The 60,948-nt window shown below is 46.8% G+C and overlaps 2 long non-coding RNA genes and 1 pseudogene across 2 annotated transcripts; 2 read left to right on the top strand and 1 right to left on the bottom strand.

Annotated features, from left to right (window-relative positions):
- The first annotated feature begins 4,835 nt into the window (after window positions 1-4,835).
- On the top strand, window positions 4,836-24,129 carry LOC116663767. The gene is made up of 3 exons (XR_004320091.1): window positions 4,836-4,947; window positions 17,808-17,899; window positions 23,583-24,129. It is a non-coding gene; the product is annotated as an uncharacterized LOC116663767 (long non-coding RNA).
- A 2,150-nt stretch (window positions 24,130-26,279) lies between these two features.
- Window positions 26,280-32,010, top strand: LOC116663766. Its single transcript, XR_004320090.1, has 3 exons — window positions 26,280-26,783; window positions 27,939-28,016; window positions 31,901-32,010. It is a non-coding gene; the product is annotated as an uncharacterized LOC116663766 (long non-coding RNA).
- Window positions 32,011-56,664: 24,654 nt separating this feature from the next.
- LOC102510625 lies at window positions 56,665-60,403 on the bottom strand (annotated as a pseudogene).
- Window positions 60,404-60,948: the final 545 nt, after the last annotated feature.

The following is a 60,948-nucleotide window of genomic DNA, read 5'->3' as shown; positions in this document are numbered from 1 at the left end:
CAAGTTTATTCCTAAGTATTTTTTTTGGATGCAATTTTAAAATAATTTTTTTTACTTTCTTTTTCTGGTATTTCATTGTTAGTGTACAGAAATGCAACAGATTTCTGTATGTTAATCTTGTATCCTGCTACCTTGCTGAATTTGTTTATCAGTTCCAGTAGTTTTTGTCTGGAGTCTTCAGAGTTTTCTTACATATATCATGCCATCTGCATATAGTGGCAGTTTTTACCTCTTCCCTTCTAATTTGGATACCTTTTATTTCTTTTTCTTGTCTGATTGCTAGGGCTAGGACTTCTGATACTATGTTGAATAGAAGTGATGAGAGTTAGCATCCTTTCTTGCTCCAGATTTTAGTAGGAAGGCTTTCAACTTTTCACTGTTGAGTATTATGTTGGCTGTGGGTTTGTCATAAATAGCTTTTATTATGTCGAGCTATGTTCCCTCTATACCCACTTTGGTAAGAATTTTTATCATGAATGGATGTTGAATCTTACCAAATGCTTTTTCTGCATCTATTGAGATAATAATGTATTTTTTTCCTTTCTTTTGTTGATATGGTGTATCTCATTGTTTGACTTACATATGTTGAACCATGCCTGTCACCCTGGGATGAATCCAACTTGATTGTAGTATATGATCTTTTTAATGTGTTGTTGGATTTGGTTTGCTAATATTTTGTTGAGAATTTTTGCAACAATATTAATGAAGAATATTGACTTGTACTTTTCTTTGTTGGTAGTGTCTTTGTCTGGTTTTGGTATTGGGCTGATGGTGGCTTCATAGAATGAGTTTGGAGGTATTCCCTCCTCTTCAAACTTTTGGAAGATTTTGAGAAGAACCAGTATAAATTCTTCTTTGTAAGTTTGGTAGAATTCCCCAGTGAAGCCATCCAGTCCTTGACTTTTGTTTGCAGGGAGATTTTTGGTTTTTTTGTTTGTTTGTTTGTTTTAAATTACAGGTTCTATTTCACTTGTAGTGATTGGTCTGTTCAAATTATTTATTTCTTCTTGATTCAGTTTTGGTGGTCTGTTTGTTTCTAGAAATATGTCCATTTCTGGTAGGTTGTCCAATTTGTTAACATAAAGTTTTTCATATTATTCTCTTATGGTTTTTCGTATTTCTGCAGTATTGGTTGTTATTTCTCCTCTTTTGTTTCTTATTTTGTTTATTTGGATCCTCACTCTTTTCTTCATGGTGGGCCTGGTCAGAGGTTTGTTGATTTTGTTCACTCTTTCAAAAAACCAGCTCTTGGCTTTATTGATTTTTTTCTATTGTTTTTAAATCTCTATTTTATTTATTTCCTGTCTGATCTTTTGTTTCCTTCCTTCTGCTGACTTTAGGTTTTGTTTGTTCTTCTTTTTCTGTACAAGTCTTATTGTGGACATAAGATGTTATTTCTCTCAGGTAAATACCAAGTGGGCTGGCTGGGTCATATGGGCAGTATCTTTGTGACTTTCTAAGAAACTGCCAAACAGGTTTTGGAAGTGGTTGTATTATTTTACATTTCTTTCATTAATATATGGGGATTCCATTTGCTTCACATCCTCACCAACATTTGGTACTGTTAGTCGTTTTAATTTTAACCATTGCAATGAATATGTTAAGAACCTTGTCATGTGCCTTTTGGTTTTTTTCTCTGTCTTACTATTTTTAATTTCAAATTTAATTTAGTTGTGTTAGAGAAATATTCTGTATGATTTCAATTCTTTTAAATTTATTGAGGCTTATTTTATGGTCAATCTTGGTGGACATACAATGTGCACTTGTAGTGAACGTGTATTCTGTTGTTGGATATAGTGCCTCTATCAGTTAGGTTAACATTGTTTAGACTATCATTCAGATCTTTGAATGATATATTTACATTTACAGATCTTCACTGATGTTTCTGTCTAGTTATTCTATCAATTGCTGAGAGAGTCTCCCATGATATTTGTGCAGTCGTCTCCCATAGTATTTGTGCAATCGTTTCCTTCTTCTTTTTCTGTCAACTTTTGCTCTGTGTATTTTGAGGCTCTGTTTATAGTTGTATAGTCATATATAGTTATCAGTTTTCCTGGTGCATTGGTCCTTCTGTCCTTATAAAATATCCCTCTTTATTTTTGGTAATATCCAATCTTGAAGTCTATTTTATCAATGACTATTCATATAACTACTCCAGCCAAGCCCTCATATGGTTCTATATGGTATATGTTTTTTCCATTAATTTAATTTTAATGTATCTGTGTCTTCATATTTAAAATGTGTTAAGTTATGCTTAAAAAAAATCCAATCTCCTAACCTCTGCCTTTCCATTTGATTGTTTAAGCCATGTCTTAGTCCAGTTGGGCTGCTATAACAAACACCATGGACTGAGTGGTTGATAAACAACAGAAACTTGTTTCTCACAGTTCTGGAGGTTGGGAAATTCAAGATCAAGGTGCCAGCATGGTCATGTTCCAGTGAGGGTACTCTTCCTGGTTCATAGGCGGCACCTTCTCGATGTCTCCTCACATGGCCAAAGGGGTGAGGGAGCTCTGTGGGGTCTCTTATAGGAACTTCAGTTTCATCCATGAGTGCTCCACCCTCATGACCTAATCACCTCCCATTATCCCTAGTACAGTTCAGGACCCCTGCAGATACTAAAATCTGCAGATGCTCAAGTCTCTATAACGGCGTAGTATTGCATATAACATCCTGTATACTTTCAATCATCTCTATATTAATTATAATATCTATTACAATATAAATCCGATGTAAAATGTTGCTTGCATGCATCAAATTCAAGTTTTGCCTTTTGGAACTTTCTGGAGTTTTTCCCCCAAATATTTCCGATTTCCAGTTGGTTGAACTCACAGATGTTGAACCACAGGTATGGAGGGCTGACTGTGTAGTCCCATTTATTGCACTCTGTGTGACTCTCTTTGCTCCTGCCCCCAGCCCCACCCTTTTTTTTCCAGACATCTTCACCTTGCATGGGATATCCTTATGCTAAAAAAGTTACTCATTGTTTATCTGAAATTCCATTTTAACTAGGGGTCCTGTGTTTTTCTTTGCTAAATCTGGTAGCCCTCCTGAAGGGCCATCCCAACTTTAGTGCTCTCGTGGGGTCAGCTGAGCCTTCCAGTGACTGTGCTAAAGCCTCACCCTGCTTGAGTTCCCTCCCCAGCATAGGTATTGATCCCTAGGAAGCTCCCCGATAAACCTTGTGTTTGCTTTTCTCTGCAGAGTCAGCCTCCCAGACAACTTGACCTACAACATCAAGTCTCTGCTGTCTTCTTTCCATGGTCCTAAGACCCTGAGCCACGCTGACGGATGGCCAGTCCCCAGAGCAGCCTCAATCCGGGCCCCCAGGCCTGGAATTTATGTTAGGAAGACCTAATCACAGCTCAGGTCTTGAGATGGCTCTGATGCCCACCAGGGGGCAGCCATTACCCGCATGTGAGCTCATTGGTGGCCCAGGGAGGGTGAGGGGTGGGCTCCAGGAGAGGTTGCTGTGGTGTGTACCGGTGTGTGCATGCTTGAGGGCATGTGCTGGCTGTGTAGACCACAGCCTGAGCGTGTGTGACCTGCGTGTGTGCACCTGGACCAGTTGCTCCGGTCTCTGGACCTGTTTTCTCATCTGTCCAAGAAAGGGGTCCTTCATTCTGAGAATCTGTGTTCCTTTATTGCTCAGCATCATTGGGTCATCTCTTTAGATATCTCTGTCATCATTTAAAAGAATTAAGAATTCCAGGCTGTTGATTTGAGGGGGGCGTCTGGGTGTGGAGGAGAGAAAGAGGAATGGAGTTTTGTTTTCTTCTCCCCAAAAGCAATGCTTTAATTGATTAAACAAAATCTGTATTTTCATTCTCATAAAAATTTTATTTCAAAATAATATGAGTCTTTAAGTCCTATGCAAAGGCACTAGTGCCCTTTAGAGCTCTACTCATTTTCAGGAATCTTGTCTGACCACTAATTCTCAGAACTGTTGGAACTTTGCAACCAAGTGCCCCTCACCTAGAGGAGAAAAATGTAGTGATAAAGACCTCGGGCAGCAGAATCAGCCTTCCTGATCCTTGCTGGTCAGTTAATGACTGCACCTGAGTCCCATCTGTAAAATGGGAGCAGTAATAGCGACATAAGTCATGGCACTGTTACTGTATGGGCAGGACCCCCAGTTGGACTGTGATGTGTCTGGGACTGTGTCTCTGGCACTAATTGGCTCAGAAGCAGCAGAACCTCCGGGCTCCTGAGGACTGTGTGGCCTTGGATCCAGTGTCTCAGCAGTAACCAGTGGGGACAAGGGGCCAGTGACCGCACGTACTCCCCTTCCCATAAACGCTGGTGAGAGAGAGGTTGGGTGGGTGTCTCATTAATGACAGAGACTGAAATTTCCTGCCTCCAGGTGGGACGCAGGCTCAGAGACAGATTTAACCTGATTCAAAGACATTTTTAAAAATGATATTTGTTGCACACCTGAAATTGTGGTGACAATTTATAGTTGCTATTTCTGAATTTCCTGTCGCTCCCACATGGAGCCTTGCCCACAGCACATGCTCATGGAGCCCTCCTCATGTGCCAGTCTGCCTGTCAAAGTCTCCCCACTGCCCGAGGCCCAAAGCAAGGGCTTTCCTGGAAGAGTCCAGGGCCGGGGCTCTAGATGGCAGGCACCTAAGATCAGCATCCCCAACCGTCAGCATTGGACAGGTCGGTCCTCTTGGGGAAGGTTGGCTGGAACACACGACAACAGTAGTCGCCACTGTTTATTGAGTGCTTACAATCTGCTGGGCATGCTTCTAAGCCCTTTGCTTATATCAACTCATGAGTCCTCACAATAGCCTATGAGCCTGTCTCCATTTTACAGATGAGAAGACTGAGGCTTGGAGAGGTGAAATCTATTATCAAAGTGAAGAAGCTAGCAGGTGGCAGAGCCAGGATACTAATTCCGGTGGTCGACCCCAGAGCCCTCGCTTTAAGCATCTAGAGCAGGTAAGTAGTTGACAGATTGGCTGAGCAAATAACAAAGCCCAGAAATAATAAGTTAGTCAAATCAGAGAAAGGCGAGGCTGATGAGTTTACTTCCTGCTTTCGAAACTTCTTTTCAGTGACCTTTTCCCTCCCTGTGCCCCTCAGAGCCCACCCAGCCTGTGGGGAGAGTGAGATCGCTTGTCCATCTCTGCCAGACCTGCCGGGGGCTGCTGGTTCTAACTCTGGGCTGGGAGGTGGGAGCCCCGGTGTCTTTTCTCCCTGGATGGACAGAGTCGTTCTTCTCCTTTTTCTTTCCCAAATGCCATTTTGTTCAAGCAGAAAATCTTTGAGGAGTGAAGTCACATTTTCCATGCCCCCAAAAGCTCCAGCATGCCGATGAATATTATTGTAACCAGAGGAGTCTGGGGACAAAGGAAGCTTATAATTTTGTAAACAGAGGCTTGGGAGAGGCCTGCCTGGGATGGCTTTTCAAGGGGAGGGAGAAGGGGAGAGGCAGAATTTGGAAAAACTCGAAGCCAGAGGAACTTCAGGACTGGTCAGCATTGAGGCCTGGTGTTCAGGTGGAGACCTCCTGCGGGGACCGGTCGGTGGAGAGGGTGTTTCAGAATCCCCCTGCCTCCTTCTCCATTCACTGCTGCCCAGCACCCCCTGGTCATTTCTGCTAAACTCCAAGTTGGCTTGCTGAAGAGGCGAAATTCCTGTACTTGGAGTTAAGAGGTTAGCTAGCTAAGGGCCTTGTCTCTTTGGCCTCAGTTTCCTCATTTGCAAGATGGGTTGTTAAAGATTTGCCCCAGAGAGTCTTCCCTCAGCCTGGTGAGGGGGCCACACTTTTCCCTCACTCTCTCGAAGCTTCAAACATCCCTCCCTGTCTTTGGGCCAGATCACAAAGGCTGGGGAGTCTGCAAACAGAACCGTCATTTTCTGGGGGCTTCCCCTGGCCTTGAATCAGAAGGATGATAAGAGCTCATGTGGGGTGTTATGTGCTGAGTGGCTTCCACATACCTTATTTAATGTGCACGGCAGACTTTCAATGTAGGTACTATGAGTGTTATTTTCGTTTTATGAGATTAAGAACATAAAGGTGCAGAGGAGGGAAGAGGGGAGCCCAGGGCAGTGCAGCCATATCTGCCTGCAGGGCCCACCCACCTGCAGGGCCCACCCGCGGACCCACTGTGCGGCTCTGGCCTCTCCTCTCAGCCCAGAACCTCCAGAGCTTGGCTTTGGGCCTGGGATGCTTGTCATGGGACGCTGCTTAATGTCCTGGAACACAGCCTGAGAAACTGTGGACAGGAGGGCCTCTGAGATGAATTGGATCCTCGCCTCATTATGAGACAGGCCCATTAATTTAGAGAGAGGTAGAGAGAGAGTGGGAAACAGAGAGACTAAGAGAGAGAAATAGAGACTGAGGGAGAGAAAGATGGGTAGATAAAGATATTGCAAGAGAGACTGAGAAAGACAGGCAGAGAGAGATTCACATACACACAGCACTGAGAGAGAAAGACACACACAGATACACCAAGAGACAGAGACACTGAGAGGGAGAGCGGGCATCTGCATTACCAGGGAGACCCAGCTGGGATAAGTTTCATCACTGAAGCAGTGCTTTGAAGGGGAAGAGGAACGTGCCCTGAGCGAGAGCTCGCCAACCTGGCTATGGGAGGCCAGAAACCCTTGGAAGGTATGTTTTGATCCACAAGCTAGGGATGGCAGTGCCCTTGCAGCAGGAGTGAGAAATCCGTGTGGAGGACTCAGAGCTAACTCTTCTTCTCCCTCTTGATTCATAGAAGCATCTCAGCCTGGGTGAGGAGGAGGCTCACCCAGTCTCCGCCCCCTTTCTATGGGACGGCTTCTGGACTTGGAGGTTCAGGAGAGGGAGAACCAGGCCAGGACGGGAGGAGGGGAGGCAACCCATGCTGACCATGGAGACCCAGGCTGACTATGAACGTGCTCATTCCCCTCCCGTGGTGGGTTTCCCTGCTCACCCACATGACCCTCACCCCTGGCTCCAGCCCGGATGCCTGCTGTAGAGACCTCCAGGCAGGAGCAGATGGACGGTATCCCCTGAAGCTGGACCCTTTCTCTCCATCTTTGAATTTGCAGCTCACCCTGGTCCAGAGCATTTGTCTTCAGAGGGGCTTTTTTTGGGTCTTTGTATCTGTGCCACCTTAGTGACAGCCATGTGGCAACCAAGAGGAAGCAGCAGTCACCCACTTGAACCTAATTTGAGAGGTGCTGAAATGGGCCACCTGTCCCCAAACTTCCCTCCCACACAGCCTGTCACAGAGCCTGACCTCTGCCTAGGGTAAGATCAGAGAATATTCGAGTTTGGAAGTCGCAAGAGCCCAGCCTCCAACCTGAAGTTCTGATCCCTGCAGTTTGGGGAAAGAGAGCTGAGCCCAGAGGGCAGTGCATCAGCCACATTCATCCCACTTTGAAATTTGGGCCCCGGCGAGCCCAAAGTGTGGTGAGGGGTTCCCACTCTGGAGCCAGACTTCCCAGATCTAAATCCTAGCCCTGCCACTTAATATCTGAAAAACCTGTGACTCAGTCTCCTCCTCTGTAAAATGTGGTTAAAGATGGTGCTTTTCCCAAAGGGTTTGAGATAAAGCATTTAGAACAGAACCTGGGCATGGAAGCCGACATAGAAACATCCCCCAAAGCTAAACTGCTTTTCTATTCCTCCCCTTCTCACTGTAGCATCCCTGATGCCTTTAGTATTCTAAGGGGAACCTGGAAGCTCCAAGAGGGTTGGTATAGTGCAGCATTTCCCAGGATAATTTGTCCAAAGAAACCTCTTTCTGTGGAGCACCTAATGGGATTGGAGCCCCTCAGATCATATTCTGGGAAACACTGAGAATCCAAACCCCTCATTTTTATAGTCCAAAGAGAAGTGGGGGCCCCCTCCCTCAGACACTGGGGACTGGCTGGGGCTCCTGATTGGGAAGTGTCTGCTCCAGCTGGGGGAGCAGGCCAAACAGTCCCCTAGGATCATGCCAGGAGCATCAGGCCCTGCTCCCAGGGGCCTCAGCAGCCACTGTCCCTCTGGGGGCCCTTGAGAGGCCTTCAAGGCATGTTGGTGTGCTCCCCTTGTGCCCTGACCCTGGAGGAATTTAGCCGGTCGACTCTTACTCCCAGGACCTGGGCATGCTAGGGAGGGGAGACGGCACACATCAGAGATGGAAGGGTCCTTGGCATCATCAGGTCCAGAGACTCACATTAGCCATGTAGCTTTTTCTTTAAATGAAAGCTAAAAGAGGACCCCACTAGATGAAAAAAGGAGATGAAAGGAAAGTGTTCTGGTTGAAATATGCATGGGGAAGCCGGAAGAATGCTGATCTTGTGCATCCTTCCCTGCTAGGGACAAGGGAGGGCATTCGGAGCCGTGTCCCCAGATCCCTTCCACTTGCCTGTGCAATCTGTGACGACGTCTGTTCTGCGAGGTACCCCTGGGGCCTGTCTTCTAGGGCTTGGGGGCCGCTGAGGCTGCAGACAGAAGCTAGTTGGGCAAAAGCAAAGGGCTAGTTGGCCCCTCTCTCCTCCTGGGCTGGTGTTCACTCCTTCCTAGCCTCTCCATGATGGAACTGCCTTGGCTGAGGGGAGAACTGGTCCATCCCTGGTTCCTGATCTGGAGTCTGGCAGACGGAATCTTGGTCTGGATGGTGACCTCTTTGGCACTGATCTCTAGGAAAGGTTATGCCTACTCGCTGGCCTCTCTGAAAGCCTTCTCTGCCTCCTTGGGAAGCATGTCCAGTGCCCTGGCCTCCATCATTTCATTTGGGACTTCTGATAACGCTCTCCACTGCCTTGGCAGCTTCAACACAGAGTCTTGCTGTGTTCCCAAGACATCGCCCCTTTCTCCTCTCATTACAGCTAGTCTCCTAAAGCCATGTTCTCTCCTGAGTCTCTGTTTCTGGGTCATCTTACGACTGGTTTGCACCAGAACTAAGCCATGTCCTTTTGTCCAAAACTCTTCTAACTAAGGAAGGAGACACCTGATGAGGGAAGATGCAAGAGTCCTACGGGGATCGGGTTTGCCCCCAGCATCAGAGGCCCACTTGGAGTTCTGTAGCTCTTTCCTTCTCTGTCTTGATCTACCTTGTTCACTTGCGGGGTGCTCTTTTGACTGAATGGGAGAGGCACCCTTCTCTGCCCAGTCTGTCCTCTCCACCCATGTGGGGTCTCAGCCCCCTGCAGAGGGTGGCTGGATGCTAGTGATGGTCCAGAACTAGGTCTGGAGGCCCCTCATGTAGTGCATAGGTCCAGGAAAGTCCAGACTTCAGTGAGGCTGGCTCCTGTCATCCACTCACCGGGCGCTGGCAGCTGGCTGTTGCTTGGTCTATGAGGGTGGTGACTTTCTTTTGGAGTGTGTGTGAGGGGGGAGAGATGGGGGACAAGTGCAATTCTCATTGGCCATGCCAGGACCAGATGACCCTGAGGGGTCAGGCCATGCAGGAACAGTTCCCTGCAGGGGAAGGAAGAGCTGATGGAATGTGGCATTGTGGTATGTGGCATTGCAGGTCCCCAGCCCTTGTCAGAACCTCACAGTACCGTCAGGGGTCCTTTAGTTGCCCTGGGAGTCTGGAGTCCCAAAGGCCAGACCTTGGCCCAGGATGGGTGTGCACCAAGTTCGTATGGGAACCAGGGGCAGAGTGCATGTGCAGGTCATCTTTGGAGGGCCAGGCCTCCGCCCTGTGGAGCCTGCAGGCTGTGGGACATACACAGTCCTGTGTACCGTCCCATATGTCCTTTCCAGAGGATATGCCAGCAGCTTGCGGAGGCTGTGGGCTCTCGCTGGAAAGCCAGGGGCTGGGTCCAGGAAAGTTGATTTTCGTCTCCTGAGATGCTTGCACGGGCCCCAGGCCAAGCTCTGCTGAGGGCTGGCAGCGGACTGGGAAATGCTCTGCTTCCCTGTCATTGTGGACTCCAGCAGCAGCCTCTGGGGAGGAGAAAATCCTCGTGGAGGGCAGGGCAGGCTTGCTATGCTGATGAGACAAAACAAAAGGGAGGCGGGTTACTGGAGAGGAGACAGATGTTCCTCTGGGCTAAAAGTGCTGACTAGGGAGTCTGACCCAGGAAGAGAAAGAAGAGGCAGGAAATCTCAGTGGGCCTCTGATGCTGGGGGGCAAGGAAAAACTATAGAGATATTGGAAAAGCCCCAGGGGGCATAGTTGTCTCTCCCTGGAAAGGAAGCCCTGTAGGGCAACAGCTAGAACAGGAGTGGAGTTTGAAAGGAGACAATAATGGGCTCCATGCTTTGGGACTCAAGATGGCAGCACTGGAAAGTCTGACTCCACTTGGTAGGGGGCGTGGCCTCGGGATCAGGTAGAGGGAATTCCCTGTTTGGACTTTGGCTCCTTCTCTGCTGGGCTTTCACTGGGATGCGAACCCCTGAGGGCAGAGGTTCCTGTCTATTTTGCCCATTACTTCAGTGCCAGTGTGTAAAATAGAGGCAAGCACACATAAGATTCTCAAAAACAAATGTTTGTTGAATGAATAAGTGATTCGAGCACAGGAATCTAAGGAAAGGAATATTATATCTTAGGGAAAGAGCTAGAAGTCTCTTCCAAATCTCCTTTGGGGGTCCTTGAAATGCTTGCAAGGGTATTTTGGGAATATTCTGTGTCATCCCACTGTAAGGAACAAACAGAAGGAGGCTTAAAGCTGGAGGAGAAAGCAGAGAGAAAACTGAAGATTGACTGCTGGGGGGAAATCCAGGCTAGAGGACAAGTGATAGGCAGTCATGGTCCAGGTGAGGGAATAGACCAGGGTAGGGAGTCAGGTGTCACACTGATGGTCAGCACACCTCCTGGGGCTCCAGAGCAGGTGACCTTCGGAAGTTCAGGTGGTCTAGTGATGTCTGCCAGCTGACAGCGGGGCTGTGGAGCAAGAACAGGAGTGAGAGTGAGACAAGGATCCAGGCCACTGGGGCTGCTTTCAAAGCAGGATGCTAAGACAGGGCTCGGGATGGACCCGAGGCAGGAGGAAGGCCAGCGAGCAGCCCTGAGCCCATGACTGAGGGCTGATGGCTGCAAGGAAGCCATGTCCCCAGGAGAGAGGCCGAAACTCCTTCTCCTTCTTGGCTTCCTATTAGAATTCATTCTAGAACTCGGGACAGGGCGAGCATCAGATTGGGAGTGTGTGACTCCAGTAGTGGGAACAGGAGAGCCTCAGACCTTAGGAAGCAGACAGGATCCTAACATGGGGTCCACCAGCAACAGGTGGAGGGTGGGTAAGGAGACCCCAAATAAGTAGGAAAGCTGTGTGGACAAGAAAGGCCAACAGGGGCACTGCAGAAGTCGCGGGCAAAACGGAGGGTCTTTGTGGGGTGTGACAAGAGGGCTGTCTTCTCTCTGTGGGTTAGTCTTGGATTCTTGTGCTCAGCTTGGAATGAGGGCACAGTCTTTCCAGGGAGGAGCAGTCCTCTCTGTGTGACCAAGAGTGTCCCCAGCATCAGAGAATGGCTGGGGAAAGACATGAGAGAAGTGACCTGGGGATAATTGCAGATGCTGTGTACTGAGCGTTTGCAGGAGGAGTAAGTGAATATGGGGAAGAAGCAGGCAAGAGTTTATTTTCAGACTTAAAAAGTGACTTTCCCGAGGCCATAAGCAAGTTGGTGGCAGAAACCTAGGTGACAGTCTCTTTCTGTCACCCTATTATGCTGGCTCACCAAGAACATGGGTGGAAAAGTTGGGAAGAGAGAGTCCCCATCTTGGGGCTAAAGTCAAGCAAAGAAGGCCGTTACGTGGAGAGTGAATGTGTTTCCCGATCTCTGTTTCAGGGAGGGCAGTCAGGGAGGTCAGGGGTTTGGGCTGCCAGGAGCTCTAGCCTCAGGGAAGCAAAGCACACAGACGAGCCTTTCTCAGGCATCTGAGTAAGCCACGGATGAAAGCCATCCATCACTTTCTCGGAATTGTGGAGAACCCCCACCAGACTGCGGGTGAGGCAGGAAGCCCTGGTCCTGGCGCTCCCAGGAGGGGTCCAGAATGTGTTTACTTGTATACAGGCTGTGGGGGTGAGGAGTGGTCCAGTGAAAGGGCGACTTGGTGAGTCAGCATCTTCGGGGGGGTGGGGTGAGGAAGGATGAGGCGAGCAGTGGAGGGCGGACCGTTTCCCTGTCGGCCAACCCCTGGGTCTTGGAACACTTGCTGCATGTACCTGAGAGAACATTCCAGCTTTTCATTTCACAAACACTGAAAACCAACCCTGTGCCAGGTACTGGCTTAGGAGCTGTGTAAACAGTGGTGAGTAAAGGCAGGTGTGGTCTCTGCTCCTGTGGAGCTTAGTGTCAAGCGGGAGAGAGGGGGATGGATCCGGGAATCACAGACTGGGATGTGTGTTCTAAGGAAATTCAGAGGTCGGGGGGGTTTCCTTGGAAAACGGCACTTGAGTGGAGACTTGAAAAATGCTAGACTCTGTCTAGTGAGGGCTGATGGTATGAGGGGGGATGTGTTTTCCTGCTGAAAATGCAGCATGGGCAAAGGTCCTGTGGTGGGCAGGAGAATGGTATGTTCAAGGAATAGCTAAAAAGCAGAGAGGGGGGACGTTGCCTGAGAGGAGGCTGGGGCTGCAAGCAAGGGCCCAGGCTGTGCAGGACCGTATAGGCCAGAGTCAGGCTTTGTCTTCATTCTGAGAACAATGGGAAACTTGAAGATTTTTATGCAGGGGTGGTGAAGGGTGGTTGTTGAACATGATCAGCAGTGAATTTTGCAAAGCTCCTTTTGGCTGCTCCGTGGAGATCAGATTTGAGAACAGAGTGTATTTAAGGAGACCATAGAAGGCTATGGAAATCCTCCAGGCGAAAGGTGATACTAGCTTAGACCAGTGCAGAAGGAGAGAGATATAAATTTGAGAAATATAATAGCAAATGTTTATTTAGTCTTTACTATATGCCAGGCACTTTTCTGGGGGCTTTAAATGGAATGTTCAATCCTTACAATATGGCAGGTACTGTTATCTGCACTTAAAGATGGGGAAACAGGCATATGGAGGTTTAGTCATAGGTGGAGCCAGGGTTTGGACCAGGAGCCCACACTGTTAACCATCACGCTCTGCCACCTAGTGGCTAGGCTGTTAGGAGGTGTGCATGGGAGGACTTGGTGTTCCATTAGATGTAGGGGGGCGTTAGCATGGGAGAGGCTCCTGGCTTGCTGAATTGGTATTATTTACTCTAATAGGCACCAGTTGAATGGGACTGAGTTTGGGAGAGGAGTTCACACGTCTGGTCTTAGACAGTGTAGTGGTTTTCAAATAGGCCTGTGAGTTCTCTGATATTCTCTCTTTAAGTGATGGAGCTTGAATCTTCTCCCCTTAGTTGTGGGCTGGATTTAGTCACTTGCTTCTGATAAATAGAATATGGCGATAATGCCAGTGTGTGACTTTCAAGAGTAGGTCATAACAAGCATTGTGGCTTCCATCTTGTTACTCTCCTTTGGGCCACTCACTTTGGGGGACGTCACTGTCATGTCCAGAGAGGTCTATACGGCGAGGAACCGGGGCCTCCAGCCCATGGCTGTGAGCATGGACCATTCTGGAAGTGGATCCGCCAGCCCTGGTCAAGCCTTCAAGGTGACTGCAGCCCCTGCGGACATCTTGACTGCCTCTTCACGAGAGATCTTCAGCCAGAACCACCCAGCTTTGCTCTTCCTAGACTCCTGACTTTTAGAAACTGTGTGAGATAATGGTGGTTGTTTTTAAGCCATTAAGTTTTGAGGTAATGTGTTAGGCAGAAATAAACAACTGGTCCAGACAGCAAAGGGTGGGTGTTTGGTAAGCATCTATAGTGATCTGAAATTAAAATGTGGGTGTTGACAGCATTTTGATGGTGGTTGACACTTAGGAAGATGTAAGAAAAGAAGGGGGCCCAGGCTGGGCTTTGAGGAGTCCTGTCCCTCAGTGCCCTTGTGCAGAACCATGAAGTGGTTTCCATTTGTATTCCGCGTTGTCTTTGGTCTACGGGGTGGCCTTGGGGGATGAGGGAGGTTTGGTGAGCAGCTGGCCCTGCCAGTCCTCAGGTCTGATTCATTTTGGAATGGCCCTGGTTTTCTGTTTTTAGGTTGGGGTTTAAAGTAAGACTCACTTGGGAAAAACAAGGATTTGACTCTAAAATACCGCAAACTGCTAACCTGTGCAATCTCTGTTTTTAAAGATGGGGAAACTGAGGTTCAAGCAGGCAAAGTGACTTGCCCAAGGGCAGGTAGCCTTGAACATAAGTCTCTGGCTCCTGTCTAATGTTCCTGCCACTGAATCTTCCTGCCTCCAGCTCCTTCCAGTGGGCCCTGGGGAAGAGAGGTGGGAGATGTGCAGAGGACAAGATGGGTTCCTGTCCTCAGCATTCTTTCTCCCCCTCATCAGGGGGACAATGACACCCCCTCATGGGCCCACATGGTGTCTCCTCTCGGAAAGTGGCAGGAGTCCTGGGAGTCATTGTTGGCTCTGTTTGGCATGCGGCTGGTCTGAGCCTCAGTTTCTGCATATGTAAAGTGGGAATGAGGATTCATCCCTCCTAACCAGGCTACTGTGAGGGTCACGTGAGGTAGGAGAGACCAGAGGACTTGTCGCCAGTGAAGTGCTGTGTAGATGGAGCAAGTAGATCACTGCTGGCGAGGGCAACGCAAACTCTCAGGCTACCCCTGGGCAAAATGGGGCCTTTGGGGCCCTGGAGACCTGGAGACCCTCATGTGGTATGAATCCTCTGCTAGGAAAAATCCAGGCCAGAGTCTCAGAATGCTGAGCTGCCAAACTTTCAATAACCCGGGACTCCTGCCAGTCAGGGTGCTCCCCCTGGGTCGGATTTACAGTCAGATCGACTCTTAGCTGTTCCAAGTCCTCTTGGCTCTCAAGAACCCATTCTCCAGGACCCCACCCCAAGACCCCAATTCCATAACCTCCCCCCCCCCCCAATTATCTCCCTGTCTAATTTCAAATTCTATGGAGGGGATGTTAGAAATCAGAGTGCACCCATTGTTTTATAGGGGAGACTGAGTGAGGCCCAGGAAAAGGAAGTGGTGTGTCCACGGTGACACTGTCCTCTCCCACCCACTTCCTCTTTCCGGGTTTCTTTGGAATGATGCTTGTGATCTGCAGCCCCCCTTGTAACTGTCCTTTCTTGGTCCCAGGGCCTTCCCCAGCCTGTTCTTCCCTAACCATCCAGTCTATGGCAAAGCGGCCCCTGCTTTCACTGTAACCCTGTCTGCACCACTGTTGGTTGGCTAATTCGCTCAATGCACCTGGCCCTTGAACCCAGTGTGAAGCTATGGCACGTGGTCCCACCATCTCCCTCTCTAGCCCGCAAACCCTCTTCCATGTGTGAGATGCGACTCACCAGTCCTCGGAAGGCAGGCAAGGGGTTCTTGGAGAGAAACCAGCAGGCCCCTGGGTCTGGGCACCTCACCCCAAGCCTGGCTCTCCTGTACTCCCATCCCCCCCATCCCTCCGGGCCCCTCCAGCCTCCAGGCTGTTTCTGAGGTTTGGAACCAGCGGAGAGTTTCCCCCGACCCTATATTTTCTTCTCCCACTTTTCTTTGCTTGAAACCATTTGTAAGCAAAAAACCATTTGGGGTGTTGTGTTTATTCTTTCCTAGTTCCACGGGAAATTACTCAGAATGTATAAGTATGTGTTTTGCTTAGAAAATAGATTCCTTTACATTTTGGCTTTGTGGTTCCCAAGGCAAGTGGGGCCTGCAGAAACCTAGGCTGCCAAGAGGGCTCCCTGTGCAGGAGTCCTCTTGGCCTCAAAATTACACCCTTCCTCCTCTGGGGACCATCCACTGCCCCCAGCTCCCTGTTGTGCCCCTCAGCTTCTCAAGTCCCACAGACTTCAGCCCAGGTGGGACAGACGTGTCACCACCAGATTCTCCCTCCTCTCCTGTGGTTTCAATTCCTACTTCTCTCTGTTTGGGGAAGATGTTGAGGCAGAATCAGGGCCTGAGAGCATTTCCCCTGCCTTCCCCGGAGCATGGGGAGGTCTCTGTGAGGGTCTCCATGTGGACCTGAAGCAGGATTTCTAAGCTCTGATCCTGACTCTGCCTCTTGCGGGCTGCTGTGATGTGAGTAGGTCTCGTGCCCTCTCCCTGCGTTGTTTGCTTTTCCTCTAAATGGGCATGTTAGCGGTATTTGCCTGGAAGGCTGCAGTGAGAATTGGGGAGTTAACATATGTGGCGTGGTTAGAACGTTATCTGGTGTGGAATAAGCGTCACAGCGTGTTTCCTTGTGTTCCTGTGCATGTATATGACAAGTGCTTCTAGCCCTTCCAGTTGTCAGCCCAGCCCGACCCTCTTAGCGGGCAGTGGGGGTTTGAGACAGGATGAGGGAGTCGTGGCTGCTTCTCACCCCGTCCCTGCAAGTTCAGGGCTCCTTTCCTCAGCTTTCTTCCTTTCCTCCTGACCCAGAGCTCTTTCTCATCCGCCCCAGAAAGTGCCTTTCTGTTTGCACACCCATGTTCACAGCAGCGCTCTTCATAATCGCCAAGAGTGGGGGCAACCCACATGTCATCAGCAAATGAACAGACCCATAAAATGTGGTATGTTATTTATCCTATTTATACATATTATATGGTACCTCATTTGCTTACTATTCCACACAAATGGAATATTATTCAGCCTTAAAAAAACGACATTCTGACAATGCTGCTATGTAGATGAATCTTGAAGACGTGATTGATGCTAAATGAAATAAGCCATACACTCAAGGACAAATTAATGTGTGATTCCACTTATACGAGGTACTGAGAGTTGTCACCTTCAGAGACAGAAATGAGAGTGGTGGTTACCAGGGGCTCCCTGGGAGGGAGGGAGGAATGAGGGGTTTATTGTTTAACAGGCAGAGTTTCAGCTGGGGATGATGAGACACTTTTGGAGAAGAATGATGGTGATGGTTGCACAACAATGTGAAGTACTTAATACACGTACAAATGGTTAAAAGGGGGAAATTTATGTTATGTATATTTTACCACAATAAAAAAGGCAGAAATAAAAAAATATGTCAATAATAATTTTAAAAATTTCCCTTTCAATACCCTTTGACAGGGACATTCAAAGTAAGGGGCTCATCCCTGTGGGGCCCTGAAGGTGAGATAGTGTTCCTGGAGGGAATTTAGGGCAAGAGGTAGATTCGTAGACAATAACCATCGTGCAACACATGAAAGACACATTCTAGTCCTGAGGACTAATTTCTGGGGAGCCCTGGGGAAGTTAGAAAGTGTGCCTGGAGCAGGATGGTGACATTTGAGCTGGGCTTTGAAAGATGAATAGGAGTTTTCAGCTCAGGCTGATGGGAAAGATGAGTAAAGCCCTGGGGAGTGTGAAGTTAAAGGGTTGAGGGACATCAGTTCGTTCATGTGGCTGGGCAGTAGGAAGCTGGGGGAGGTGGAGGAGGTGATACTGGAAAGGGAGTTTGGGGTCAGGTTGTGAGACCTCTGGGGGCCACGCCAGGGGAGCTGACATCTCTGAAGGTCTGTGGACCAGACTGATGGCTGATGTGCAGACTCCTCTTCTCTCCTCAGATCCAAGAGCACTGCTGCTCTGGAGCCAAAAAAATGCAAGGTTGGTTTTTGTTTGTTTTACTATTATTTTTTTTTAATAGGCCAGTTCCAGGTCCCGGGACCAGCTTGTGGGTGATGCTTGGAGGACGTTCAAGACTGTTACTTCTCACCTCGAAGGTGGTCATGGGCTGTCTACTCCCTGCTGGGCCACTGCCTCTGACAGTCCTGCTCCACAAAGCTTGTTCTTCTCTGGCACCTGAGAGACCCACCTCTGCTTTCTCAGAATGCAGCAGGGCCTGCCTCCTCTAGGATGCCCTCCTGGGCTAAGCCAATGGCACTGAATCCATCTAACGCCTATCAAGTTAAGCTCTCATTCTCTTAGGGAGAAGAGCGTGGTCATGAGAGGCCTAACTTCTGGGCCGACGGGCTGGATAGGCTTGAATCCAAACTCTGCTACTCAGAAGCTACGAGAAGGTGGGTAAGTGGAGGAACTTCTGTGCCTCAGTTTCCTCATGTGCAAAGTGCAGATCACACTCCATTTGCCAGTGGTACTGATGGCAACAACCCCTGCCCACTGTGTTATGATGCTTTGTGCTTACACAGCTGTTTCCAGGCCACAGAATGGGTCGTGTCCGGAATGGCCCTGGTGAATGAAAACTCCCCCAGCTGGGTATTTCCAAGCTTCCCCAGGAGGAGGCTGAGATGGGGATGTTTGAGGCAAATCAGTGTGGCTGGAAGAGCAGCTCCTAACCTCAGTTTGACTTCTGGAACTGGGCCTGGCAGTGAACCCGTAAATGGCCAACCTTATTGCTTTTAACCCTCTTCCCTGGCCAGCCTCTCTAGGGGAGTTCACTGGAGTCCACAGCCATTCTAGGAAGCAGCCTCAAGTCACAGAGATGCCCTGTCTCCTCCACCTTCCTTGCCTGGGGGCCTGGCTGCAGGTGAAGTGTGTGTATGGCCCTCCGGGTCCCCGAGGCACTCCACTTGCTCCCAGTGAGGGTCTGGGCATTGTCTGGGATTAACAAGGCACTGCTGTGTGCCAGGTAGAGGCCAGGCACTCGGGATACAGAGGCAGGTGGTGCCTTGCCTCCAAGGGGCTTTTGTTCTAATAGCCAATGGTCAGTTTTGAGTGCCAGCCTCCAAGCTCAAAGCTTCCTGTGCATTAGTTTCATTAATTCTGCCAGCAGCTGTCGTGAGTGCTGTTGGGCTCTCACCCTTCTTCGGAGAGACATTTTTATGATGGGGAGATGCCTATGTCTATTTGGGGACATGAGAGGGAGATTTGGAGGCCCCAGTAATGAGAGACTCCCCCTCTAGTCTCCATCCTTCCACTTAGACGGGGGTTTCCTGCCCCTGAAAGAATTTGGTCACTTGAGTGACTCCTCTTGGTGCCAGCGAGAAACCCTGCAGGCCCAGTTAGCCTCCCCAGAGGAAGCCCAGCTCAGAGCCCTCAGTGATATCTCCGAAGGAAAAGGTCCAGGGTGATAGTGAGCTGGTTAGGTCCAGAGGACAAAGGCAAGGCCTGGTATAGACGCCCGGCAACCAGCAGCTGGATGCCCTACTTGGGGGCAAATCACAGGCTGGGCCAGGCTGGGCAGTGGGCCACATGGGCCGGGTAAGCGGAAGCTGTGATGTCTCTCTTGTCACCTCCAATTCCGCCTTATGTTTTCACTTGCTTTGCTTCCTGCTAAATTCCCTTCCCAGGCTAAAAGTTTCCATCTCTGGGCTTGGCCCCAAAGTGAAATTCTTTGGAAACTTTCAGCTGAGCTCCTTTTGCTATTGTTGAGTGGGAGAAGGTGGGTGGGGGAGACATTCTGGGCCCTGCTGGTTTTGGATACATCAAATGAAAGCTCTGTGAGACCCAGAACTTTCCTCTTGGCTGCTCAGGGTCTCAGCTGGGATGATGGGGGAAAATGGGGTAGTGAAAACAGTTTATAGTGGGGGTGGGGTCAAGACCCCTCGGCTTCCAGCCCTAGCTAGGACGAGTCCTGCCTTGCTGCCCTGCTGGTTAAGGTGCTTGATCTCTCTGAACCTGTTTGTTAATTTCTAAAGCTGGCTCTTTCGAATAAATCATTTCTAAGGTTCCTGGTGCACAGCCCTGATGCTGGCTGATTGATGCTTTAGTCTCTTGGTACGATTTTTGTTTGCAACGAGTCCTGCTTCCTTCCATGTGTGGGCTGTTATCAGAAGGTTCTAGCTTCTGCAGATGCCCTTGCAGCCCTGGAAGCCTCCAGATCACAATCGACCACGTGGCTAGGCCACAGAGGTCTCGGGCTTGGCCTGATGGAAACCAGGCAGCTGGCCCGGAAGGAATGAGTCTTGTTCTGCTCACCCCTCCTCTCTCGTTTGTTTGGTTTGACTTGTGTTCTGCGTCAGGAATGAGCTGGTTGGGAGAAGGGTATGAAACTTAGAGCCTGGATCCACACGTGTTGTTTGGTTTGGGAAATTAAAAACAAAATATTTGGTTGACTTTTGTCCAACAAAGTAATTTTTTGGAAAGACAGGTTGTTGGGCTGCATTTAGCTGATTTCTGTTTTTTACTCTAACACAAAAAGGTTAAAAATATCAGCCATTATATGAAAAAGAAGTTTCGTAAAATGACCTCTATGAATTAAGTTCTTGCCAAGAGGGTCTTTTGTAGGTGGGAGCTCAAAGCTGTAAGTCAGATGAGAGGAGGGTGATGGGAAAGGGGGAGGGGGCAGAGCCCAGTGTGGGATTTTCAGATCATCAGAAAGTTCTGTGGCTTTGACCTCGTTTCTGAGACCTATTTGTAACCTGTCTAAAATGTTCAGGGAGAGAGGAAGGGGCTGCAAAGTCCCCCTTCCCTAGATCCCTTAAAAGCAAGAAGGTTCCCTGGTGTCCTTGGGGTTTCTTAGTGGCCCTGCCTGGAGGCTGAGGGGTGGATGAAATGGCCTCGGGAGAGCATGTTGATGCCAACAGGGAGGCTGACCAGCCCCTCTGGTGACTCTGCGAGATGACAGCCCCCACTTGCTGGAGTGGATGTCTTCCCACCTGTCTCTCCCTCGGGCGGGGGCTCCACTATTTCCTTCCCTTCTCTTTTCTCTCCAGTCCTAGGTTGGGACTCCGTTCAGATTATCCCAGAGACCCTCACTCAGTGCTTTGTATGCCTTTTGGATGCTGAGTTGATAGACACTGGGAGGCTCTGCCATGACTGTTCTTACACCTCTTCCCTCTGAGCTTACCTGGCCCCTGAGATGCTTGTCTACCTTTTAGCAAACTGGAGTTTAAATGGCAGATTGGAAGCTCTAAGGGGAGATATGTTGGAATGGAAGGTGCCTCTCTTTTACCCTGTGTGTCCCTGCCTGTCCCCTGGGCCCGAAACAGTCAGAGTTCATCCTTACTGTGAGCTGAGCAGCTATTACGTGTGGGGCTCAGTCCTGCCCCCTCAGGGTATTATGCACATCTGACAGCTTGGGAAACTGAGGTTCTTGCCCAAAACCACACCTTTGGTGAGATGCCAAGTGGGGACTGGGATCTAGATTTCTCTGACCCCAAGCCTATGATCTTAACCCATGTGGTCAGCCATTTCTTGGGCGTCAGTGGTCAGAAGAGTCACCAGTAGTCCCTAGCGGCTTGTGATGATGCCAAGTGCTTTACCTGGGACCCCACATTCAATCTGCCTCTGCTCTGTGCCCAGCTTTGGTTGATCGACACAGAGAACTTTGGTCCTCAGATCCTAGCCACGTCATCCTGTGGAGCTGCAGCCCCACTCAGGGCCCCTTGCTGTCAGAGCCCCAGTATGATTTCTGTGGACCCGAGGCACTTCGCCCTCGAAGGCCCCTTCCTCCAGAGAAAAACGTTAAAAATTATACTGTATGACTACATCAGTATAAAGACAAATATACTTGAGACTGGATTCGTGCTTACATATTCATTTTCATGATATTCATTTTCTTCTTGTGATTTTAAAAAGAAGCTAAAACAAAAACACTTTTGAGGGGCCCCCAGAATAGTTCGGGCCCCAGGCACGGAGCCTCATGGAGACGTTGGCCCTGAGTGCTGTGCTGTGAGTGACGGGGCGGCCCAGACAGGCTTGTGTTCCTAGAATTCCCCGGGGCCCTGCTGCTCCTGCATGCCCAGTGCAGCCCCCCATCTGCAGGCTTTGTACCCAGGGCCCTGATGGGGAGAGACGCCTTCCCAGCCAAGCCTAGCCCTAATATCAGTGGGAAACAGGGTAGGCCCACCAAGTGTATGGCTAATATTCAAAAGTTGCAAATAGAGCTGCAAACTTGTATGCTCTTTCCCTCTTCCTTGACAAAAATCCCTTTATAACGATCTAGAATATCAGCTTCTAATTTAGAGCTTCAGACTCAGGAGTACTTGGGAAGTTCAGAGCAGGGAGTACTGGTCCTGCCCGCCCGACCCAGCCTTGGGGAATCCCAGAGGGCCTTTAAAGAATGGCCCAGAGCGGGGTCCCCTCCTGCCTGGCCCTGAGGGTGGTGCTGTCCTCAGCTTCCACTGGATTGCTCGCTGTCTGGCTATCTATTCAGATTCGACGACTCAGTTTGTAAGAGTTTGTTCCTGTTTAAAAACAAAGTGAGCTGATCCTTGGGCACGTGGCTGTGATGGCCCAGCGATTGACTCCCATGTGCTGGAAATCAACAAAACTCTTCATTCAAGCCATTTATGAGTAAACTGAACTCTTGAAAATCAAGTTGAAAAAGAGGTAGATCCCTAAGAACAGTAAGGTAGCTTTCTCCCTGATATTGATGGCAACTGGAAAATGTTGATAATTTTATAATTAAAGCTTTAGTGGGACATTTCTTGTGACACGCCCAGTGCAGTCAAAGTCTACAAGGGTATGAATGACTTGCAAGTTTCACACCAACTCTTCTTACTCCCTACGTTGAGAAGAGAACACCATGAGGTCTGGTGAAAGTTGCTGCTTTTTAATCCATAACTGAATATTTTTTTGAATCAGGGAAATCTCTTGGTTTGTCTTTCTAACACTCTCAGCACCTGCCTGAAATTTCAGCTTCTCGGCACCTTCCCCCTATATGGATGCAAAATGAAGAGAATTCCAAACTTCGTGCCTGGCTTTTTTCCTCCAGAGGAATGACTTTCCAGTCTCCTTAGCCAATTACATCAACCATAATTATTGAGTATGACCATGTGCCGGGCACCTGGTTGGCACTTGGAGTGCAAGGGGGAAATCAGACAGGTGTGGTCCTGACCCTCATGATATTTACAAAATCTTTTTTTTTTTTAAAGAGTAAGAGAGTGCTCAATCTCAGTGCAAAGCATTCTATTGCTTTAAATTTAAATACAGTGAGGCTTCTTTTAATAGCCAAGTATCCCCTTAGTAATAACTGGAGTGATAATTTCTTAGTCTTCTGTCTGATAGGAGGAGATGCGTCCCCAGGACCAATGCCTTTAAACAACTAAGAGACCGAGAGTGTCTAAAAATCCATCACAATGGGCTTGGCCATCAGCTCACTAAACTACCTGGATGGAGAGCTGTGGATGGAGAACGACCAGAGCAATGGCCCAAACGTGGGAGCATGCTGGCTGGGCTCTAGGAACAGCCAAACGGCAGGTGCACTGAAACCAGGGTGGAAGAAGGGGTGATGGCAGGTGGGCAGCCCGAGGCCTAGTGGGCGGGTCCTGTACGGGCCTGATGAGTATAGCTTTTGTTTGAAATGGATGGAAAATTTTGGGGGGTTGAAGAACGGCGTAAAACAAACATGCTCTGATTTGGGTTTTAAAAGGACCATTGGGCTGCTGTGGTAGGAGAGAGTGAAGTGATGCAAAGACAAAGAAGCAGGTGGACCAGTTAGGAGGTTAGTATGGGAAACCCAAGGGAGATGATGCTGGCTCGGTCAGAGTGGAAGAGGGGAGACATGCCTACATTTAGGGTGTCTGTGTGTGGCACAGACCGTGTTTTAGACACTGAAATGGTATCTGGCACAGGGCAGGTGTTCAGATAGGGAAGGAATGAGAGGGGAGCACCGTTGTGGGAGGTCAGGAGCCAGGAGAGAAGCTCAGAGTGCGCACAGCTCCAGAAAGCTCGCCTCTGAGCCTCTCTCTGCATCTCCCACACCTCTTTTGTTTACCCTGATGAGTGTGGAATAGAAATACCTTGTATGGGTCCAACCTAGCATCTCCTATTCCTAAACCTGTTGTTTTGTCCCTCCAGGACCCCTTCCTTGTTGGGACAGTGCTTCCTTCTCCTGGGATCTGTGCCCTGAATCCCTGCTGCCTGCATCCCCTGAAGTTTGCTTCAGGGCCTTTCGTCTCTCCTAGGCCCTCACCGCTTGCCCATGGGGATCCTCACCCATTGCAGCCACACTACAAGTACTGCCAGTGGTCCCCTCCCCTGGGATGAGTCTGGGCTCCAGCATGGCCTCCCTCGTCCTGCCATGGTGGACCTGATCCACAGAGGCCCTCATCTCCCCAGCTCTGGTTCCTGATGAAGTGTCACACAGCAGAGCATGGCATCTGGCTTCGCCACGGGCTCCCCCAAGAGGCCAAGTGATGCAGCATCCCAGTGATGTGGGGGAGGTGATGCCCTGTGTGGACAACATTGACCTACAAGGGACAGGAGGTGAGAGGGCTCCAGCAGACACATTTCTCTCCCACCCTCCACCTGATCACTGTTCTCAGGTACAGTGATTATGCCTCGCGTGTGTCAAGCCATCCTGTGTGAATGAGAAGCTGGCGTGGCCTTTCATGAAGCTGTGGACTATCTGGTAACACACTCCTTGAACTTGCTTCTTTTACTTCTCTTTTCCTGACCTCTCATTTCCTTGAGATTACACCTCCCAATCAGCCTGATCTTGTAAGGGGTGCCTCAGGCTTCAGTTCTTAGGTGCCCTCCAGTTGTGTGGTTCTAGTGGGTTCTGCCAACCAGCTTCTTGTCCCTGGCCGCAGAGGTGGACACCTGTCCCCAGCTAGGCCAACAGAAGCCCTTCCCTGGTGTCTTTTTAATTCAGACTGAAGGATCAACAGCTGTTGTGGCCATGAACCTGAAGATGTGAGTCTGGGAGCTGCTGGGGGCCATTCCCATGGAACATGGAGGAAATGCTTCTAGGGGAAGGGAGCCAGCTTGCAGGGAGGAGCAGAGGGGCCACAAGAGGATTCTGGATCCCATCGCTCCTGAGATGCAGACGCATCCCTGCCCTGCCCGCGGTTTCCTTCTGTGAGGCAGGACATTCCTCCTCTTTCCTGGCTGGTTTGCATTGGATATCTGCCATCTGCTGTATTAGTCAGGGGCCAGACAGAAAACAGAAACCACTCTGCTTACTGTACAGAGAGAGATTTGAGCACAGGGAATCAGTTACACAGAGATGGGAGGGTTGAGAAACCAAATGGGAATTAGCGACACCAGGAAGCTTTTAACACCTCTGGGGCTGGAGGGGGAGAAGGGTGGCATTACTGGCAGCCAGGATGGGGGCCACCAGCAGAAGCTGAAACCATGGGCAGCCCATGCGGTGGGAGCTGGAGATGTGGGGTGGAGGCTGCTTGAGATCTACCCAAAGCAGAAAGGGAGGTGCAGAAATAGTGAGGTCCCCCACTTCCTCTTACCCCTCAGACTGCCTTGCCTCCCATGTCAAAGCTGTCCCCAAGTCAGAGGGCAAGAGAGCCTGGGAACATGGTTTCCTGCAACCTAGAGCAAGGAGACAGAGAATGCGGAGTGAACAGGTAAAGGACAGACACACTGGTGGTTAGAGAGTAAGTTTATTCCACTGTGTGTGCTTTTGACTGTGAACCCCAGGTAGCTGAGAGTCCCCAGCTGCAGGTAGAGAACTGGACCATACCCCAAAATTTCCCTGCAGAGCACTGGTGATGATAGCGATTCCGGTGGCCATCCCCGAGGAGTTCTTCTTTCTTGGAAGAATGAATTGAGTCTCCCCATACATGTTTCAATGCCTTTATGCCCACATGGGGAACCCACAGGAAGCTGAGGTCATTATTTAGGGACTCGGTTGAGCTCCCAAGAGAACTAGGTACACCTTCAGAATTTCTACCGCCAATAATTTCCTTCCAGCACAGCTATGCTAGGAGTCTGCTGAATTCCAGTTCAGAGGCTGATCAGAGCTGTCTCGGCAATGCTGGGTGCATCTGGAAATTCTCTCTACTGTCCAGTCTGAATCCTTTCCCCTGTTTTGTTAGATGACTCATGGGAGACCTCGGAGATGATTACCCCCTGTGATCTAGAAGATAATTCAGGATATGGAAAAAAAGGAAAAAAAAAGATTTTTGAATTTGAACTGAGTATGGACTTAGTGAACTCATGATGTGGCAAAGGAGGGGCAGGGACGGGGGTCATGTGAGGGATTTTCAGGCTCCAGAGTGACCGGAATGACTAACTGGATATTGTCCAGGTGGTGGGGTTTGAGGTCCCGTTGTGCTCAGCAAAGAGGTTCCTGGGAACCTAACGGGGACAATTTGGGGTTTTGCAGATCATCTGAACTGAGGTGGTTGCACATATGTTGGAGGGCATGCAGCTCCCTATACGTCTGTATTTTAAAGTAAATAAAAGGCTCTCCGAGCAAACCACACAGTATTGGATGCACTCAGCTTCCAGTTCGGAAGCCTCTGCTTTCTGGCTTCACAGGAGCCTGTGGTGACCACTTGGGCTGGGAGTCCGGGTTGCTGGGTCAGCTTCTGGCTCCCGCCGATGATTCACTGTAGCTCCGATGGATGGGCAGCCTGCTGCTGTGAAACAGGCGGAGGGGCTGGGGTCATCGGGCGCTGTGAGAACAGATGTAATTTTAACTTGATGTTATGGGTTGAATTGTGTCCCCACCCCCAATTCACATGTTGAAGTCCTAACCCCCCAGGACCTCAGAATATGAGTTATTATTTGGAATTAGGGCCTTTATAGAGGCAATGAGGTTAAAGTGAGGCCGTTAGAGGGGGCTCTGATTCAGTGTGACTGGGGTCCTGATAAAAAGGGGCAGTTTGGGCAAGAGACACAAGTAGAAGGAAGCTGATGTGAAGATGGGCACTTGCAAGCCAAGGGGAGAGGCCTGGACAGATCCTTCCCTCGAAGCCCTCTGAGGGAACTGACCCTGCTGACACCTGGACCTAGACTTTTAGCCTCCAGACCAAGGAAGGTGATTCACTGTCTCCTGTCTCTTCTCACCCGGGAGGTGTCAGTGAATCCTTGTTCCCTTCTGTCTTCCCCTTCTTGTCTCCCCACACCCATTCTTCTATCATCCTAACAAGCTCAATTCAAAGATCTGTATTATTTTCATCTAGAAAACGTATCATCACTTGTATGCCTTCAACTTTGCAAGCCTCCATCCCCTTTGAGTGTAAAAGGGAAATGGCTCTTCGTTGGCGTCAGGATTCAGTTAACCACTGGGATACAAGTGCAGTCGGCGGGATGGAGGTGAGCCATTGGGAGGGGCTGTCCGTCAGGGAGGGAGGTGAGGCAGTGGGGACAGTTGGGAAAGAGGGATGTCATCACTTCTTTCCCAGAAATCTGGGTAAGAAATGGGCTACAGTCTCTAAGGCTTGACAAGAAGGCAGTTCTACTTGAAGACAGAGCTGATGAAATGACTCCCAGGGGCCTTGAAGGCTAGTCCCCATATCTGCTTACATCAGATTACCTGGAGAGCTTTAAAATTTTTCCTCCCCATTTTATGCTAATGAAATTGCAAAACGCCATAGTGAGCATCTTTGTACTTACAGATATTACTAACAGTCCTGGTAGAATTAAAAGCACCCATGCATTCCTCTCATTTTCAGCAAGGCAACTCAGCCGTCACTCAGGCACCTAAACCAGAATCACCAGAGGTGGGGCCCAGGACTCTGTTTTGCCAGTTCTCCAGATGGTTCTGTGCAGCCGGAGGGATGGGGCACACCTATGGACAGAGCCAATGCTGGGGTTACATCTGATAGCCCCCAAGCCCTGCATCCCCCAGCTCCACATTTCCACATGCTGGCACTGGCCTGTGGGGATGAGGTGGGGCTGGAGGCACAATCGGGACTGAAGGAGCCCAGGAGTCAGGGGCTGCTGGTGGCCAAAAATTTTGTAGGGAAGAGAGAGGCCAGAGGGGCAGAGAGGTCAGCGGCAATAACACCCCACGGGAAGGAAATGGAGGTCGACTTTGTATCAGGATCCGGGGAAAAGAGAGTCAGCCCCCTCCCACATCGAATTCGAAGACTAGCTTCTCCTCTTGTTAGATGTGGGAACTAATGTCTAATCTCCTTCGCAGTCATTTGATCATGGGCAAGTCGCCTTGAACCCCAATTTCCACGTGTCCAAAGTGGATACTATCTTTCTTATTCTAATTGATAGCATGGTTAAGAAGATCAAATTAACTGAAGTTCAAGTGAGTACTTTGAAACCATGAAGGGTTCAATCCTATCTGTCCTTCAATGTCAAGATCAGATACCATCTCCTCGGTCCAGCCACCCTGGACCCCACCCTCCTCCTCCAGGCTGGAAGTAATCATGTTATGTTTTTTCCTTCTCCCAAGGACCACATCACAGTCTCCTTTAAAATGTAATTATTTGCTTTCACTTCTGTTTCACTGACCAGAATCTGAGCCCCGTAAGCACAGGATAAATATTTCCTTCAGGATTTCCTCTCCAACGCCTGGGACACGATGGGCAATTGGTGAGTGTATTTTGCATTAAGGAATGAAGACTTAATTTAGGCAGAGTGTGGCATCAGTCTGTTCCCAGAAGCCTGTGCTGCAGAGCCGTGCTTCAGGCGGGTCCGGGCCTGGGTGGAGACGGCCAAGGATCTCAGTCTTTGAGTTGCAGCTGAACCTGCAGGAGGCCCTGCTCCTAGTTTGGCCTCAGTGGTCTCATGGCTGCTCGGGCTCCAGCCAGTTCCCTCCAGCATCTCCTGCAGCCCGGTCCGCTGTGACTCTGGGACAGTGGGCTTGACTTGTGTGTCCATTTCAGAAGGCAAACATGTAATTTCAGGTCATGCCCGGTGCCATTTGGAAGGAAGCTCAGGTTTCCCTAAGTGGAAACAGCATGCTCTGAAAGTAATTATGTGCTGGGGGGCATGTTCTGGAGTAAGACTCAGCATTTACAAGCAAAGGTTACCTTTTCTGCTTGGTGACAGGACAGCCCAGGGAGGCCACCATCAATCCTAGTTAGCTCCTATAGTATCTCAGGAGAGCCTGCACGATCCCTGGCACTGGGATATCTGTCAGGATTTTGGCCCTTGGTTTCCAATGGACTCTCTGGTATCACTCTTTTCCATGTTAAGACCTCAGACACAGAATATGATAGGCTCCTCAGCTGGAACAGTGGTACCTTGGATGATCATATTCCCTATGATTTCAGTAGCATAAGGAGGTTGACCAGTTGTGTACTGGTGAAAGTTTAGCACTAGCTTTTTGGGGGGAAAAAGCCCGGATCTACAGCATCTGCTCATTTCTGTGATGAAAATACTCCCACTCTGGCAGATTTCAATGTTACGTCATTGAATGTAGACTTGGGAAGAGATGCTGCATGGACTGTTGATAACTGGTATGAGCTGTGAGAGCCAGCCCTGCACATCGCTGCTTTTGACTCTGGCACCTACAGAGTTCTGCCACTGTTATCCAGTGGCATGTTACCCTACGTTCATCTGCTGTGCACGTGTGCAGTATACCCAGGGATGCCTACATAATTTGTGGATCCCAGTGCAAAATGTGGGCCCCTTGTTCAAACAGCAGGAAAAAAACATGCCAGGGGAGCTACTAAAACATAAAGCTCTCAAGGTGTTTTTTAATTTTAATTTTTTAATTTTTAAAAATTTATTTTTTATTGACATGTAGCCAGTTTACAATGTTGTATTAAAAATTTCTGGTGTACAACATAGTGATTCATTTATATATATAGATTCCTTTTCACGTTCTTTTTCATTATAGGTTATTACAAGGTACTGAATATAGTTCCCTGTGCTATATAATAGGACCTTGTTGTTAATCTATTTTATATAGTAGTTAGTATCTGCAAATCCTGATCCCTCCACCCCTGCTCCAAACCCCATAACCAAAGGCCAAACCATAAGTTTGTTTTCTGTCTGTGAGTCTGTTTTGTGAATAAGTTCATTTGTGTCATTTTTTTAGATTCTACATATAAGTGATAACATATAGTATTTTTCTTTCTCTTTCTGGCTAACTTCGTTTGTATGACAAATCTCCAGGTCCATCCATGGTGCTGCAAATGGCATTATTTTATTCTTTTTTATAGCTGTGTAGTATTTCATTGCATATATATCAAGGTGTTTTTAATTTGCTATATAGTTCTAACTAAATGCCAATTTAAAAATTAAAAGATTAGCATGAATTTTATATTAATATTGTATAATGCCAGTTTGGGATGAAGGTGTGAGTGTTTAACTAGTGGAGCCAACACAGTTACACAATTGTGTTTCTTAGCTCATATGTGGGTAGTGGAAACTCTCACAAAATGAAACCTACTGTTTTTCTTGCTTCTCTACCAGCTCTCTCTACCTTCTTACTGGTGAAGAAGGAAAGGCAGAAAGGAAAGAGGTCTATGAATTCCTCTGTCTTCCCTGCTTCTGGGTTGTTCATGTTTCCTAGAAGCCATTTCCTTCTTTCTGTATTCAAAGCAAGTTCTGGTTTGAATGGAAAAGGTAGCTTGTCAAGGCTGTCAGCTCCCATGTTACTTAGCTGTCAGCGTAATTCGATTACTTGTATTTGCTTTGAGTCTTGCTGAGCTGCCATGCAGGGTGAGTCCACTGGAGTTCTGTGCTCATAGGAATTGCAAATGCTATACGCAAACGGGGAGGCAAAGAATAGTAGACACGCATTATACCCATATCTGATCCACTCACGAGCACACCCCTGTGTCCCACTGGGCTTCAACTACAAAACCCAAACATAAAACTACTAAGAATTTCAAATTAAGAATTTTTCCAAAGAGGAAATGCAGATGGCCAACAGGCACATAAAAAGATGCTCAACATGGCTAATCATCAGGAAAATGCAAATCAAAAGCACATCACCTCACATCTGTCAGAATGGCTATCATCAAAAAGAACACAAATAATAAATGTTGGTGGGGATGTGAAGAAAAGGGAGCCCTTCTACATTGTTGGTGGGAATGTAAATTGGTGCAGCCACTGTGGAAAACAGTATGGAGGTTTCTTAAAAAACTAAAAATAGAACTACCATATGACCCAGCAGTCCCACTCCTGGGTAGATATCCAAAAGAAACAGAAACACTAATTCGAAAAGATACGTGCAGCTCAATGTTCATAGCAGCATTATTTACAATTGTCAAGATATGGAAGCAACTGAAGTGTCTATCAACAGATGAATGGATAAAGAAGATGTGGTATATATACACAATGGAATACTACTCAGTCATAAAAAAGAATAAAACTTTGCCATTGTCAGCAACATGGAGGGACTTAGAAGGCATTATGCTAAGTGAAGTAAATCAGACAAAGACAAATACTGTATGACATCACTTACTGTATGGAGTCTAAAAGATACAACAAACTAGTAAATATAACAAAATAGAAGCAGACTCACAGTGATAGAGAAAAAGCGAGTGGTAACCAGTGGGGAGAGGGGTGATGTGGGATTGGGGAGTAAGAGGTACAAACAATTAAGTATAAAATAAGCCACAAGGATATATTGTACAACACAGGAAATATAACCAATAGTTTATAATTACTATAAACGGAGTATAACCTTTAAAAATTGTGAATCACTATATTGTTAACCTATATAATATCATACAGCAACTATACTTCAAAAAAAAATTTTAAGAAGTTGACAGCAGAGCATCAGACCCTCTGTGGAGCCCATGTGAGCTGAGCTCAGAGACCCCCATGTGCTTGCACAGGTCACACACCCAGGACGTAGGGGATCCACTGTGTAAGTCTGGGGTCCCAGATTTATGGGTGAGGTTCTGATGCTGCCTGGGGTGGGCATGAGAGGGACCCTCAGAAGTCCTTATCTTATAACCCCCTTGTGTTTCTGCAGCAGAGGGTCAACCCGTCTTAATCTGAGAAGCGCTGCTGCAAAGAAAGCAAACCTGTAAGGAAGGGGGAGGTCATAGCCTTAACCGGGAGCTAGGGCTCAAGAAATAGCTGCTAAATGAATGAAGGTGTGAATGAATTAAAGAGAGGATTTGAGAAGCCTGGAGTCATCCAGGAGAGGTTTTAGAGAGACATGAAGTCTGTTTCCCATTCAGTCCTGTGTCCTCCATCTCTTCCCACCTTCTAAATGAATTCCCAGCACTTATCCCAGGGCTCGAGTAGAGGAGTGTCGCTCATGCTTGTTGGATGGCTGAGGGATGAGGGAGGGACGAGGGAGGGCCTCGCGGTGAGCTGAGGGCAGCGGGGGAGAAGATCTCAGAGCTCCCTCCTAGTCACACTGGCTGCACAGTCACCTGCAGGTGCTGAGTGAGACCCCTTCTGTGTGCAAATCCAGCCAGGCTCTGTTGGGAGCTCCCAGGGGTGCGGGAGGGTGCAGCAGGGTTGGAGGAGGCAGGCCCCCGCTTTAGCTCTGGCTCCCCTTCAAGGTCTTCAGAGAAATGCTCTTAGCCGCCTCTGTCACCTGTTTCCACGTCTCATCCGGGAAAGTCAGGAGCTAAATCCCCATGGATTTGGCTGTCTGGGACACAGAAATGCCACCTGGGTCAAATGCCTGCTCCCTGCTCTCCAGCTGGAAGGCTCTACTCCCTTCTTGGAACTCCTGGAGACTTTTATTGGTGCCACTGCCTCTAAGACACTTGTCGCAGCCAACCTTGTGACTTGGGCGACATTTGTTCTCCTGGTGAGTAGAGCCACAGTGATTTATCTCTGTGCACCTTTCTACACTCTCATCCCAAGGGCCTATTTAGCACTGAGCTGCCTGGGTCTGGCTTGCAGCGCACGTAAGTGGAATGAAGGCTGGAAGGTCTGTGTCCTGTGCTTCTAACGCAGGGTGGGTTGGCTGCTGGGGTGTGGGGCTCTCCCCATGGATGGCAGGGGGATATTCATTGGGGCCTCACAGTGCAGCACCAGCGCACATCCACAGGTGCCATGACATGGAGGCCAGGAGTGATCCCGGGCAGGTCAGCTATTTTCTGAGCTGCGCTGGAAGAGGCTTGTTGAAAGGCACATCCTGTCCCCGGTGGCTCTCCAGATGGGAAGAGACCCAGTGTCGACAAAGCGTGGAGGAGAGACCATAGGAATGGGGCCCATGATGAAACCGGAGCTGCTGGGAAGAGAGGGGAAGGGCGCCATGCAACCAGCTGAGACCAATTTCGTCATCTGTCAAATGAGAATAATACTTTGACAACAGAAGAAGGACAGGACCCAGAGGATCTGGTGGCCTCCCATGTCCACTTTTAGCATCCACATGCTCTGTTCCGGCTCCCTTTGCCTTACGTCTCCTAGGTCCTCATTCTACCTCCCTCCTCCATAGGGACTCATCCAGCAAAGCTCCAAGAGGCCAGGCTCTCCCCTTCCTTTACTTCTGTCTCCAGTCAGAGCTACAATAATACAAGTAACCTTTAGTGGGCACTGACTGTGTACCCTGCATTTTACTAAGCTCTTTCAAGCATTAACCCATTGAATCCTCATGGAAACCCAGTGAGGTAAATCTTTCCATCCTCCCCACTCTTTAAATAAAGACGGGAGGCTCAGAGAGGTGAAGTAACTTGCCTGAGGTTGCTCAGCTGGGAATCTGAAGAGCTGGGTCTGAAAGCAGTTCTGTCCGACATCACAGTTGGTGATCTTGTCCCCCACACTCCATCAACATCCTGAATTACTTCCCCATCTTGAGTTCTGGAGCTGCAGATCCCTGCTGGTGTCTGGCTGGCTGACTTTAAAACCGTTTGGAGATAAGGGTTCTGGCATGTAAGGTGCTGGCCTTTGGCATTTTAGCCGACTTCTTGGGCTTGCGGCCTTACTGCAGGGGAGAGAGTGTGTATTGACGGAAGGCCAGGCTGGGGACAAGGTGTCCAGGGCTCAAGCTGTGAGATCAGCCCTCCTCTTCCCTCTTTCTTCCTTGGAGAACTCCTGCTCCACTTCACCTCCATCTCTGAGACCCCAGCCCCAGGCAACAGGTCTTGTGGCTGCGTTTTTCCCTGACCTTGGGCTCCCAGCACAGTTGCTCTGAGATCTATTTAAATCACCTGTTGGCTCTGGGGACAGAGCCGAGTTGGACAAAAGGCATCCACTTTGGCTTCCAGACCCATGGAATCTCCTGGCCCCTTTGGCCATCAGATTCATATCCTTTTTCAGCTGATGACTGAGTAAAGACTGGAGGTTAGTCTTTCTGGCTGATAGGGCTTGGAATGTTTGGGGTGACCTCACAGAACAGCCCCTCTGACCCCAGAGGGTTGGGGAGGGTCACCGCCTCTGTGAGGCACGGGCCGGAGATGGGGCTTTCTCCCTTGCTTTGCCGCCCGGCCATGTGGACCGTCGGCCTGCAGCTCTGTCTGTCTAGGGCTGGCTGTGTCCTGGTGAGCAGATCTCTTCACCTTGGTGCTTGGGTTTCTCATCTGTGAGGAGGGGATAATGTGTCCTCTTTACTTACTCTTGCAGGGACACCGTGAAATCCTTGTGAGGTAAGAAACGTGCAGATGAATGGGAAATGCTTTAAATATGAAGGAACAAAAATAAGGTCGCCATTGGCTACAGGGTCGTGAATTAGACCCTCAAGTGGTCATTTGAGGGTTTCTACCTGGAGGAAAAGGCAGTTTAACAGAAATAAATTGAACACTCACTATTAGGTTATTAGTAAACGCCGGGGAGATGATGATGCAGAGCCATTATGAACAAATGTCTCACTCATGTGGCATTTGGCTTATAGTAGATTTATTGTAAAGGATAAGCACTTATTTTTCAGCCTAAGTAAGGTATTATGTCTTGATAGAAGGCTAACTTTTATGCAGGTTATACAAAATAAATAGTTGATGCAGCTCTGGTCCCTGGTGGAAATTCATATACAATCTCATTTCCTCATGGATATTAATTAAATGAGCTTGGAGTAAATGTACTGTCAGCTGGTTCCCTGTGAAGGCCTGTGGAGAGGGATGAAGGAAGCCTGGGACCACTGTGGGGCTGGCGTATGGGCAGTGGTATCACTCCTCCCTCCCCACAAGGATGTCTGCGTGAGAAACCCTTCACTCTTTTTAACCATTGCTTTTCTTTTTGTTTTCTTTTCTTTTTTTGTGTATATATACATATATATATATATAAACATATATATATTTTACTGAAGTGTAGTCAGTTTTCAATGTTGTGTCAATTTCTGGTGTACAGCATAATGCTTCAATCATACATGAACATACATTTATTTGTTTTCATATTCTTTTTCACATAAGTTACTACAAGGTATTGAATATAGCTCCCTGTGCTATACAGTATGAACTTGTTGTTTATCTATTTTATATATATTAGTTATTATCTGCCAATCTCGAACTCCCAATTTATCCCTTCCCACCCTCTTCCCCACTGGTAATCATAAGTTTGTTTTCTATGTTTGTGAGTCTGTTTCTGTTTTATAAATAAATTCATTTGTCTTTTTTTAAAAAAAAGATTCCACATATAAGTGATATCATACGGTATTTTTCTTTCTCTTTCTGGCTTATTTCTGCTTTTCTTTTTGTTTTTAACTCAACAAATACTTACTGAGTGCTCACCATCTGTCAGACACTGTTTTTAAAAATAGCTTTATTGAAGTATAATTGCATACAATCAACTGCATGCATTTATGGTGTACAAGTTGGCAAGTTTTGACACATGTATATACCTGTGAAACCACCACCATAATTGAGTTGTAAACATGACCATAATCCCTGAAGGTTTCTTTGTGGCCCTTGGCAAGCCTTTTCTCTGGCTCCTCTCCCCACTGCAATCACTGATCTGCTTCATGTCTCTATAGGTTAGTTCGAATTCCCTAGAATTTTATGTGAATGGAATAATACATTACATATACTCTTGTCTGGCTGCTTTCACTCAGCCTACTTATTTTGGGATTCATCCCTGATGTACTTCATATCAATAGTTTGTTCCTTGTAAGTGCTAGTAGCATGCCGCTGTATGGATATACCACAGTTTGCTTATCCATTCACCTGCTGAAGGATTGTTTCAAGTTTTTGGCTATTAAAAATAAAGCTGCTGTGAAAATCCATGGACAATCCACGTGAATATATGCTTTTATTTTTCTTGGGTAAATACCCAAGAGTGGAATAGCTGGATCACTGGGTATATATATTGAATTTTTTGAAGAAATTGCCAAGCTGCTTTTGAAAGTGCTCGTCCTGTTTTACAATCCCACTGGTAGTTTAGGGGAGTTCCAGTTCCTCCACATCCTTGTCAACACCTGACATGGTTGATCTTTTCGATTTTAGCCATCCTAACAGTTGTTCGGTATGTTAAAAGATGTCCTGAGATATATTATCATTTTTAACAGTTTATTTGAGCAAAAACTGATTTGAATTTGGGCAGCATCAAATCAGAAGTGGTTCAGAGTGCTCCATTGATAGGAGTTCAGGGAGAGACTTTTATAGAGAAAAATTTGAAGCAGAGTGAGGAAATGATTTGAAGCAGAATGAGGAAAGGAATTGCCTATAGTTTAAACGCTAGTTGGCTGTTGGTGTGATTGGCTGTCCTTTAGCATTTGGAATTCGTGACCCTGAGGCATTTACAGGCTTAGATTTTGATTTGCTTGCATAGGCTTCTAGGGTGTTAGAGCCGCCATAGTCTGGTGGACTCCTTTCCTTCCATGCCAGACTCAACTTCCCATACGACAATAACAAGTGATTGTCATTGTGGTTTTAGTTTGCACTTCCCTAATGACTAATGATGTTAAACTTCTTTTCATGTGCTTATTTGTCATCCATGTGTCTTCTTTGGGGGAAGTGTCTGTTCAGTCCTTTTGCCTGTTTTATTTATTGGGTTGTTTGTTTTCTTATGATTGAGTTTTCAGAGTTCTTGGTACAAATCTGTACTAATGTTCTTTAGCTGGTAAATAATTAACAAATATTTTCTCCCAATGTGTGGCTTATCTTTTTAATCCTGATTTTGAAGAGCAGATATTTTTAATTCTGATGAAGCCCAGTTTATCAATTTGTTCTTTTATCATTTGTAGTTTTGATATTGCATGTAAGTAATCATAAAGTTTTTCTTCTATATTTTCTCTATATATGGTTTTATAGTTTTGTATTTTACATGTAGGTCTATAATTTATTTTGAGTTAATCTTTTTGCATGGTGTGAGGTACTGTTTCTGGTGCTTCTTATTCTTATGGGAAATTCATTTTCCATCCAGTTTTATTTTCCTTCTGCCTAATGGACTTTCTTTAACATTTCTCCTTGTATGAGTCCACTGGTTATGGATTCTTCCAGCTTTTTATGCCTGAAAACATATTTATTTCACCATTTTCATTAAAAAAAAAGATTTTCACTGGGTATAGAATTCCAGTTTTTCCTTTCAATACTTTGAGGATGTTCTACTGCCTTCTCACTTGCCTGTTTTGGATGAGACATCTACTCACATTGTGGTCTTTGTTCCTTTGTTTATAATGTGTCTTTTTTTTTTTCTTGGACTGCTTTTAAGATTATCTCTTTGTCACCAGTTTTGAACAATTTAATTATGTGGTGTGATTTTTCTTCATATTTCTTTTGCTTCCTATTTATTGGGCATTCTGTATATGTGGGTGTAGTTTTTATTAAATTTGGAAAAACTTTAGCCAGTATTTCCTCAAATATTTTTTCTGTCTCCTCTGCCCTGAATTCTATGACTCCAATTGTACATTTATTAGGCTGCTTGAAGGTGTCTCATAACTCATGATGCTCTGTTCATTTTTCTAAAACTATCTTTTCTAGAGGATGAGCAACGTTTGGACAGCATGAGAAAAAAATGATTCCTGTTTTAATCATCTGAGCCTTTATGGGTAGTAACTACAATCTCATATCAAAGAATCACATTTTAGCCCTCATTATCTTTTCTACTTGGTTATATAGATTGTATCAGTCAGAGTCTGGTCAAGAAAATGGAAAGCACTGTAGATATTTCAAGCAGGAGGGGATGTAATACAGAGAATCAGAGCCCTTACACAAAACCATTATAAGTGGGAGGAGAATAAAGGTCAGGGTAGGTTTTCATAGCATCCGGAAAATCAGGGAGTTCAAGGATTAGAACAAACTTGAACCAATGATCTCAGCTTCCTATAGCACCAGTGTTAGTGATTGTCAAAAGAATACTTAGAAACTTCTGGAAAAGCCTCATGTCTGCACTTTGCCAAAGTTTACGTGCTTGCCTACAGCTGCTGTGTCAATGATAGCTTCTCCTTTTGTTCTGTTCTAAATATCAAGGAGGGCTCCTGTTCCTGGAACCTAAACTAGACACCTGATGACGAAGCAGTTTGGAAAATGTAGCCTCCAGGCTTCTGGACCCTGTAAGACTGGGGGGAATAGATGAGAGTTGGACTCTTGGCTACTAACCCAACAGAAAATCCTACACAAAGATTTAAGTCTATAGTCAAATGTAAATGGTTTTCATCAATCATGTGGAGTCAGTCCTACTTTTGTAAAGTTGTTGTTGTCATTGTCATCCTCCTAAAAACTTCAAGTTCAAGAATCCCTCTAGATATCATCACAGAAAGACATGTGGACTGGATAGATCCTATTGCCTATCTGTTCCGTCACTGAAGGGACAAAGCCTGGTGTGCAGCTTGTCTGTGGCCTGCTTAAAGAATGATGTTTTAATAGAGCTTAATTTCCACCAAACCCCCCACAACTATCTTTTCTCTCTCTGGGTGTCCTTTTGGATAGTTCTTATTGCTGTCTTCAAGTTCACTAATCTTCTGCAGTGCCTGATTTCCCATAGACACTAACTGGTGTATTTTTTATCTCTGACATTTTTGTTTTCATCTTTAGAAGTTTGATTTCAGTCTTTTAAAATATCTTACATATTCCTGCTGAAGTTTTTAAACACATGGACTAAAGCTAGAATAACTGCTTCAATTTCCTTGTCTGCTAATTCTAACATCTGTGCCAGTTCCAGACAGGTTTCGGTAAGTTGATAGATCTCATTATGAGTAGTCTTTTCTTGCTTTTTTGAATGTGTGGATGTAGAAGTCACCTCAATCATTTCTTCACTGGAGCCTTTGAGCCAATAGATTAGATGCTGGTATCTAGTGGTCACAATATTGAATCAAGTTTGTGGAAGTGTCTTGTTTGTGCATGGTGTTTTAAAAATGATCTCATGTGTTTCTTACTTACACTTAAAGAATCAAGAGATTTCATGTAAAACCATGCATTCCTTAAAAAAAAATCAGGATATCTTACAGCATGGCTGCCATTCGTGCTAGGGACAAACAGCTGGAGAGTGGCCACCCTCTTTAGGTGGACGGGAGTTTTCAGTAGCCCTCATATTTACATCACCTAACTGGTGGCATTTTAGTTTGAGTAGCTCTTGTCCAAGATCGATTTTTCAGAAGCAGCCCCTGAGATAAGCATTAGTGCACAAGTGATTTATTAACAAAAGGTTCCCAGTAGAAACTTGAGGGGGAGTGGGGCATGCAGGACAGAGACGAAGGAGTCAAGCAAGCAGGAAATTTCAGGCAAAGATGTGTGGGGGAGAATTTAGCTTGATTCCCTCTGAGGAATGAAGGAGTGAGATGTATGCCTCAGAGTTTGTCCCAACTGAAGGTCAGGGACCCAGACTTTCTTTCATACTTCTTCTCCAGTAAATCAGATAATGCCTCTCACACCTAGCAAGGTGGGCAAAGGAGGGCAAAACGGGAAGGGCATTAGGGTTAAGCATCTGCCTTGTCAGCTCCATGCTCTTCCATCGGTGCCAAAAAGGCTGGGCAGGAGCCACCGGGGAGCCTCTAGAGATCCTGGCTGGGATAAGAACCAGAGAGGATGCTGTGTTCATGGGATCAAAATCGTGAGCCTGAAACTCCTTCATCCTGACGATGCCACAGCTCCTTCATCTCCAAGACTTTATTGGTGGGAAGATGAATTAGATCACTAATGGAGGCCCATTTTATAGACAAGGAAACTTGGGTGTAATGAGGGGAAGGGACTTATCCAAGGACTGCTAGCTTCTCCTGTTGGAAAGCTTAGCTGATGTCACGGCACACGTTGTCTCACTCTGAGGAGACATCACACACATTTAGTATCACTGAAGTCCTAGGAATCTCTAGGGAAGGGAACCTAGTTGACTCGCATTCATTCACTCACTCTCTCATCATTCACTCATTCACTTGCTCATAAACATTTATTGAGCTAAGCAACGTGTTCTGAAGAACAGTTTGAATGAGTGTATTTTGAGCCATTTATAAAACAGTGCCTCCTCACGACTCTTCCCTGACTCACTGCTCCCAGTTCTTAGGATGAAATCGGGCAGCCTGCTACTGTTGACTCCCAATTCCTTCAAATGTCACAGCTGGAGGATTCAGACCCATGTCCTTTTAATCTGTGCCTAGGGAGACAGTTCTGTGCCTTCAGCTACAGACCTGGGAGCCCTGAGCTCAGGCGTGTGAGCTGAAGCCATGAAGGCAGGAGACCAGGAGCTTCTAGTCTTTGGCAGTCACAAGTGCCTACAACGGGGTGAACAGAGGGAAATAAGGGAACAAGAAAGCCCTTTTGCTTGGGCACGCCAACCTCCGCACATAGAGATGTGGAAGATGTGGGAGTAAGTGTAAGTGGCACATCTCCCCTTTGGGATCTGGAGCTCTGCAGGAACCGGCTGGATGGGGACCACAGGGAGAGACTGGGGGTGCTGGGGTGGGCAAGAGAAAGAGAAGATGCAGCTGGTGGGGGTGGGTACTGATGCTCTGGTCATCGTCCAGCTTGAAGTCTGCTCCTGGGAGCTAAGAACTGGAGGAGAGACAGAGAGAGAGGAGAGGACAGGAGAAGAGAGAAGGGAGGAAAAAGGGAGTGAGGGAAAGGGAGAGAGAAAGGCAGTGGAGGAAGAGAAAGAGACACGGAAAGAAAGAGAAAGAGAAAGTGTGTGGATGGGGTGGGGGAGGATGCTGCCAAGGGGGTACCCTGGTTTGGAAATTCTAGGTGGGTCGCAACTCTGGAGTGTGGTGAAATCTCTTCAGGGTCTCAAGAAGCTAACAGTAGGCTCATGCCAGGCCATAATAACAGCCTCTCGGTGGTGGCTCTAACCCGCTCCCGCTCTCAACTCCTAGGAACACTAAACTCACGCAGGCCCAAAACGCAGTCTGGCTACAGCTCGCGCAGCCTAATAGCTACCGTTGTGTTTGTGCTGCCCGCAAGCATCATGGCAATTAAGAAAGTCATCCGTTGTGATTGATCGGGGGCTGCAGTTTAAGGGTTGGAGCCTGGAGCCCTCCAATGGGACGCAAGTGAGTGGGGGAGGAGTGTTGTTTCCTAGGAGAGAGGCCCCTGCCTTCAGCTGGCAGACCCCAAATGTGGACAAAGGCTGCTGTGGGCTTGTGGGAAGGGAGGAGGAGATGGGCTGACGAGGGTCCCTGCTTGTGTAGAGGACACGTGCACATCTCACAGGCTGGTGTGCACGTACGTACACGCATGCAGCCCTACCTGGAACACATACCTCAGATGTGCTGGGGTGAAATATATGATGAGCACACGTGCACACATGCACACGTGCACACATGCACATGTGCACACACAACAGCTCCATGCATGCCTCCAAGTGCACACACTCATGGGCTCAGAATGGCATTTGTACCAAGTTTGCGTGTTCTGGATGCATTTATTTAGGTAAACCCACAGGCACTCTCACGGACACATACACGTGGATAAAAGGACAGATACATTCAGGCTTATACACACAGGAGCACGCACACACATGTATCCTTATCTTTTAATCCAAAATCCAAAAGCAAGACAGCTCCGAAGACGATTAAATTATGCATACTCTAGACGCCAACCTTCTTTCATGGCCATGAATCAGAATGGAATTAGAGACTGAGGCTGACACATTTGTCTGGTGGAAGAGAGAAAAGAGTTGGAAGAGAGAGTTTTCCTTTCTTTGTTCTGTCTTGAGCCATGGCCAGCATCACTTAGGTGGTTGAAAAACAGTTGTTGGTGGACGGCATCTTTCCAGGAGTCCTGCCACCAGCCACTTGACCCTGTGGTCACCGATGCCACACTGATGAGTTTTAGGCTTTCTGGGAAGGAAATTTCAAAATCTCCTTGATGCCGCGAAAGCAGAGGGACACTCCTCACTCCCCGAAATAGTCTCTTCTGCAATCTGCCCAGAGTAGGGGACTGAATTGAATGAGTTAGAGGGCTGTGTACGGTGACTTGGCGAACTCAATTGTCTTATTTTTGAAATTGAGCTGAGAAATGTTTTCATCCTTTTCTGAGGTTTGGGGTTTCTCTCTCTCTCTGCCTCCCTCACCCCTATTTCCTGCACTGTTATTAGGGAAAGAAAATTGGTGACCAGGTCCATTTTGAGGACGTATCCCGGAATAAGTGTGCCGTAACACACGGGGAGTGCAAATGAAAAACAGGAAATCAAGCTGCAAGGGCTTGTTTGAAACCGGCACACTCTGCAGCAAAGTTTTCTGCCAGAAAATCCACAGATAGCACCCATGGCCCACAACACCACTTCCCTCTGTGTCTGGTTGAGAATGGGGCTGCTGCCACTGGCCTGATCCATCTCCTGTGGTGGGGATGGTGACCTTCCCCATCAGACCCGAAGACCAAGTTCAGTGCATTTGCTGTTTGCTCCACGTGGCACATTCTGGAAGCCAGCAGCCTCTGACCACTGTCCCACTGCTGAGGTCCATGGAGCCAGGGCTCTGTTGGAAACCTGACAAGAACATTTGTTTTGGAGGCTTTTGGCTGTTTAGATTTGGGTCAGAAGTGGCTTCAAGAAGCCTGATTGACTTAAGTTTTTTCATTGTAACTTGAACACTATCCTCACCTCAATATTTCAGTTTCTCTTAATTGACAATAAAATGTGCTAGAAGGTCCAGAACATTTGAGTGCTGGGGTTCTCAGGGTTCCCAGTAAGTGGATAGGATGTTATTGAAGGATGCTGACACCAACCACAAAAGAGCCTCTTCTGCAGCTCCTGGGACTGGCACGGGTGGGACAGAAGTGGCAAAGGATGCCTTGGAGTGTGGGTCCTGTAAGGCAGAGGCTCCCCAAGAGCCATTCTGGTGCTTAGAGGCAATGACAGTGAGCTATTGCAATATTTAAAGGGCTTTCCCCTTGGACAAGGGATCAAGGTTATTCTGTATATGCTACGGTCTCTAAAGAATGATATATATTGGAGAGGAAAAAAGAAACAGTGTGTACTTATTTTTCAAAGAAAAGCACACGTGCGGAGAGTGGAAAATAAAAGAAACCAACAACCCAACCCGAAGTCAGTGCTAAAAGAGGGAGATGTGAACTTGAGCGCCGGAGCTGGAGCCAGGACAGGAAGTGGGCTTGGCCAGCACGAGGGGCATATGCCGCACGGAAAACCACCCTGGGCCCGGGCTCCCTGTCCTCCTAATTCCCTCAGCCTCCAGCCCCTCCTGACCCTGGGAACAATGCAGCTCTGTGCTGAAGGGTTTCCAGCCCGAGCAGCCGAGACTGTGCCTTTTGTGATGGCCTGGGAGAGGAAGAACGGACGTCTGCTCGTGTGAATCACTCACGTCACATGGCCGGGCCGGCTGCAGCGGCTCCCTGGGGCCACGCAAGGGCACACGGGGAGCGTGGCCTGAGCCCACGCCTAGAGAGCCAGCTGCAGGGTGCCCTGTTCTGAACTCAACAGGCAGGGAGAGGACGGAGAATGGGGTGGGGGTGGGAGGAGCTCTGGCACAGCAAGGGCCATTGAGGACATTGGTTCCCCGGTGAAGGCTCTGGGCCCCAGGGCATCTTCCTCCAAATCCCAGATCAGTTGCAGGGTCTGTGTCTGATGTTCTTGCGTCACAGAATGTCTAGTTCATCCCTGAAGCCTGCAGGACCCCGGATCCTCCCTTGATTCAGGCAGGTCAAGACCCCCTCTGCTGAGGGGACTTTCCCTAAGGACTGGAGCATGTCCAGAGTATGGAGAAATCACCCTTCTGGAGCAGAGAGGATACAGTGAGTCTGGCAGGAGCCTGGGGCTGCTCTGTTTCCCAGAACTATCTGGATTCTGGCTTCAAAGTCAGAAACGCCCTGGCCTGCCTGCCGGCTCCTCAGAGGGCCGACTGGAGATGGTGAGCATCGGGCCAGGAGGAAGATTCAGGCCTGGCAGAACAGATCGCTAAGGGTGAGGGCAGTACTCGGTCCCTGCTTCAACTTTGAGGGGGCTTGCACTGCGTGGAGACGGGAATGGATCCGAAGACCCTGGGCGGTCTGAATTAAATTCTCCTGCCCCAGCACAGCCTGGGTGTCTTCTCCCCAGTGCCCTGAAGAGGGCAGTGTGGTATCGCAGGCAGGATTCTGCTGCCTCAGCCGCTTTTCTTTCCACTCCACTGCCTTCCTAATCTTTTCAAATCAGAGCTGCTCAGGCACATACAACCTGAGCCCGGCTTGAATGACGTGGATTTAGTCTGCTCTGGGCTCCCTTCACCGAGAGAAGCCCCCCGGCCTTGGATTTGCTCAGAGAAAATGCCTAACTCTCCCCAAAGCCTAAGGGCGGCTGTGTCGATGGGTAGAATCCGGTTGTACATATGGGCTTAATGGTTTCCCGGACACACTCTCAACTGCTCTCACAACAGTTCTGAGAGGTTGGTAGTGGGCTCCATTTATAAAAGAGAACTGAGATCCAAAGAGGTGAAGTGCCAGGCTGAGTGGTTCTGCTGGTAAGAGGCGGGGACGCTGTCTACACTGTCTTCTACCCCTCAGTCCAGGGCCCGTTCCAGCCCTCTCTGGTGCCTTTGAAATTCACCCAGCACCACCCGTATCCCCCAGCTACCTTCTTCCTCTGTGTGATTGTATTCTGTCCCGAGAGAGAGGCGTGAAGAGACCTCTACTCTTGCAGATTCTTGTGCTACGCTCTGCCCAACTGTATAACCCTGGGCAAGTCACTTCCCCTCTCGGCAATATGCTTTCTCCATCAGGAAAATGAGGGTTTTGGATCAGATTGTCTCTAAGGTGGCTTGGAATCTTGACTGTTTTTGGTTCCATGCTTGGGCTGTGTTGCCAATGACAAGTTAGCTGATCGAATTGAAGAATGAAACTTTGAAAGATGTGTTGGGATGGAGATGCTATGTGAATTCGAACTATGAATCTGACCAAATTCTTACATTTCAACTGGTTATTTCCATGAGGTGGATGCAACCTCCTAGGTGAGTCAGATAAAACCACTTGGGATGTCCCTCATGCTGACAAGTGACACAGACAACGATGTCAGTGAACAGATGATGGTCAGTGACCATGCCCCGTGGAGCTCACACTCAGAAGCTCAGTGGGTTGCCAGGGGAGGTAGCACATTCCTCTGGGAGTCTTGCTATTTCTGCACAGTGTCTCCAGCAGCCATTTCCAGCCCAGACAGTTTGGAGGGAACACAGGCTACCCCTGTGGCTGCCTCAGAAGATCTGCTCTTTTCCAAGAAGTGAACATTGGATAAGGAGGCAAACTCTCCAAGGCACACCCAGGGTTGAACCTACAAGAAATACCTGGAAGAGTGGAGGGTCAGAGCTTGCAAGTCAGGATTCCTTTGTAACACCTCCAACCACCATTACTTGAGGACTAAGTCAGCCAGGGGAATACTGTTAACATTCCCATTTTACATATGAAGAAACTGAGGCCCAGAGAGGTCTAATAATGAGTCCAAGGTCATCTGGCTCAGCAGAGGTAGAGTTAGGACTGCAAAGCATACACCCTTAATCACTGCTCTGGGCTGTGGCTGTCTCCCTGGGATTGGATTATCCCCCTTATTCTCTGGACCAGAAATTAGGAGATATCATCTCAAAAGTATGAATGTGCTTGTGAGGTATCTGGGGAAGAACACCTGCTATCCACACTGTTCCCAGAAATCTGGGTTGTTACTTGTCTGTATCTCTATCTCTCATCTATCCACCTATCATCTCTCTCTCTCTCTTTCTCTCTCTCTCTCTCTCTCTCTGTCTATCTATATATCTTTTTTCCTTTCCTTCCCTCCTCTGGAATCCCCCAAGCAGGAAGTTTAAATAGGCCTGTAGTTGGTTACAATTTTGCCATCATTGTTCTTCTGATAGTCCTGCAGCGTGGGAAGGGTTGGTAGCCCTGAGATGAAGGAGCTGAGACCTGGAGAAGGTCAGTGACTTGTTCAAGGCCCCACAGCTGGTTGGTGACTGGCCTGGGATAAGAACCAAGATCTCCTGATTCCTGGTCATAGTGTCCTGTTGACCACGACAAGACCCCCTGGGAAGAGAGTGCTGGCTTGGCCAGTGGGACTGGCAGGTGCTGGTTTCCCAGCCATAGGGATCTCAGCCTCTGGGTACTTTGAGCTCCTGGGAGTTCTGTGCAAATCTGTACCCAGAGGTTCAACTCTGCCCTCTGCCAGGAACAGCACTGGAGTTCGGTCCTAATGCAGGTTCTGATGGGAGGTTTTGCAGGATTTAGCCTGCACTTAAGGTCTGGTGTGTGGAGGAATGGGCTTTCCTATAAGCTGATTCAGGGCTGAGAGTCAGGCGGGTGTGCCTAGCTTTGTGCTTCCAACCAGAGCTGCCTACCACACCGTCACTGCAACTGGGCTGTCCAGGGGCAGCTGAGGACAGCGAGAGCCCATGGAAGGGGGACTTGGGTGAGGGCTGAATGGCATTTACACGGGGTTTCATGCCACAGAGGCACGGCATGGCTTAGATTCCTGAGAAATGGTTCCACTCAGTCTGGATGGCTTAAGGAAAAGCCTTTCCTGGAGGCAGGGGTCTAGACATAACGATTTTTAGAGATTATTTTCTACTTAAAATTTTCCTTCTTCTGACTAGTTTTGCTTTTCTGCTTAAAAATTGCCATGTTTAAATGCCTATAATATAAAACTTCGAGAAGACTACCTTCTTAAGTCACCCCTGCTACTCCCTTCCTCAGGCTTCCATCTTCCTCTTGTTTCTATTTTTTTTTTTTACCCCTTTGAACACCTGTGTGACCTTGGGGATGTCCCTTGTATTACAGGTCATAGTTACCAGAGCATGGGTTGTACCTTCCTTAGAGCTGAGTTCCAGTTTCAGCAGGTTGGCTCCAGCCAGCTGTGTGAACCTGATCACTCAACATTTCTGAACCTCAATTTATTTCCCTGTAAGATGGGGATAATGGTATCTAACTTGCCTAGTTGTGGTGAAGCTCTACGGAGGGTCTTTTAAGTTCTTAGAACATAGCGAGTCTCCATATCTGCTGGAATGGCGCAGTTGGGTGAGTGAGGAGGAGAGTTCTACAGAATTTGAGAAGACTTGATTTTAGTCCCAAAGGAACTGAGTTCTTCCAATGTGACATGTGAATCTGTGGATTAACAGATGTGGCTTTGGGACGCTTATGGTCAGTGCCTGTTCTGGAATGTGAGTTTGAGTGCCTGGGGATGATGGCATTTGACGTGGGCGTGTGGGATAAAGGAGGTATCTGAGAAGGTTCCCCAGAATCAGGAATTCAATACCATTCGAGCATCTTAGGTAGCAGGAAGCTGGAGGGCTAGTCCACTATGTGGGATGGTCTGAGAAAGCCCTGGAAGACTAGAGCATGGAATCAAGTAGCATTTGTCTTTGTAGGGGTGGAGATGGTCTTTTATGGCCCTTTAAAAGAAATTCAAGAAGGTGGGGGAGGCTAGGAGATGGAATGCTTTGAATCTCCATCTGTAGAAGATTTAATTTAGGCTGAAAGAGGCTTTGGCTAATGGCAGAGGATTCAGTAAAATTTGGGGAGGGTGGGGTGAAAGGGGAGGTAGATGGGATGATGGAATTCTACCAGCTTTTGCTTATGAGAGCACACCCACCTCAAAGAACATCTTAAAATGGCTTATTTGTTTAATTTTTTCATTGCTTTGATGTTTTAGACAGCATACCAGACTCAACTTAGCCTCAGCAAACACTTTGCTCCAGATGATCTGTGTCTCCATGTCACACCCCCTCTGAGCCCTGCTGCCCATGCAGATGGGCAATCTGAAGAGAAGCCACTTTTGAAGTGAGCACCATGGGGATCATCAGAGAGCCCCACGGGTGCAGCAAGGTCAGGGGTAGTCTGCTGGCAACACTCAGGCACCAGCTTTCTTACCCTTAGCAACATCTGGTGGCTATGACCTTCTCATAGCCTCCTGGAGGGTAGCTGCTATGGAGAGGAGGAAACCAGATGATTGGTGTCTTGCATTTGCATCCTGTGTCCCAGCATGATCTTCAGGATTTCTGTGCGACTCATCCTAAGCCATGTGAGCCTGGGATGGGCTTTTCTAGGGATAAGCAGATTGGGTGTTATTCATTTAGATTTAAGTTGTCTGAAAGTCCTGTAGGCTTTGCAATCTATTCCCCTGTGAAGGGAGATACCCTACTCTTGTGCCCAGAACTTGAAAGGGACTTTGGGTATGGTCACCTCCCTAATGTTTTCTTTCTTATCTGGTGCAACAACAAAAATTTTGGCCATCTTTGGGCTCTTGGTTGAGACTTGAACTGTGCTACTGGCACTACTAGTTCGGATGACACTGAAAGGGTTCTTGGCCCCAGGTTCTAACTGGAAAAGGCACAGGAAATTGTCCAAACCAAAGTCACCTTCCAACAGCTTATTTTCTCCCCTGGATTTTTGGCCTTTCCTTGTTACTTCCAATTCTTGCTCATTTATCTGAGCAGACTCCATGTTGTCTCTTTCCTACTCTCTTTTTTTTCTACTAACTAACAATGATTAAGGTTGATCTTATCTCACAAGTACAAAAGAAAAGGAATTCTCATACCACTCTTACCAAAGCCAAGTTCACCAAGTAAACTTGGGTATAGTTAAGAAATAAGGAAAAGAATGACAATACTCATAATATTAGGCACTCATGACTTGGTAGATATGTAGTTTTGTCCAACCTACTAGAAGGAAATTTGGCATATGTATCTAAAATTAATAAAATATTATATGGTGATTTCACCTCGAGGAATGTATTCTCAAGAAATGACCAGGCAAATTCATATAGTTGTATATGCAAGGAGGGGAGTTTATTACAGCATTGTTTATAATACCAAAATTTGGAAACACAGTAAATATTCAACAATAAGGATTTTTTGACTAGATTATGGAATATCCATATGACAGTACACTATGAAGCCAATTAAAATGGTGGTCTGGATTGCATGCTATTGATAAAATTGAGAAGAAAAAGGATCAGAAAATATGTATGATTTCACTTTTATAAAAACAAAGTACTAATAAAGACATAGAAAAAATCTGGAACTTATGCACATCTTATGGGGGAGGAAATTAAGGGGGATTTAAAGACTTTTCTGTTAAATTGAATTTTAATATTTTCTTTTCTTTTTTTCTTGAAGTATAGTTGATTTATAATGTTGTTTTACTTTCTGGTATACAGTAAAGTGTTTTAGTTCTCTCTCTCTATATATATACAAAAAATGAAAAATAATATGAAATATATATATTCTTTTTCACTTTTTTTATATTATGGTTTATTACAGGATATTGAATACATTTCCCTATGCTATATAGTAGGACGTTATTGTTTATCTATTTTATATAGATAATTGCAAACTTCTAATTTATCCCTTCCTCACCCTGATATTTTTCTACAATGAACAGATATTATTTCTTTAATAAAGAAATTGCATTATTTTAAATGGAATCAAGATGGTTAACATATACTTAAAAAGCGTTCAGGTGACATTTCCATCAGAATTTCAAGGTCTCTAACTTTCCCTTTAGACTAGATTTGCTTCTCAGGATTCTAGAAATGTTAAACACAAACAATTATTTCTTCAGCAGCATTATTGACTAGTCTTGTGCTGAATTACTAATTTTCCAATGATATTATTTTCTACCATTTTTTGTTTATGGCATTTCTACTTCATTGGGGCTGAAGGAAAGCTAAAGAGGGAATCTTAGTCCTGTTTTCATTTTTGCACAACTGTCCTTTCCAGCTGCAGCTTTGGAGAGGACACAAACATTGAAACCCCATCAGGGAGGCAGCTGTATGCATCCCAATCAGTCTGGCTGGGAGGAAGCACTCTTGGAAACTGACCCAAGGGTAGGAGCTCATTTCCTGTCCTCCCAGCCCTGCCACCCCATCTCCACTTTCTCTGGATCCCTCTGAGCCCTGTTCCTGGAGGGCTTTTGGAACTGAGTTTGGGGCACCTGTAGCTTAGTTCTCATTCCTAAAAAGGAGCTTAATTTGTTCATGAAAATGAGTCAATGTGCAGAGCCTAGAGCTGCAAGACACTTTTGCTCTGAGATCTGAAATCTGGACAGTCAAGGAAATCTTGAAGGGTGAAGGCTAAAGGCCTAAAGGATGAGGCATTTGGTTTCTGGCTTGACCCGTCTTGTTAAAAACAGGAAGATACATTGATGTGGGGTTTCTGGGCTGGTGTGAGAGTGGAGCCTGCTCCTCAGCAATCCCGGCCTCACAGCAGTGTGTAAATTCATTATCAGAGCACTTGTTAATTTCTGGGCTTAATTTAAGGCTTGGCAGGAGAAGAGGAGCAGGATGGGAAGTAAGCTGATAGGTTGGGATGAAAAATTTGAAGGATTAGGGGAAGTGAACAGGGTAGCATAAGATAAAACTAGGGTTGAGTGGCATGGACCCAACTGAGTGGCGGACCTCTAAACTGCCAAAGAAGATTGGATGGACCCCAGTGGAAGACCTGACCTTCAGTCTCCATCTGCTGAAGAAAACAGAATAAGACACTAGGAAGGAGTCCCCATCTCTAAAAATCATGAAATTCTGCAATCAATGTCCAATGGAATTTTCTCTCCTGGAGAATTTATTTTATTTTTCGGAAGGAAAGATTTGGTCCTGGCAGGGTTGGTTTGGTTGTAGCCTTGCAGAAAGGTAGAGGGATTAATGAGAAGACACGCGGGGAAGGGACACCAGTTGCCATCTTGGCTACTTGTCATCCCAACCCTCTCCTCTGCTAGGAGAATTTACCCCTGTGTGAGTCTTATGTGGGAAGCAGGGCTCTGGTCCTTCCACAGGAAGCTCAGAGAGTCAGAACCTTATTCTCCTGTGACCCTGGAGGCTAGGCAATATTGAATGCTCCTGCTGGAGCACTTTAAGTCTCTAGAGGTTTGACAGAAAGAAGCAGGGACAGTGTAGAACTCATTCTGGTGGTGGTGACCCCTAGAATCCAGGGTCTAGTGGTAATAACATAGTGCATCAGTAGTGGTGTCCCAGGGTAAGTGACACTGGTAATGGCATCCCAAGCAGATGGTTTCTGGGGGTGGAACTTGGCTGCTCTCCCTTAAAATAGGATTATCCATTCTTCCTGTTGATTCTTTGAACCATCCAATGTTATTCCATTAAATTCCTTTTCTGAGGACAAAATGAGCAAAATGACCTTTAGCTCATTTCTATTATTTGTAAACAAGAGCCTCGACTGATATATTCTTAAAGATCTTAATCTTCTCAGGAACAGAAACTTGCATTCCAAGATGAGAATATGTCATAACCTTTTCCTTCCTTCCTTTCAGGTGTCCTCCTGGGAAGGCTTGTCATTAGAGGCTCTGATTCTGTCCTATGTCCCAATTATAACGTGGGCTTTGGAAAGTCTAGGTGTTATGAGCCATGAGTTTTAGGATTCACAAGGGTTTCTTGGTAGTTGAGAGTGTCTGTCCAATGGAAATGGGCTAATCTTAAATTTCCATCACTACTAAGCAAACAGGGATTTAGAGATAGTGGCTATGTGTCATTCAGAATCCCAGACTGCACCCAGACTATAGCACAAATATGATTCAGTCAAAGAGATATATCAACTCCACCTCCTTGAATGATACCATTTTGCATTTATGCAGGTTTTTTTTTGCTTTATTTATTTATTTTTAACATTTATAATCATTTTACAATGTTGTATCAAATTCCAGTGTAGAGCACAATTTTTCAGTTATACTTGAACATATATATATTCATTGTCACATTTTTTTCACTGTGAGCTACATAAGATCTTGTATATATTTCCCTGTGCTATACAGTATAATCTTGTTTATCTATTCTACATTTTGAAATCCCAGTCTGTCCCTTCCCACCCCCTGCCCCCTTGGCAACCACAAGTTTGTATTCTATGTCTATGAGTCTGTTTCTGTTTAGTATTTATTATTTATTTATTTATTTATTTATTTATTTATTTATTTTTAGCTTTTTAAACCTCTGCTTAGTCTGCTCTCTCATTAGATCTGGGAGGGAGGTATATACAGAATAGTAGTTACTGTTAATCTCTCTGACTTCTGTTGTCTCACTGATACAGTGGGTCCAAGTGTGAGAGGCCAGGTCTTATACTTACGCTCTAGTCCTTTATCTTGTAGAACTTGAACATGGTCAATACAAAGGCATAAATGTAGTGTATCTGCCAAGGTAGAAGTCTAAGGAAAATTACCCTGGAAAAAAATTAAAGGGATGCAATATTTTGGAAGGTAGTGCCCTCAGCTCTCCTGGCTCTAGGGAAAGAGAGCATCCATGACCAAATCCACAAGGTGGCTATAACTCTTGCTTTGTTTTTCCTCCTTCCTCTCCTCCTTCCATTCGGCCTGTTCACAAACCTGTTCTGTTCTTCCTGTGCCCTTTGATGTGGTCCTCCCATTGTAGTCCCAACACCTAGAGCAATTCTTGGCAGTTTTTTATGAGACAAAATACTCGGGCTTCATTTTTCTTCCCCTTGACCCTGATGGAGGAGCAGATGAACTTGGCTTTGGGAAAGAGAGACATGGAAGGCAACATGGAGAACAGAAACAAAATCATGCCTTTGGATCACACAGGCCTCGAGTTGCTTGCCTAGATTTGTTCCTCACTCACAGTGTGATTTTAGAAAGTGACTTAGGATATAGCTGGAGCTTTTGTGGTTGCAAATGGCAGAATCCCAACTCAAAGCGCCTTCACCACCAAGTGTCTTGGATCACATTCCTGGGAAAGATGAGGTGGAGGGTGCATCAGGCATGTCTGATTTGAGAGGGTCAACACTCCCATTAGCCTGCTCCTTTCAGCTTTGCTTTGTTGTTTTTAGTAGTTTGATCTCAAAGGCATCGTTAGTGATCTGAAAGCATGTCCACTTACGTGACTCTTATAGCTGAGTCTTCTTTCAAGTGCCCCCCTGCATTCTGCTATGGTCTGTCACTTCTCTTCCATCATGAGACTATCAGGGCATTGCAAAGGACTTGGGCCCTTTGATCCTGATCCTAGAACATAAGACAGAAGGAGATGGCACTCCCTGAGATCCATCTAAACTCTTGCTACCATCTTACCTCTTTTTCTTCCCTATTTTGCACTCAAAGCATGCTGTTCCACCTGGGCCAGCTCCTGGGGACCTGACAGGAGAGCTGAACTGGATTTCTAATGTGGTGATTGGAAACAGAGATGCAGTGAGTTAGGGAAGAGGGAGGTGGCTGATTCAGGAAAAGCAGCCCATTCTGCCGGGCCAGCCTGCTGGCTGGGAAGGTATCTGAGGCTGGGATCTGGACACAAGTCTGTCTCCCATCCAGATTCCTGCAGCAGGAACAAAGTGACCTGGGCCCTGTCTCTCTAAGCCCCCTATGCAAGCGGTTTCCGTCAAGTTTTGTAATGTGAGAGCTTCTCTGGAGGCCGAGGCCTTTGTGCTTAGCTGCAAGTTGTTGAGACGCCGTTTTCAATCATTTTAGCAAGTGGATTGGCTTCCAGATTGACAGCCTTGGAAACCAGATTCCTGTGTTTGTCCCACAAACAGGTATTGCCTGTGAGCTGCAAGCAGAGGCAGAACACGGTGTCCAAGGCCAACTCCTGATTCTCTACGGTTTGGGGTGGGTGTGGGAGGGTGAGGGAACATTTGGAGAGGCCAGAAAAAATGATGCCTATAACCGAGAATTAATAATGATTCTGAAAATCCAGCCACCTGCCTTAACTTCCCCCTAAATAAAATATTTCTAAAGTTAAGTAGCTGGAAACTGGCATTCAATCAATTTCAGTTCTAACTCGTCCATCATTCTGAGGCTCCCTCCCAGGACAGAGCTGATGACAGGCAAAGAACCTGTTTATGTCCCTATTCCGACCATAAGTAACAGAGACAGGCGAGCCCAGACTCATGAGCTCAGGCTTTACCCTCCTCCCCCTTCCAGTTGTATATCTGAGAATCTGGTGAAATTGGTGCTGGAATTTCAAATAAATTATCTTATTTAATCCTTACAGCAAGAAGAAAGACAACAGTAACAAAAGTAGCTGTGGTTTACTGAATGCCTACTATGCACCAGACGCTTTACATATGTAATCTCTAATCCCCAAACAGTCTTGTGAGGGAGATATCATTATACTCATTTTATAGATGAAAGGTCTGAGCACAGAGTCTAGGGGAAGCTGTCACTTGCTCAAGTTCACATGACTCAGAAGTGTTGAGACTGAAATCCAGGCAGGCATGTTTCCACTCCAAGTCTTCTCCATGGTGCTCTGGGCAGAGTCGTGCTCTCCATCCTCCCCCAGATCCAGGACAGATGAGGACCAGGCAGGAGAGACGTGTGCTGTTCACCCAGCTCTTCCCTCCTTCACTGTACAGCTCTTGGTTGGAACCTATCATGCTGGTCTCCTGTGTGGCTGGGAGAGGGAATGGATTAATTTGTCTCCCAGACCAAGAAAGGTGAAGGTGTTTGGGAAGAGGGATGGCATGGCAGGAACCAGGGTGGAGATGAGAGGGGAGACATTTGCTATGTTGGTCCCGAGAACTGTTGACAGACGTTCTCAGGGTGAGGAGTGTGGTCAGCTTGTCCTTCCTGTTTTCCCAAAGATGATGGAGGCCTGGTCTAGGGAACTATCTTTAAAAACAAAATTTACAGGCATTATAAGTTTCTGATTTCCCTGGCGAAGACTAGTCAACAAGGGCCCAGGCAGATCCACCTATATCTCTGGGTTATAAGAGCATTTTAGAATTGCTCAGCTGTCCTTCTAACCAAGATCAGTGGTTCGGGTGTTCCCCAGAGAACTAGGGGGAAATCTCCACCCAAAGGCCTGAGATAGCTGAGAGGAGTCAGAGCCCTGGGAAGAAATGTGAAGCCATTAAGCAGAAAAACATCCTGGGCCAGGAGCTCAGAGACAGCTATGTGAAACATCTGCAGATCTAGAACCTGGGACTAGCCCCATACGAGGAGACAAATCCTTCAGTGCTTGCTGGTGGGTCACAGCGGCAGACTCTCCCCTACCCAGCCCTGCCTGCTCCTTTTCCCACTCTCTCCCCTGCATTCTGCTTCATGTCCAGTGCTACTTCCCAATGCACCAACCTGAGATGACCACCGTCCCCTTAAGTAGTGGTGACAGGGAGAATAGATCAGGGACAGTCAAAACAAAAATAATGTTCCCCAGAGGGTAGATTCCATACCAGGCACCACGCAAAGTGCTTTACCTACCTTAACAAGAATGTCCATTTTACCAAGATCCAGAGAGGTTAAGTGACTTGCTCAAGGTCACACAGCTAGGAACAGAGTCAGAATGCAGATCCAGCCCTGACAGACTCCAGGACCTACAGCAGAGAGGACAGAGTAGAAGCAGTCTTTCTGGTCATAAATACCAATATCTCTACTCAGTCATCCCCATGCCCGGTGTGATCCACAGGATTTCGAGTACTGGGTGCTGTTAGCTCCAGATGGGGACGCTAAAGCATAGAGAAGTTGTGTGAAGTATCTACAGTCTCAAGCAGGTCAACAGAATGAAACAAGATGTGGGTGGTCCATTAATTTATTACGTCTTTGCAAAAACTGCCAAGAGATCCAATTGATTGCATGAAAAATATCGACTCAGGGAAACACATTAGTCAAACTGATAAGGACGTGTTTTTCTAGTGAGCCAAGTGTGAGAAATGAGGGTGGGTGGTGTCTCCGAATGCTGGCCAGGGTGATGCTCATATTCTTAGTATTACAGATTCCAGAGCTGAGAGAGATCTGGGAGGTCAGATCGTCTAATCCCCCACTGCATCCCTGGCCAGCGGTCACCCAGCTCCAGTCCGGGGACACACAGTGACAGGGAGCTCACATTTCCAGGGCCTGTGAATTCTGCTTCTGGACATTCTGACTTCTAGGATATTGGGTCAACAGAAGTACAACTTTGATAGTCTCAGCCTGAGGTCCTATGAGTGCAAATGAGGTCCCCATCAGAGCCAGAGACTTTACATTGTTATATTGGGATCCTTTTGGAATGCCAATGTTTGAAATAGTTCAATTCTAATTCTAATCGAAATAGTTCAATTCTAATTTCAATGTTTGAAACAGTTCAATTCTAATTTTGGCTAAAATCCTCTTTTATACAGTGAAGATGTTTTTGCCTTCTAGCAGCTTCTGTCTATTGTCCCCATTCGTTTGTCTTCCACTGTGCTGAGCAAATCTAATGCCTGGTCTATGTGACAGGCCTTCAGCTACTTGAGGACAATGATCGCGTCTTTTTGGAATCTTCTGTCCAGTCTGGCTTAGCAAGAATGCCATGTCTGTTGGGGAGACTTCATCTGGAGTCCTGCATTGAGAAGTGGACCCCGACGAGAGAAGGACATAGGAAAAAAAAAAAAAAAAAAGAAGAGAAGGGGGAGGTGACTCAACAAGGGACCGGCAGAGACTACCACACCATGTTTCAGTCCCAGAAGAGGACAACCCTGGATCCACCTTTCTTCACTGTGCATCGCCATGTCACTATTGAGCAAAGTAACTCCTTCCCATCAGGGAGTCTGGAGTGAAGTGATGCTGCCTCAGAAAGTTCTCCATGGAGTTATTGGTATGTTTTTAAATAAATAGTTTCTATTTTTTGGCTCCAAAGTGGATTTAGCATCTCCTAGGAGCATCAACTTAGTCTGGATTCAGTGTGGAGGCTTAGAGGGAGGAAAAGTCTTGGAAGAAACACCCCAGACTCATGGGGGAAAAGAACCAAAAACAAAAATCAGAGGAGTGTAATCTACCCAAAGCACAGGGGAGTTGGCACTGTGTGCAATTCTGGTGCTCAATCAAGGTTAAAACATAACCCAAACATTGGCGAGTCCAAGGGCCAACTCCCTACATTTCTGGAATGGTCTCACTGAGAATTAGAAATACATTTTATTGACCAGAATTCCTTTTAGTCTTTACCACCCAGGCTGCCTCATCTGTTCTTACTGGACAAGACCAACTCCATTCTGAGCGCAGCAATGTTGTCTGAGCACAGATGGAGACCCCCTTTCCTCCCCCTCTAGACCTCTTTTCAGGGGAGGACCCCTTGTTGATTTGGAAGAAATATTTTAAGTCACTATGGGTGGAGGGTGACACCCAAGGGTATGCTCAAGTAACAAAAGATGTCTTCAGAACTCCTGCATGTGTGATGTGGAGGGGAATTTGTGTTGTTCCTGAGAGGGGAGAGAAGAGAGAGGAGAGAAAAGAGTAGAAAGAGGTGAGGGGCAGGCAGTACATGGGAGAGACCTAGGGGACAATCCTGACTCCTGAAATGCTTAATGTAAGCTATAAAAATCACCAAATGGCTGGTGGGAATGGACTTAGGGGTGAGTAAACTAGAGTAAGGCTGAATGTTGTGCATAATCTCAAGGAGCAGAAGCAAGAGACTGTGGCAGGGATGCAGGAACTAAAGGTCTAAGTCTGAGTTACATTTGTTTCTTTGTTTATTTCACCTGCGGGACTTGAACTCCTTCCACTAGGGGCTGCACCTTTGCATTTCTAGTACCCAGGACACTGCCTGAAACATAGAAGGCCCTCAGTCTATGTTGTTTAAAGGAAAGAAGGATGGAAAGATAGGAAGTAAAATCTTCTAATTTCACAAGTAATAAAGGGTGAAAGATAATTGAGAATGTCTCAGAAACTTCAAAGTCTCAGTACTGATTTCTTGTAAAGTCTTCTGATTCATTCAAAGGAAAATGGAATCCATTACACTTTTCTTAAAACGTTGTCTCCCTTATCTTGACACTGGCTCTTCTTTAAGTCTAGCCTAGATGCACCTGCTCCTTGAAGCCTCTTCTATGCCCCTAACTGGACATCATGGTACATGATCTAGAATCACAAGAAAATTAGAATTGAGAAGGGATGTTAGAAGTCACTTGCAGATAGTCTGATTCCTGGACTTTTCTTATGTCACTTAATACTTTCTATCTTACTTTGTTTGTTTTATAAAATGTCTTTTACTTTAAAATGAAGTCTCTCTGGGCCTGTCAACATAGATGTGTGTTCCACACATGAATAAACCTAAGTTGAAAGCATGAAACATGATTGGCATAATGTTAGTGCTGGAAAGTGCTTTGCAAATGTTTTACAAGAAATAGATATTACTATTTCAAACCACAATGGCTTCCTGGTGAATGAAAGACCTTTTTGTTCACTTCAGCCCCTCGAGTTAGGATATGCAAAGTAAAGTTGGAGTCTAGCTTTGGAGTAGGAGTTGGAAGAAGCCCAATTGGCATTCCAGTAGGAGGGGTGAAGGGCAGTCTGGGAGGGAGCAGAAGAGGTGAGATGGAGGAGGTGATGCAAAAATGGACTAGAGAGATGATGAGAGTTGGGGGTGAGGGGTGACACGGCCAGGGAGAGCATGCGGTGGCAACATTTGAGAGTCAAAGTGGGGCATGTCCATGTTCTCGTGATGTAACCCTGCCCCCACCTCCATTTCCTACAAACCTTAAGCTGGACTTTTGAGCAAAGTGGACACTTTCCCCAGGAATTCACAGAACTCTTGAGGAGGGTGGTGATCTTCAACAAGGCATAGAATAGAGATTTGAAGAATCCTATCTAGAACTTAAGAGCAGGGAGACCTCAGCAGATATCTAGGTTATACAAGATGATTTAATGTCATGGAAATCTGTGTATATACAAACAAATGTTTCTTCCCTTACATCATCACCTAGAAACCCACATATTTTCATACTGGAGACAGAGATCAAAATTGTATGTAAATAGTCAAATCTCAGCTGTAAAGTATAAAGTATCAGTTGAGTACCTTTCATATAGTTTTTGTCTTTCTGTGATATAAATTTGGATGGTGTCATTGTTACACAAGAGAAGATCATCTCCAATGTAATGTCGGGACAGTTGGGAAAAAAGATGGTGTTAGTGATACACGATCCCAGCAGTATCCCGCAGGAAAGTCTGATGAAAAGTTTTCACATGTCATTACACATCTGAAGAAGAATTGGCATGTGGCATATCCACAAACCAATCCTGAGCCAGGAGTATACTGATATCAGGGGCTGTGACACTTCAAAGGCCATAGAAGAGGGTTACTGCTATGATAAGCTGTGAAGAAAACCCTACCCAGATGGCTTTGTTTCTGGAAAGACCTTGCTGGAAGATGAAATTGCTCTGGGTCTTCTCCATGATCAGATATGCCACTTGCTAGCTCATAATGCCAATGGGAGCAGCTGTGTAGCTGTACATCCTAGGTGTTTCTTTTGACACCTTGCCCATTCTTGCCTGTAGAAATCTTACTAGTCATTCATGCTGTCATTCCCCCATTGTGCCGGAGGTTAATGAAAGTGCTGGGCTTAAATCTTCCCCAAGTGTACATGGTGACATAAACAACAAAAGATCCCCCGGGGCTTGCATGAGGCCAATCTGCCAACAGGACTACATGGCAGGTGACTTGTTCATCAGTCTGTCCATCTTCTTATGGCGAGGCTTCTGATTCATCATGTCACTTTAAGCTTTTCCATAAGATAGAGAAATGAGGGAATTATGTCTGTTCCCAAGTTGATGAACAAGATGGTAATGATACCAGTGAGCAGGGAGAGCCCAACAACAATGTAAATCAAAAAAAGAAGGCAAAAGCATGGCAATGATCTGGGTCAAAGTATAAGCAATAATCTTTAGGTTGTCAAAGATTAAGCAACGTTCCTCCACCCTGTTACTAGAGATGTAAAGATGTCACTGTCATTCAGTAAGACTGTGTGGCCTGCATCTGTGGCTGCATTAGAATCTGATATCGTCATGTCAATCTCAGTATCTGCCTTCTTTAGTGCTGGAGAAGCCTTAACTCCATCCTCTGTTGTAGCAACGACCGCATCCTGTTTCTGATGGCCCACCTGAATGATCGGTCCTTCTGGGGAGATGTTGGAGTAAAGGAGGTTTCTGAGTGGTTGGTTAAGAGCTCATCCAGGTGCTCCTGATATGTGACCTTCAGCTCCATACAGGTCACCACCGCGGCTTTAGCCTATTTGTGAACTTGCCCCATCTCAGTGTTGAGGCATTTTTAAATGTCTTCTACCGTCTGTCTCACTGTTGGCTGAAATGACACCTACATTCCCCGGCAATAATGTTGGCTGTGAAGGGATGGTCACCTTTGACCATGACAATCTTGACCCTATCACTGTGGCATTTGGTAAATATATCAAGTACAGTGGATCAAAGGGGATCAATCCTTGACAAGAGCCCACAAAGCAGAGTTGGAGGTAGGGGAGGTCATGGTATCTGTCAAATGAGTGGCTTCTGGGAACCTGACTGCTGGCAGGTAGAGATGACCGAAACCCAGAATGTGGCTTCCCCAGGCCCTCAGCTTCATGTACATGGCATGGAAGGCCTTAGCTGTGCCCTTGACCAGAGGCTGCTCAGGAACATTGATAATGATGGTGTTACACTTCTTGATGATTTTCTTGGGGGCCCTTTCATCATCGTGAGGAAGCATTTGTCAGTGGGGTCAGCCATCTCATATATGGGGAGTTGAAATTTGTTGGTAGAATCAAAAGGGATTTCAGGCACTGTGCAGTCTCAGTTCCTAATTTCTATCACATCACCCAGAATGACCTCTGAGAATTTCCAAGAGCAGTTTCTACCATAATTTTCTCCATGATGGAAACACTTTCCTGTCCTGGTTTGAACTAAATTTGGTTATACAGTGTTATTATCTTGAACAAGGAGGCTCAGGTTCCAGAGCTTCAGGCAAAGGGTTGGTTTTTCTGTTTTTCATGGGTCAGCCATATAGATCTGATTTTCATACCACACACAGATTCTATTGTAAGTCCCAAGGTCAGTCCCATCAGGGCAAATGGTAGGGGTAGAACTGAGGTCTCCACTGCTTCCAGGACTGGGCAGTTCTTGACCATTCATTTTTCTGTCATTAGTGGAGTGACAATGACATTGACCAAGAAGCCCTCAGGTTCATGGGCCATAGAGGCAGCAATGAGGAAGGTGGAGGAGTCCAGGACATACTTCATAGACACGGTGATAATAAAGAAAAGAATGCTGGTGAAACAGCCACTTCTGCCACAACGCAAAGTGCTCAGTCTCAGTGGCAATGGGTGTCTTCCCATTTCCCACTCTCAAAGCCAGTGAGGCCATCTGTCCAATGATGGCGCCATTGCCTGTGTTGGTGACTGTGCCAGTTGCCATGCCTTTTAAATAGGTTGTGGAAGAGAAGCCAGTGTTCTTTGTTTCAATAGGATTGCCATGAGTCAAGTCATGAGAGCAGAAGTGGGGCTCAGACTTACCAGTGAGAGATAAGTTATCTACTCTTCCTCCATGAGAAGCCAGCCACCTGATAGCTGTAGAAATTTGGTCTCCACCCTTAATCTCCACTGTACCCCTGACCATCAGCTGCTCTTCAGAGATTGTGTTCTCCCTTGCATCCCAGATGACAAGAACTTGGAGAGGAA

Source organism: Camelus ferus, chromosome 5 (genome assembly GCF_009834535.1).
Source record: "Camelus ferus isolate YT-003-E chromosome 5, BCGSAC_Cfer_1.0, whole genome shotgun sequence".
Lineage (NCBI taxonomy): Eukaryota > Metazoa > Chordata > Mammalia > Artiodactyla > Camelidae > Camelus > Camelus ferus.
The sequence above is the reverse complement of the archived record's forward strand: the minus strand, read 5'-3'. Positions and strand labels throughout refer to the sequence as shown.